Source organism: Cervus canadensis, chromosome 17 (genome assembly GCF_019320065.1).
Source record: "Cervus canadensis isolate Bull #8, Minnesota chromosome 17, ASM1932006v1, whole genome shotgun sequence".
Classification (NCBI taxonomy): domain Eukaryota; kingdom Metazoa; phylum Chordata; class Mammalia; order Artiodactyla; family Cervidae; genus Cervus; species Cervus canadensis.
In genome coordinates, this window is record NC_057402.1 from 53,125,649 (window position 1) to 53,197,737 (window position 72,089).

At 45.5% G+C, this 72,089-nt stretch overlaps 1 pseudogene; it reads left to right on the top strand.

Moving 5' to 3' along the window:
* Positions 1–22,878: 22,878 nt before the first annotated feature.
* Positions 22,879–31,865, top strand: LOC122454958 (annotated as a pseudogene).
* The last annotated feature ends 40,224 nt before the right edge of the window (positions 31,866–72,089 follow it).

Below are 72,089 nucleotides of genomic sequence, written 5' to 3' on the forward strand. Positions count from 1 at the left end.
ATGCTTTTGAACTGTGGTGTTGGAGAAGACTCTTGAGAGTCCCTTGGACTGCAAGATCAAACCAGTCAATCCTAAAAGAAACCAACCCTGAATATTCATTGAAAGAACTGATGCTGAAGCTGAAGCTCCCTCAATACTTTGGCCACCTGATGTGAAGAGCCGACTAATTGGAAAAGACCCTGATGCTGGAAAAGATTGAGGGCAGAAGAAGGGGGGACAGAGGATGAGATGGTTTGATGGTATCACTGACTCAATGGACATAAGTCTGAGCAAACTCTGGGAGACAGTGAAGGACAAGGAAGCCTGGCGTGCTGTAGTCCATGTGGTTGCAGAGAGTTGACAGGACGTGGTGGTTGAACAACAACAACAACTGGTCTTTGGTGAATTTTCCCTTAAATCATTTCTTCACCCTTCCCCTGCTCTGCCCTGTAATGCTGGTGGGTGTGTGTGTGTGTGTGTGTGTGTGTGTGTAGGCAGTGGAGATGGGCTGATCCCTGCAGGACGCATTTCCCATCTCCCATGTCGGCTGGGCTTCAGCTAGATTCAGCCAGTGGAAATTATTGAAGAAATAGAGGCCGAGGGAAGGGAGAAACCAGAGTATTTCCTCCCTTCTTTGCCTGACTTGGGCAGCGTCTCCGGTGATAGCTGCATCTCCTGCAAGGCTCTGGTCCCCAAGCCAAGCCCTTTGATGCCTCAGCTTCCACCTGGTGGCCCCACCCTGGGCTCTGAAACCACCCCCTTACCTTTCTGCCATTGCTAGTTTCTAAAGTGCATCCCATTTTGGTCTCAGCAGTTCCACCCCCTGCGTGACCACGTCCCTTTGTTAGATTGCCTCTGTTTCGAATGTGTAGAGTGGTTTCGATTTTCCTGGTGGGAACCCTGCAGCACTCTAAAATAGGTACAAACATAAAACTGGGAACATATTTTGCAAGCACAGGATTCTCATATAATAGTATAAGCAATAAAATTCCAAATAACATTAACTCAACATGATAGACCATATAGACTATATTGTTTTGCTGAACAAAATTCCCTCTTGAAATGTGACTGTGAGCCTGTCCCCTGTGGTGCAGATTCTTTCTGAGTTCCACAGGCTTATGCCACCATGTGAGACTCAGCACGACCCGATTTTCTCACTGCTTCTCTCTATTGGAGTTTCTGCGAAACTTTCATTCGTATAATATCAGCATTGATCGCTGGCTTCCCCATCTAAAAACTGTTATAAAGATGCTCTCTGAAACCTCACAGACAAACTCAGTAATCACCAGTTACCATCAGTTCATCATCTAGATTTCCCCCTAAAACCTGTATGTATTATGTCTTTATTATTAAAATAAAAGCAGCATTTTAAAATGAATAGTGAAGAAAAGGCTGGCACAGTTTTCACATAGATACTAGTAGATGAAGAAGAGCCCTGGGCCAAATTTCACAGTTCCTGGAATAACATTATTGTGTTCAGACTATGTGCTTGGGAACACCCTAATTAATCCTAATGACAGTCCTTCCAGGCAGGTACTATAATTTTCATTTTACAGATGAAGAAACAAGCTCAAAGAAATTAAGCCACTCGCCTAAAGTCTCGTGCCTAGAAGAAAGTAGAGTCTCACACATTCTAAAACCCATTCCTCGTGATTCACCTAATCCATCCAGAAGAACTTGAGTTGCAAAATGAATTTATTTGTTCAGTTCAGTTTCGTTCAGTCGCTCAGTTGTGTCTGACTCTTTGTGACCTCATGGACTGCAGCATGCCAGGCTTCCCTGTCCATCACCAACTCCCAGAGCCTGCTCAAACTCATATCCATTGAGTCGGTGATGCCATCCAACCATCTCATCCTCTGGCGTCACCTTCTCCTCCCACCTCAATCTTTCCCAGCATCAGGGTCTTTTCTAGTGGGTCTGTTCTTCGAATCAGGTGGCCAAACTATTGGAGTTTCAGCTTCAACATCAGTCCTTCCAATTAATATTCAGGACTGATGTCCTTTAGGATGGACTGGTTGGATCTCTTTGCAGTCCAAGGGACTCTAGAGTCTTCTACAACACCACAGTTCAAAAGCGTCAATTCAGTGCCGCTCAGCTTTCTTTACAGTCCAACTCTCACATCCATACATGACTACTGCAAAAACCATAGCTTTGACTAGACAGAACTTTTTTGGCAAAGTAATGTCTCTGCTTTTTAATATGCTGTCTAGGTTGGTCATGGCTTTTCTTCCAAGGAGCAAGCATCTTTTAATTTCATGGCTGCAGTCTCCATCTGCAGTGATTTTGAAGCCCAAGAAAATAAAGCCTCACAATGTTTCCATTGTTTCCCCATCTATTTCCCATGAAGTGATGGGACTGGATGCCATGATCTTAGTTTTCTGAATGTTGAGCTTTAAGCCAACTTTTTCACTCTCCTCTTTCCCTTTCATCAAGAGGCTCTTTAGTTCTTCTTCACTTTCTGCCATAAGGGTGGTGTCATCTGCATATCTGAGGTTATTGATATTTTTCCCGGCAATCTTTATTCCAGCTTGTGCTTCATCCAGCCCAGCGTTTCTCATGATGTACTCTGCATATAAGTTAAATAAGCAGGGTGACAATATACAGCCTTGATGTACTCCTTTTCCTATTTGGAACCAGTCTGTTGTTTCATGTCTGGTTCTAACTGTTGCTTCTTGACCTGCATAAAAATTTCTCAGGAGGCAGGTAAGGTGGTCTGGTAATCCCATTTCTTTAAGAATTTTCCACAGTTTGTTGTGATCCACACAGTCAAGGCTTTGGCGTAGTCAATAAAGCAGAATTAGATGTTTTTCTGGAACTCTCTTGCTTTTTTGATGATCCAGCAGATGTTGGCAATTTGATCTCTGGTGCCTCTGCCTTTTCTAAATCCAGCTTGAACATCTGGAAGTTCACGGTTCATGTACTGTTGAAACCTGGCTTGGAGAATTTTGAGCATTACTTTGGTAGTGTGTGAGATGAGTGCAATTGTGCGGTAGTTTGAGCATTCTTTGGCACTGCCTTTCTTTGGGATTGGAATGAAAACACCTTTTCCAGTCCTGTGGCCACTGCTGCATTTTCCAGATTTGTTGGCATATTGAGTGCAGCACTTTCACAGCATCATCTTTCAGGATTTGAAATAGCTAAACTGGAATTCCATCACCTCCATTAGCTTTGTTCACAGTGATGCTTCCTAAGGCCCACTTGACTTCACAGTCCAGGATGTCTGACTCTAGGTGAGTGATCACACCATTGTGGTTATCTGGGTCATGAAAATCTTTTTTGTATAATGCTTCTGTGTATTCTTGCCACCTCTTCTTAGTATCTTTTGCTTCTGTTAGGTCCATACCATTTCTCTCCTTTATTATGCCCATCTTTATTCATTTATTCATTCATCTATTTATTTATTCAGTCAATAAATATTTATTGAACACCTACTGTGTGCCAGGCACCATTATAAGCACTGGGATGTAGAAGTGAATAAAATAGACAAAACTCTGTTCAGCCAAGCTTAGCTTCTAGTGGAGGAATCAGAAAATAAACAACACTAATAAGTAAAATATATAGTATGTGGAGAGTGACAAGTGTCAGGAAACAGGGAAGGGGGATGTGAAATCTTGTCTCGGGGTGGGGATTGTAATTTTAGACATGGTGGATAGGGAAAACTTTTAAGCAAAGACTCAAAGGAGGTTAAGAAACAGGACAAAGAACTGTCTGATTAAGAATATTTCAGGAAACAGTCAAGTCAGGGAAAGCATACCTGGAAGTCAGTGTGGTGGGAGCATAAAAAAAAATAGGATTGATACAGCAAGAGATGCATATAAGGGATGGCAAGGAATCTATAGGGCCTATAAGAGACCTATGAGACCCCTATAAGGCCTTGGGGGTCAGAGTGAGGATGTTGGCTTTACTCTGAGTAGGACACAAAGCTACTGGAAGTTTCTAAGCAGCATCACTGGCTGTTACATGGAGATGAGACTGTGAGAACCTAGGATGGGAGCTGGGAGGAGAGTTAGAAGCATCACAGTAAATCCAGGTGAGAGTTGACAATAATGGGACCCGGTTGTAGGTAGTTAGAAGTATATTCAGAATCTGAGATATGACCAGGCACACCCTAACCTCTTAGTCTTTCTGGACAACCGAACTACTAGGACCAAGTTCTTTCAATCCAGGGAGGCACCAAAGGACCCCAGCACCGCCGCAGCCCTGCGCAGTGGTGTCCTGTGGAATTTTCTGTGATACTGGGGACACCCTACCCTCTCCAGAGCGGTGGCCGTTGGGCCACTCGTGGCTACTGAGCCCTGGAGATGTGGCCAGTGTGACCAGATTTTTAATTTTATTTAACTTAAATTTACCTTTCGCAAAGCCGTATTGGACAGCGCAGCTGCAGAGAACCCTTCTGATAAACGGCCTCCTGGCAGCTCTCGCCTCTCCGCTGGATTCACCGAGAAGACGGCCGCCTGCCCTTTTATTCTGTGCCGGCACGTCTCAGCTCCCCCTGACGTGAGTCAGCGTGCCTTTGAGAAATGGCTGCGATGTGAATAAAGTCCTGATTTTATCTCTGAAATGGCCCATTAATAAATAACAAAGTGTTTATAAATATGCAAAACACACAATTAGTCAATTTCACAACGTCTCCAGTGATGGGAACATTAAAAAACGTGTCCTAGAGTGAAGGGTGGAGGGATCCAAATAAATTTAGTTTCTCTTTAAACCTTACCAGCAATGAATACTGAATCATTTACTTCTGAGAATTGTAACACAAAAGCAAGTCATTTATTGGCTCCTCTGAGCATGAGCGGCACACTCTAACTTAATTCATAGATGTGGAAAGCCATTATAAGAAGTAAATGAGTTACCAATGAGAGCGATGGCAGATGGCAGCTGTTTTTGCACGACTTCATGGACCCTGAATTACTCTAATCATCATTTTATTTAAGCCCAGAAGGCCATAAGAAATAAGTTACTGACTCCACTGAAATATGTCTCCCTTAAACATATAAACTAGAACTTGAAATAGGGTACATTATTCAAGCAATTTCTTACAGCGACAGGCGCCAGCTCACAGGCCAAAGACAGCCATGAAATTCTGCAGCACTTCCTGAGATCTGGGAAGGTCCCCTTAGGAAGATATTTGAAAAAGAGTCCACTTCAGCAAATAAGACGCTGTCTGGCCTCACAGAGTGATTGCCTATTCTAGAATCCTTGTGAGCATATCTGCTGCTCTCCCTCAGCCAGAAAATGATGCTGTTGACCAGAAATCTGGACATTATGTTTTTATTTTTCCCCCAGCTTTATTGAAATATAATTGATTTATAACATCATATGTTTCATGTGTACAAAGTGTTGGCTTGATACCTTAATAAATTGCAAAATGATTACCATCATAGCATTAGCTAACATGTCCATCACATCACCTAATCACCATTTTCCTTTTCATGATGAGAACATTTAAGGTTGACTCTCTTAGCAACATTCAAGTATATAATACAGTATTATTAGCTATAATCACCCTGCTGTACATTAGGTTTCCCAAACTTGTCCATCTTTTAACTGGAAATCTGTCTCCATTTCTGCTGCCTCCTAGCCCTGGCAACCATACTCTACTCTGTTCCGCTTTGCTGCTGCGCTGTGCTTAGTCGCTCAGTCGTGTCTGACTCTTTGCAACCCCATGGACTGTAGCCCTCCAGGCTCCTCTGTCCATGGGATCCTCCAGGCAAGCATACTGGAGTAGGTTGCCATGCCCTCCTCCAGGGGATCTTCCCAACCCAGGGACTGAACCCAGCTCTCCTGCATTGCAGGGGAATTCTTGACTGTGTGAGCTACCAAGGACGCCCTACTCTCTGAGTTCAGCTTTGTTAGATTCCAGTAAATAAGTGAGACTGGGCGGGATTCGTCCTTCTCTCCCTGCCTTACCTCACTTAGTATATTCTGGGCATTTCACTCTGCTCCCTTCCTGATCCCGATCCGTTTATTCCACTGGACTCAAAGGGTCTCATAACCAGCCTCCTTCCCCCTGCTCTAGTCCACTCTACACACAGTGGTGTGAAACATTCCTCTGTTACAAAGGGCCTTGTAGACCCTCAACAGGAGTCATGGAGTGAATGAATGAGCTCTGAGAGGTAGGCAGGGTTGAATGACATTGGTGTTGATTTTGACTCTTGGTTTGATTTTGACTCTGAGAGTCCTGGGAAGCATGTAGGAAAGTGTCTTCACCTGATGTGTATTGTCAAGGTCCTCCAGTTCGGGACCATCAGGAGCACAGCCAGGGGTCAACAAGTAGGGTAAACTGCCTCCTTACAGTGAGGGTGAACACGCACGGTGGGAGCTCTGGGGGCATCTCAGTTAAAGGGCGTTGGGACTTGCGGTAGATGATTCTAGAGAACGTTCAAGGAAGTGGAGTTTGCTCTGGGTTCGATATTGTCAGGAAGCAGGGAGGATTCTGCAGCTGGGTTTCTTCACAAGTCTTACTCTGAAGATGAGAGGAACGAAGTGAAGCTAAAACTGATTGATAAAGAAGTGTCGGTAACTCCCATGAGCCAGGATGGGAGGCTCGTTGGGCACTTTTGTGGTTTGGAAATTTTTTATCTTGATGTCTCTGTTAAGACATGATTACAGAGATTACAGAGTGGCCTTGTTTTTGTCTTCATCTATGAGGGTCACCGTCTTCCCTGGTAGCTCAGCTGGTAAAGAATCCACCTGCAATGCAGGAGACCTGGGTTCCATCCCTGGGTTGGGGAGATTCCCTGGCGAAGGGCACGGCAACCCACTCCAGTATTCTTGCCCGGAGAATCCCATGGACAGAGGAGCCTGGTGGGCTACAGTCCATGGGGTCACAGAGAGTCGGATAGGACCGAGCGACTAAGCCCAGCGCAGCAGAGTGTGAGGGTCACAGGGTGGCCTGGCCTGATGCTGGGGCTCTAGGACACGCCTGTATTGAGCAGAAGGACACATGGTCCGGCTGTGAGGGCCAGGCCAGCTCTCTTATGCCAGGGGCTGCTTCTCTCCGTGGTGTTACTAGGACACAGAGCAGAAGCCAGGGTGTCCAGTTTGAAAGGTGATGCAGTTATCTAAGTAAGAGATGGTGATGGCTTGCGTTTGAATAATGGTCATGAGCTGATGAGACGTGACTGATTTCAGAATGCACATGGGGTCACGACCCTCACTCAAACCATACTGCACTCACCAGCTCCTCAGAGGAACCCCAACCCCTGGTGCCTCCAGGCCCTTCCTTAAACACTTTCCCAGCCCTCTACTCCACCTCCACTGCTGCAACGCGAGCCCTCCTCCCTGACATATTCCTGTTTACGCTGCTCTAAGATTACTTCCAGTATTACCCCAATCATTTCATCTCAAGTCCAGTTAGCTGACCTTCCTCTAAGCTTCCATGCTATCTCGTTATATTATTATCCTTTACTTATCTGTATTCCCTACTAGACTGTAAACTGCGTCCAAGTAGGAGTGATGTCTTGTTCACTGCGTGTATGCAGGTCTCATCACATGATCAATGCTTAATGAATATATGATAAATGGATCAATGCTTTACTGAAATTTGTAGGCTCTCTCTAAACTGGTTTCCAGCAAGTCATTATCCAACCCCTGACATTTAAGTCATAATGCCATTCCAAACCTAAGCTGCCTTTTCTTTGGCACATACTCACCAAATAAAATTATATTCCTGGCACCATTGTATATATTCAAATTTCCTGCAATTCATCTATAACCCTTGAAATAGCAGAAGCTACTATGAGGTGCCATGATTAAGTGGTAGTAAGTGTCTCAGTTGTAAATGGTTTCAATTTAATTTGTTAGTAGAGCTGAGAGATATTTACAAGCTGTCTACCCTTTATGATTTTATAGGTCAAAAATTGAGTTTTGGTGCTTTGACATTTATCCATTCAATAACCGATTTTTCAAGAGCCAGGTGTTCTTCTAGAAGTTGGAGCTGCAGCAGTGAAAATATAGAGAAAAATCTCTGAGCCAGTGGGGTTCCATTATAATGGACAGGAAAGACTTTTAAAAATAGAGAAATAAAATATAGAGAATGTTAAAAGCAATGGTGGAAGTGGGGGATAAAAGTGGGAAATATGGGAGTTGGAACATTAAGCAGTGCCTTCAGGAAAGGTTTCACTGAGGAAGTAGTTTGGAGGAGGTCAGAAGGAAGTGAAGGTGCCTAGCTCAGCAGACATCTGGGGGAGGCAAAGGGCATAGCCAGTGCTAATGCCTTGGGGTCAGAGAGATGGATGGGAGGGACTTCCCTGATGGTCCAGTGGCTAAGACTCCGGGCTCCCAATGCAGGGGACCCAGGTTCGATCCCTGACCAGGGAACTAGATCCCACTTGCTGCAGGTGAAAGTTCACATGCTGTAACTGAAAAAGCCCACATGCTGCAACTAAAGACCCCGCACAGTCAAATAAATAAATAAATATTTTTTAAAAATAAAAGCAATGGATGGGAAAGGCCCAAGGAAGATTTAAATAACCCAACTGCACACAATTCAGATATTGGTCTTGAAAGGACAAGAAAAATAGGAAATAAAATATGTGGCCAGTATTGCTGACTTCCCCTTAAGAGAAAATGGGACAAAAATTATAAGCTGTAAATAAAATAAAGGTGACTCAATAGGAGACTAAACCCAGACTTCAGAAAACTTTTAATCAATGTTCTGAGGCTACCTAGCAGCTGAAATGAAAGGAAACTTGCTCTCTGTCTTTGTAAATAGAATCAGATCTGAAATACTTTAGGAGATTTTGTCAGGAAAATAAATTGGAATAGGAAATGGCAAATTTAGAAGATCTCTGATGTGTGGCTTAACATTTTCAAAGAACCTTGGAAAATAAAGCAACTGGAAAAGAAACTTCTGGCTGTCCCAGTGAAATAACTCATCCCTGAAATAAAAGCAAAAGATTCTCTATCCCCTGAGGATCGAGAGCCTATGAGAAAAGACACCTGTGGGTGATGTAGGAAGAAGGGTCATTGGAGAAACTAACATCACAAATTGGTTACGAAACAGACAGTTGTCCAAAATCTGTTCAGTAGTGCTGCAAGCCGAGAGAATGATCAGGTTTCATCTCTTCCTGTCCTTATTCTAAACTCCCAAGGTGGATGCTTATAAATATATGTGGACAACAATTCAGCTTTCTTATGATGGGGCTGCCATGCTAGCTGCAGTATCATAGAGGGTTCAACCCCTCAGAGGACCATAACCAGTGGGAAGCCCTGACAATCAAGTCCTTTCCCACGTCCCCACCTGTAACTGTTACAGTGGGACCAGGAGCAGGAAAACATCCCTTTCTTCTCTGTGACGTAACTCCTGCAGATTGAATAGATGGGGAACAAGTTTACAACTAAAATGCATTGCAGAAAGATTATTTGGGCAAGTCCTAGATATTATAGTTACATGCCTATTAAAACACCTATACTGGACTTCCCTGGTGGTACAGTGGATATGAATCTGCCTGCCAATGCAGGGGACATGGGTTCAATCCCTGGTCCAGGAAGATACCACATGCTGTGGAGCAACTAAGCCCATGCTCCACAATTACTGAGCCCATGTGCTGCAGGCCTAAAGCTCTGCAACAAGAGAAGCCACTGCTGTGAGAAGCCTGTGCACCACAACTAGAGAGAACCCACGTGCAGGAACAAAGACCCAGTGCAATCAAAAATAAATAAAAACTCTTATCCTGTGATTATTCAAGAAACAACTGAATGGGCCTCAGAATCTCTAAAGGCCAAAGACTACAAATACAAGTAAATTAATTGGAGCAGAGTCATGAGAGTTCAGGCTGATTCTTCTGCACCTTTACAGACGTCCTTAATACTCCACTAAAATCAAATGCAAAGAAGCCCTTAGGCCAGTTACAACTAGATTAGTAGAAAGAGGATTAAGTCTCCTTTGTTCTAGTCCTGCAATACCTGTTTCACCTGCTTAAAAGCCTCAGCATGGAGAATATAGATTTGTCTAAGGTCTGTAGGGAAAGACTAGAGATTTTTTCAAGAAAATTAGAGATACCAAGGGAACATTTCACACAAAGATGTGTTTAATAAAGGACAGAAATGGTATGAACCTAACAGAAGCAGAAGATATTAAGAAGAGGTGGCAAGAATATACAGAAGAACTGTACAAAAAAGATCTTCACGACCCAGATAATCACAATGGTGTGATCACTCACCTAAAGACATCCTGGAATGTGAAGTCAAGTGGGCCTTAGAAAGCATCACTACGAACAAAGCTAGTGGAGGTGATGAAATTCCAGTTGAGCTATTTCAAATCCTGAAAGGTGATGCTGTGAAAGTGCTGCACTCAATATGCCAGCAAATTTGGAAAACTCAGCAGTGGCCACAGGACTGGAAAAGGTCAGTTTTTATTCCAATCCCTAAGAAAGGCAATGCCAAAGAATGCTCAAACTACTGCACAATTGAACTCATCTCACACGCTAGTAAAGTAATGCTCAAAATTCTCCAAGCCAGGCTTCAGCAGTACGTGAACCGTGAACTTCCAGATGTTCAAGCTGGTTTTAGAAAAGGCAGAGGAACCAGAGATCAAATTGCCAACATCTGCTGGATCATTGAAAAAGCAAGAGAGTTCCAGAAAAACATCTAATTCTGTTTTATTGACTACACCAAAGCCTTCAACTGTGTAGATCACAATAAACTGTGGAAAATTCTGAAAGAGATGGGAATACCAGACCACCTGGCCTGCCTCTTGAGAAATCTGTATGCAGGTCAGGAAGCAATAGTTAGAACTGGACATGGAACAACAGACTGGTTCCAAATAGGAAAAGGAGTATGTCAAGGCTGTATATTGTCACCCTGCTTATTTAACTTATATGCAGAGTACATCATGAGAAACGCTGGACTGGAAGAAGCACAAGCTGGAATCAAGATTGCTGGAAGAAATATCAATAACCTCAGATATGCAGATGACACCACCCTTATGGCAGAAAGTGAAGAGGAACTAAAAAGCCTCCTGATGAAAGTGAAAGAGGAGAGTGGAGAAGTTGGCTTAAAGCCCAACATTCAGAAAACTAAGATCATGGCATCTGGTCCCATCACTTCATGGGAAATAGATGGGGAAACAGTGGAAACAGTGTCAGACTTTATTTTTTTGGGCTCCAAAATTACTGCAGATGGTGATTGCAGCCATGAAATTAAAAGACGCTTACTTCTTGGAAGGAAAGTTATGACCAATCTAGATAGCATATTAAAAAGCAGAGACATTACTTTGCCAACAAAGGTCTGTCTGGTCAAGGCTATGGTTTTTCCAGTGGTCATGTATGGATGTGAGAATTGGACTGTAAAGAAAGCTGAGTGCTGAAAAATTGATGCTTTTGAACTATGGTGTTGGAGAAGCCTCTTGAGAGTCCCTTGGACTGCAAGGAGATCCAACCAGTCCATCCTAAAGGAGATCAGTCCTGGGTGTTCATTGGAAGGACTGATGCTGAAGCTGAAACTCCAGTACTTTGGCCACCTCATGCGAAGAGTTGACTCATTGGAAAAGACCCTGATGCTGGGAGGGATTGGGGGCAGGAGGAGAAGGGGACGACAGAGGATGAGATGGCTGGATGGCATCACCGACTTGATGGACATGGGTTTGAGTAAATTCCGGGAATTGGTGATGAACAGGGAGGCCTGGTGTGCTGCGATTCATGGGGTCGCAAAGAGTCAGACACAACTGAGTGACTGAACTGAACTGAACTGAAGGTCTGTAGGCAGTTAAAATATGTTTGCTTCCCCAAATTTGTGAGTCTCTTTCTGTTTTGTAAATAAGTTTATTTGTATCATTTCTTTTCCTGGTTGCCAGGAGGGAAGAGGAGGCAGACAGATAGTTAGGGAGCTCGGGATGGACATGCACACACTGCTGTATTTAAAATGGATAGCCAGCAGGGACCTACTGCATGGCACAGGGAACTCTGCTCAGTGTTAATGTGGCAGCCTGGATGGGAGGGAGTTTGTGTATACGTGGCTGAGTGGCTCTGCCGTGCACCTGAAACTATCACAACATTAATTGGCTATACTCCAATACAAAATATAAAATATGGTGCATACATACAATAGAGTCTCCAGTAGCTTTACACTTTGGGGTGTAGAACTGTATTTACTGACATAGAAAAATGTCCATGTCAAATGTCAGTGAACAAGGCAGATTGCCAAACAGCATGTAGAGAACACTATTGTGAAGGTTAAATTATGACTGTGTATATGTTCATAATTGTATGGACATATTCAAAAATATCCAGCAGAATGTTGAACAAATTACTAGTACAATTATCGCCAGATGGCAGAATTTCGGATGATTTGAACATTCACATTAGACTTTTCTGTATTTTTCTGATAATTTTTTCAATAAATATGTATATTTTGGCAAAAAAAAAAAAAAAAGCTTGCTTCCCAACTGTGCCTAACTCAAATACCCCACTCTCCTTAGTCCCACTTTAAGCCAAATTCTGTTCTTTATTAGATTTCTACTCACCTTTCTTTACTTTCCCAGTTGACGATAATCAAGATTAATACAACATAAGAAGTGGTTACATTCCAGGCAATGTATTTGCCTTCACTTCAGAAGATCAACAGTCCTCCTGGATAATACGCCTGAGGGTTTCTCAGAAGCTGTATCCTACTTTTCTCAAGGCTTAGAAGATGTTAAGGATATAGTGTTTCCTTGTGAATCCATTCATGTTCAATATGTAGATGACTACTTCTTGTGTTCTATTAATCTTGAAAATTCTAAAACTGACTCTCTGCATCCACTCACATAGTTAGCTGAAACAGGAAACTAGTCTACGAGGGAGAAACTCCAATTCTGAAAAACAAATATTCATTGTCTAGACCATGACCTATTGGCTGCAGGAAGAGCATCAATTCAGAGAAGATTATACATTGTCCAGAATTACCCAACATCAAACACTAAAAGACAATAGAAGATTTCTGGTATTCACTCAATATTATAGAGAATGTGCATACATTTTTTCCTGTAATATCAAGGCTCCATATTATTTGACAGAGTCAAATGTCTCAGAATCCTAAACGAAAAAACAACTACAACCAAAAAAAAAAAAGGTCCTCAGTGATCTCACATATCCCTTTAACAACCACCTAAGCCAGGTCTCCCAAATTATTATAATGCTGACTTTTTTTTTTTTTTCCAGTGGGTTTTGTCATACATTGATATGAATCAGCCATGGATTTACATGTATTCCCAATCCCGATCCCCCCTCCCACCTCCCTCTCCACCCGATTCCTCTGGGTCTTCCCAGTGCACCAGGCCCGAGCACTTGTCTCATGCATCCCACCTGGGCTGGTGATCTGTTTCACCATAGATAGTATACATGCTGTTCTTTTGAAATATCCCACCCTCACATTCTCCCGCAAAGTTCAAAAGTCTGTTCTGTATTTCTGTGTCTCTTTTTCTGTTTTGCATATAGGGTTATCGTTATCACCTTTCTAAATTCCATATATATGTGTTAGTATGCTGTAATGTTCTTTATCTTTCTGGCTTACTTCACTCTGTATAATGGGCTCCAGCTTCATCCATCTCATTAGGACTGGTTCAAATGAATTCTTTTTAATGGCTGAGTAATATTCCATGGTGTATATGTACCACAGCTTCCTTATCCATTCATCTGCTGATGGGCATCTAGGTTGCTTCCATGTCCTGGCTATTATAAACAGTGCTGCAATGAACATTGGGGTGCACGTGTCTCTTTCAGATCTGGTTTCCTCAGTGTGTATGCCCAGAAGTGGGATTGCTGGGTCATATGGCAGTTCTATTTCCAGTTTTTTAAGAAATCTCCACACTGTTTTCCATAGCGGCTGTACTAGTTTGCATTCCCACCAACAGTGTAAGAGGGTTCCCTTTTCTCCACACCCTCTCCAGATTTATTGCTTGTAGACTTTTGGATAGCAGCCATCCTGACTGGCGTGTAATGGTACCTCATTGTGGTTTTGATTTGCATTTCTCTGATAATGAGTGATGTTGAGCATCTTTTCATGTGTTTGTTAGCCATCTGTATGTCTTCTTTGGAGAAATGTCTGTTTAGTTCTTTGGCCCATTTTTTGATTGGGTCATTTATTTTTCTGGAATTGAGGTGCAGGAGTTGCTTGTATATTTTTGAGATTAATCCTTTGTCCGTTTCTTCATTTGCTATTATTTTCTCCCAATCTGAGGGCTGTCTTTTCACCTTACTTATAGTTTCCTTTGTAGTGCAAAAGCTTTTAAGTTTCATTAGGTCCCATTTGTTTAGTTTTGCTTTTATTTCCAATATTCTGGGAGGTGGGTCATAGAGGATCTTGCTGTGATTTATGTCGGAGAGTGTTTTGCCTATGTTCTCCTCTAGGAGTTTTATAGTTTCTGGTCTTACATTTAGATCTTTAATCCATTTTGAGTTTATTTTTGTGTAATAATGCTGACTTTTTGTCTGTTCTTGAAAGGTTAGACTGTGGGGACTTCACTGATGATCCAGCAGCTAAGATTCCACACTTTCAATGCAAGGGGCGCAGGTTTAATCCCTGGCCTGAAACTCAGATCCCAAACATTGTGCCACATGGCCCAATAAAAAAATAAAATTAAAAAAAGAAAAAGAAAGGTTAGGCTGTGCTCTAGGAGTACTAACTCAAAAACATACCACACATCAAAACCCCCCTGCTTATTGTAGCCTGTTCCTTCGTCCAGTAGCCAAAGATAATCCTCCTTGCCTCAGAGCAATTTTACCCTCAGCTAAATTAAGCAAGGAAATTCCCTGGTGGCTCAGATGGTGAAGAGTCTGCCTGCAATATGGGAGACCTGAGTTCAATCCCTGGGTTGGGAAGATCCCCTGGAGAAGGAAATGGCATCCCACTCCAGTATTCTTGCCTAGAGAATCCCATGGACGGAGGAGCCTGGGGGGCTACAGTCCATGGAGTGGCAAAGAGTCGGACTCGACTGAGTGACTTCACTTTCTTTCTTTCTTTCCTTTAAATTAAACAAAGTACGTCAGATCTTGTACTAGGATCACCTTTAAACTTGATGGCATCTTATGTTGAATAATCCCCATGGCTAATTCAAAATACCAATATTCTTCCAGTAAATAATAAAAGAGCGCTACTTTCTCCCTTCTCTTATTACCATACTGACACTCTTCATCCAGCAACTTTCTTACCCTTACCTCATGAAGGAGAATGTTATCATTATATTTCTGTTGTTCATGAATTGTCCATGCCCAGAACACATACTATAGACAGCCCCATACCCAATCCTGACTTAATATTTTTTGTTTATTTGTCTTATCTTAAAATCTAAAAGTTACTCAGCTGTGTACAGAGTAGCATTATTTGCACTAGACAAAATGTGTAAGCAACCCAAGTGTCTTACCAGTCCATGAATGGATAAACAAAGTGTGATATATATATTAATAATGGCTATTATGAGCTTCCCAGGTGGCGCTACTGGCATTCCTGCTAATGCAGGAGTCATAAGAGACAAGGGTTCAATCCCTGGGTCAGGAAGATCCCCTGGAGAAGGCAATGGCAACTCTCTCCAATATTCTTGCCTGGGAAATCCCAAAGACAGAGGAGCCTGGTGGGCTACAGTTCATGGGATCACAAAAAGAGTCGGACAGGACTTAGCAACTAAACAACAACAAATGACTATTATTCAGCCTCAAAAAGGAAGGAAATTCTGAATGCTTTGATATAAATGAACCTTGAAGATATGCTAAGTGAAATAAGCCAGTCACAAAAGGACAAGTACTGTATGATTCCACTTCTGTGAGTTTCTAAGAGTAGCCACATTCAAAAGCAGGAAGTAGAATGGTGGTTTCCAGGAGCTGAAGGGCGGGGGAGAGGAAAGTTGTTTAATGGGCTTAGAGTTTCTGTTTTGCAAAATGAAAACTTTGGCGGTGGATGGGGGTGATGGCTGCATGATGTGAATGCACTTAATGGTTAAAATGGTATATAAAAATGTACTTTAAAATGGTTGAAATTGTATATTTTGTGCTTCGTGCTTTTTACCACAACAAAGAAAATGAAAAGGAATAATATCAGGCTGGATTATACAATAGCTATCACAAATTTTCTTGAAAAAATCCAATCCCTTACTAAATGCCAAGTCAGGGTAGGTGGTCAAAAATACAGTTACTTCAAAAGCATAACTAAATTCACTTTTATTACTAAAACTAAAAGGGGAAATATATTCAATGATAGCTGACATGTTTTTGGAGTAGTTGATTCTGAATACGGGAGCAAAGATATTTCTTAACCTCCTCAAGTACCCCTGTAAAAACAATAGACAACAAATACATAAATTACTTGATGCCTTAATGCTACCCAAGGGGACTGTCCTTAAAATATAAGTGAGATACTACAGAAGTTAGAATAAATGCTTTAAAGGTCATCATGTTAAACAAGCTGTTCTGAAAATCATTCTTATGCAGTAATCACTCACAGAAAACAAAATATAAATGGAGAGGTTCAGGAATCTCACAATAGATGCACAAAATTTAGCTACCAACTCTGAAAATAAACACAATGAATAACCCGATAGTAAGAGCCACAGGATAAAATCTGATGAAGCCAGGAGAGCAGGGTGGAAACACCAGATAATCTAAACGTTTAGTTACTAAAAAGTACTGTGAAACAGCTCATCACAGTATGAACAAAAGGACCTCAACATTAAACAGCCCCTGGTAGAGAAGGCTTTCTAGAATATTACAAGACATGTAAGTCACTCTTCACCTGTAACCAACATAATTGGGGGAAATCTGTGAAGGTAGCATATGGACTGGCTCCTCTGTCCATGGGATTCTCCAGACAAGAATACTGGAGTGGGTTACCATTTCCTCCTCCAGGGGATCTTCCCGACTCAGGGTTCGAACCCACATCTCTTATGTCTCCTGCATTGGCAGGCAGATTCTTTCCCACTGTGCCACCTGGGAGCCCCTTCTACAGGTTATGTATGTGTAATAAGAATAGTATGTTTCTTTTGTAAGTGGGCTGAAGCATTTCTCTAATACAAGCCTAGCATTCACTGTAGCATAAATACTATTACTTTTGTGGAACCTACATGGGACCTTCCAACATATCCCCCCAGGGATAGAGAATACAGTTTACTGGGGACGTTACTTGTAAATTATGCAAAGCTTTGTTCTTTCCTCAAAAATTCTGTTGTCTTTATCACTTCCAATCCTCTACCAACGTAGAAAGAACAAATGAGAATAAAACTGGAACTAGTGAGCCACTTTTAGGTGTTATAGTCCTGACTTCTTTTTTTTAGGAACTTACAGTATCATACAAAATAGACTTTATGACCAAGAGAATAATTAGGGAAAGAGAGTGTCAGTACATAATGATGGAAGTTTCACTTCACCAAGAAAATCTAGTCATTCTAAATGGGTTAACATCTAATGAAAGTGCCTGACAAGATATGAAGCAAAACTTAACAGAACTTCACAAAGAGAAGGAAAAATGCACCACCATTTCACCATGTATTCCTTAATAATTGATTGATCAGAAACAAAATCAGCAAACTTAGAAGATTCCAACAACACAAAGAATGAACTTCACCTTATAGACAGACACGGATAATCATGCGAGTACACACACTTCTCAGGTGCACAAGGAATATTTATACAAATAAATCATGTGCCAGGCCATAAAGAAGCCTCAATGAAATTCAGAAAACAGTTTCTCAGAGCACATTCTTGGGAAATAGGAAAATTATGTTAGAGGATCACAACACAAATATCAATTAAAAGCTCTATTTGAATAATCATGAAAACATTGTCACTGAAATCATGAATTAAAGAATAAATCATACTGGAATTTCTAAAACACTAGGAGTGAGTAATAAGGAATACCACACATCAAAATCTATGAGCTGCAACAAAAGTAGTGGTTCATGGGAAATTTATTTCTTTGATTAATAGCAGATCATCATATTTCATTGATTTCAAAGAAATACATTTAAAGACTAAAATGGAGTATACCAATACAGTTAGAAGCTGGTTCTTAGAAAAATAAATAACAAAATAGACAATGCTCTGAAAAGGCTAATCAAGAAAAAGAGATGATTCAGGTAAATAATTTTAAAAGAGACACAACTAGAGATAAAACAGAATTTTATAATAGAAGATACCATCAATAATTATATGCTGGGAATTTTAAAACTTAGGTTAAATTGAACAAATTCTTAGAAAAATGTGACATCAGATGTGACTTGAGAAATTTTTAAAATTGAATACTTATAACTATTAAAGAAATCATAAGAGTAGTATAAATTCTTCCCAAAATATAACAAATCTACATGCTTTTCCAAACAAACTTTCAAGAACCAAGTCATCCTAATCTTACTAACTCTCCCCAAAAATAAAAAAGAGGAAATATCTCCCTATATTATTCTAAAAGGTAACCAATATCCTAATATCAGAAACCAAAAACATAGAAAGAAAGAAAAATGTTGATGTTTGGCAGAAACTGATGCATACTGTAAAGAAATTATCCTTCAATTAAAAACAAATTTTTAAAAAGGAAACAAAAATTATGAACTTATTTCATTCATGAATATCAAAAAAATGAAGTCATATATGATAATATTTAAATAAGGCAGGGCACCATGACCAATTTGGGTTTATTCTAGTGCTCAATAGCTTACAATGATAAGCATTCATTATCGTTTATGGGTCTATAGTTAGCTAGGCAGTGACACTGATCTGGGCCAGCCGTGGCTGACCTCAGGCAGAGTCCCCCCTGTGTTTGCTATCAACTGGGATGTTTGCTGGACGTCAGCCAATCCAGGATATCCTCACTTGTGTATCTTGTGATTGACTGGCTGGCTTCTGGGGTGATAGGGTAACTGGACCACACGTCTTTCATCACACAGATGTCTAGCCCAGTCTTATTCATAGGATAGGAGCAGGGTTCCAAGAGAGGACGTAGGAGTGGAAGCTGCAAGGCCTCCACAGGCTTGGAACTGGCATGCAGTCATTTCCACTGCTTCTATTGATAAAAGCAAGCCACAACACCTGCCCAGATTCAAGGATGGGAGAATGAACTCCACCTGTTTATGGGAGGAACTGTAACATAATACTGCACAGGATATAGTTGTGTGGAGAAGTGAAAAGTTATCGCCATCTCTGCAATCTACCCTACTAGGTATAAAAGGAGAGTTTCACATCAGAAAATACTTGTAATTCACCACATTAAGAGAAAATTTGATCATTTCAGTAGATGCAGAAAAAAGCATTTGATACATTGCAACGTGATTACATGGGAAAAAAGTCATTTGTAGATTAGTAATAAAGAGGAACCTGTAGAAGGAAATGACAACCCACTCTAGTATTCTTGCCTGGAAAATTCCACAGACAGGAGCCTGGTGGGCTCCAGACCATGGGGTCGCCAAGAGTCAGACGTGACAGCGACCGCGCACAATTACTACAGAAATTTACATCATCTTAAGAGAATAAATCTTAGAAGTATTCCCTTTAAAATAAACAGGACCCATGTACCCACCATCACTATTTCTATTGAATACTTTATTAGATGTCTTAGTGCAATGAGGCAAGAAAATAAACAGAAGCATAAATTAGAAACAAGAAAATAAAGCTGAAACTATTTACATCTGATATGACCATTTTCGTAGACAATGAATAGAACTCACAGATAAATTATTAGACATAAAAAGGTGATTTTGGCAAGATGATTGGCTATGATATTAATGTTTAAAAGTTCATTTCATTCTACATATCAGTAACAGATAATTAGAGAACATTTTTTAATAAAAAGGCCACATTTATTGGAGCATCAGGGAAGATTGGATACCCATTAAATCTAAACAGAGGACATCAATAACTCCATGGGGAATATTAAACAAATTTATTAAGAGACTTTTAAAGGACCTGAATTGACAGAGAAACATATTTCGTTCATGGCTAGTAAGACTTAATATGGTAAATGTATCCATGCTCCCTAAATTGACTTATAGATTCATTTCAATTCTAACCAAAATGCCAATATATTTGTTTTCTTGAGAATATACATTTTATTGACCATTCAATTCTGAAGGACAAATGGAGAAAAAAAAATTGCAAAAGCATTTCTGTAGAAAAGCAAGGAGGAGGAATTATTTTAAAGTTACGGTAATAACTATGATATAGAATAGGCTTCCCAGGTGGCTCAGTGGTAAAAAAATATGCCTGCCAATGCAGGAGACAAGGGTTCAATCCCTGGGTCAGGAAGAGACACTAAAGAAGGAAATAGCAACCCACTCCAGTATTCTTGTCTGGGAAATCCCATAGATGGAGGAGCCTAGCGAGCTACACTCCATGGGGTCGCAGAAGAGTCAGAGATGACTCAGTGACTAAAAAGAAACATGCTATTGAGCTGGCTGAAGAATAGATAAAAATTACTAGCAGACTACATAGAACATAAAATCTGACCATTCTTTGCGCACGTGTAATTCTTTTCACATTTTATACAATTTTTAAAGGTTATACTCCATTTATAATTACTAGTCACTATATTCCCCGTATTGCACAGTAAATACATCCTTGTAGCCTGGTTTACACCCAACAGTTTGTGCCTCTCATTCCTCATCCCTATATTCTCCTCCCCACCCCCACTGTACCCACTAGTTTGTTCCTTTTTCCTGGGATTCTGCTTTTTTGTTATATTCACTAGTTTTTTTTGTTATTTTTTAGATTCCACATGTGATAGCATACAGTATTTGTCTTTCTCTGTCTTACTTATTTCACTTAGCACAATGTCCTCCAAGTCAACTATGCTGCTACAAATGCAAAGTTTCCTTCTTTTTTCATGGCTGAGTATTCCATTATGCGTATGTACATATATATAGATGTATATATACACACACATCTTCTTTATCCAGCCATCTGTTGATGAACACTTGAATTGCTTCTGCATCTTGGCAATTGTAAATAGTGCTACTAGAAACATTAGGGTGTGTATATATTTTTGAATTAATGTTTTGAAGGGTTTTATTTTTTTTATACACCCCAGAGTGGAATTGCTGGATCACATGGTAGTTCTGGGATTTTCTGGTGGCTCAGATGGTAAAGAATCTGCCTGCAATGCAGGAGACCTGGGTTGGATCCCTGGGTCAAGAAGATCCCCTGGAGAAGGGAATGGCTACCCACTCCAATACTCTTACCTGGAGAATGTCATGGATAGAAAGAACCTGGTGGGCTAAAGTCCATGGGGTCGCAAAGAGTTGGAAACTAACTCTTTTAGTGTGAACAGCTAACAATTCTCACTTTTCACAGTAGTTCTACTTTTGTTTTTTGGAGAAACCTCCACACTGTTTTCCGCAGTGGCTGCACCAACTTACATTCCTACCAACAGTATCCGAGGGTTCCCTTTTCTCCTCACCCTGGACAACATTTGTTATTTGTTGTCTTTTGGATGACAGCCATTCTGACAGGCGTGAGCTGATATCCCATGGTTAAGGCTTCATGCTTCCAATGCGGGGACGTGGGTTCAACCCCTGGTTGGGAAACAGATCCCACATGCACATGTGCCTCACAGTGCGACCAAAAATTTTCTTCAAAAATTTAAAACCCTTGCCCTGCAAGTCTCAGCGGTTCGTTGCCATGGTTTAATCATAGTCTTCCACCTAAAACTGACGGGTAAGCATCCCTGTAATAGTGCACAAATCTAGGGGAGACCTTTGGGCTCCTTGTTGGGCTGCCCAGCTCAGGTGCCTGCCTCTCCCTGTGACCTGGAAAGCAGACATCACTGGGCTCATACTATCAGGGACTCGAACTTTCCTTTCTAGCTGCAAATCACAATGCTCTGGCTTCTCTGTGTCCTCTTTCTTGAGTTCCCTACTAGAAAGAAAAATGATGAGAGCCACAGGGTTGTCTTAATACCAAGCATCATAGACTCTGAGGAGTTTTTCCTCAAATTCTTCAAAATTGTTTATGGACTTCACCCATTGTTCCCTTGTCCCAAGAAGTCCTTCAACTGTGTCCCACACCCCCATCCTGATGAGGAACCATGTTCCCTCAGGGAATAATTTGCAGACTGGCCCCTGACATAATCTGGTATCAGAGACCTGATTACCACAGGGCAATTTTTAATAAACATAATAAGATTTCCCAACAAGGACGTTCAATTGCCTTCTTCTCTCAGGTGGAGCTCAAGTGACAGAATTCTAGACTTGATTCTGTCCCTCTTTAGTTAACGAGTTACCTAAGTATCTTTCTGCAGGTCATCTCATTCTCCGTGGCTCTTCCTTTTCTAATAAAAAAAAATTTAAAAATAGCCATGCCAAACCGCTTCCTCCCTCCCAGAAGTGTTGCCTAGATTAAATATAATGAATGTTAAGGTGCTTTGCAAACTGCAAATCTAAGGTGTTATTCCCTTGCTGAAAGTAAAGATAGGTTGTGCATCTTCCCTGCAAGAGTATAAAGGTTTGGAGTTTTCATCGAAAGCAAATTCACAAAATGTATGGGACCGCCTTTTGTTTGCTTGCATTCTTTCCCGCAGGCCTTTGTGCATAAATTATCTCATTCTTTCTTCATTGTGAGCCTGCAGGGCCACTAGTACTAAGACCTACTTCGCGGACAAGGAAACTAAGATTCAGAAAGATGCAGCAGTTCTCCCAGAATCACACACCTGACACCACTTCTTCCCCGTGAGGTCCTCAGGAGGCAGGCTCCTTCCAGGGTACAACATTGCCTTCCTAACGGTGGCCCTTGTCCTCGGCACCCAGGATGCTTGGCAGCATTATATCCAAGGCAGGAGCAAGAGAAGAAGCAAAGAAGAGAGGAGAAGACCCAAGAAAAGCTCACAGGAGATGCAACGGGACACGTTGCCAACCTCTCCTCAGCCAGAATATAGTCTCATGATAACCAGTCAGGCTGTTGGCAAGGTGTTGACAGCAGGGGCAAGTGAAGAGAGTTTAGTAAAGGGATCATGTGCCAAGGTGCGGGTGCATTTAAGAGAAGCGTCTGGGGATGGTGTCACACATCAGGGTTAGTAATAGTGGGGACCATTGTAACTGCAGGCCTGCGGGCCTTGGGAGGGATGGTTATGGGAGGCCAGAGACAGCTGGAGTTGTAGCTGAAGGAGAGGAATATTCCTACTGACCTTTGGAGGAAGAAAGCCATCCTCAGTACTTCCCTGGTGGTCCAGTGGTTGAGAATCCGCCTTCCAATGCACGGGGCATGGGTTCAATCCCTAGTCAGGGAGCTAGGATCTCACATGCCAAAGGCAGCTAAGCCTGGGTGCCACAGCTGCTGAGCCCGTGTGCCACTAGACAATCCATGCACCACAAGGAAAGATACAGGATGCAACCAAGATTCCACCGGCTGCAACTCAGATCCGATGCAGCCAAATAAATAAATATAAATACATATTTTTTTAAAAGAGAAGTCATATTTTAGTGATACTGTAGAATTAAAATCAACAGATCTGATGATGTCATTAAAAATGGAAAAGTTAAGAGACTCCAGAAAACAATTATAAAGCTGGCAAAAACTTATCAGGATTGACTTTTATAGAACTCTGAATTTGAACAAAATTTTACAGCCTCCAGGGGAACATTAAAAAAGGACTATGTGGTCCTTCCACAGTGGCAGCCTCTGAAGAACAGCAGCCAGGGCTCTGAGCTACCCCATGGCCATGGGCCTCAGCAACAGCCTCAGGGTGACCAAGAAGGTGAGCAAGCGGCAGTCGCGGGCACCTCAGCAAACACATCATGTTTGTGCAGAACATGATCTGGGAGGTGTTCATCTTAGGAGCAGCAGGTCATGGAGCTGCTCAAGGTCTCCAAGGACAAGCGGGCCCTCGAGTTCATCAAGAAAAGGGTGGGGGGAGAGAACAAGACGGCGGAGGAGGAGGTGGCCGTGCAGTATATCGCTTTCCATGGATACGTCAGGAATACACCTTCAGACACACACGTGCATGCAGAACACCAGCTGAGAGCAGACAGGAGGACCTGACCAGTGGAAAAGAGGATATAGACCCACGCAAAACTCGGTAGGACCAAGGAACTAGGGGGAGAAACAGGAGTGTTAGTGGGACTGGACCTGCCCTCGCAGGTGGGGGAACTGAAGCAGGGGTCCGATCCCCACATTGGTGCCACTGTCTGAGTCAGAGGAGAAACGTTTAAGGCTGAGAGTGAAGCAGCTGATCTGTGGCAGCTTAAATGGAATGAGAATCAGACAGTACTTGCTGCAGCCGTACATACCCTGAACAGGAACGCTGGGCCCCTGGAAGGTGCAGCGGCTCAGAGCTGGAGTTTAGAGATTGTGGAGCAATCCCAGGGCGAGGGCTGTTGTTGACTTCGGAGAGATGGATCAAGGGGATGTGAGGGAGGAGATTGTGGTGGGAAATGCCTGTGGAGGAAAGCCAGGCAACCGTGGAAGAAAGGTGATACTGCTAAGTCACATGTAGTGGTTGGAGCCATCACCAAGCCTCTCTCTCCCCACACACCAGCATCGGCAGCTGAACAAGAGAAAGGCTGGCCCATCAAACCCCCCAGGCACTGAGCTACAGAGCAAGACCCCAGCCAGGGTGCTCTTTTAAGTGCCTGATGTGACGATCTACAGAGTAGGACCCAGGCAAGCGAGCCCTCTAAGTGCCTGAATGGGGTGAGCTACAGAGAAAGACTGGCCAAAGAGGCCTTCTGATAGCCAGCTACAAGAGCCTCGAAAAAAGACTGTGATAGAACCATAACTCCTGCCGCAGAGGCAGTCCATGTCCCTGCACACTTGGCACCACCAGGGTCCCCACAAGCCAAGCAGCTGCACCACCTTCATACTCAACTCTCACTGGGGCAGAGCGGCCAGAGGCCAAAAAAGTCTTGTGTCTATGCACGCAGGGTTGCTTCGGTAGTGTCTGACTCTGTGACCCTGTAGACTGTGGCCTTCAGGCTTCTCTGTCAGGGAGGGGGGTTCTCCAGGCAAGAATACTGGAGCATATTGGCCAACAATGGTCGCCATCCCCTTCTAGAGCACTATATTTCCTGCTGCCCTAGCCGCCAACCCCCCTGAGTACCTGGTGCTGCCAGAACCCCTGCGACCCAAGCAGCTGCACCACCTCCACACCTGGCCTCACAGGGGCGAACCCAAGTCCTCCAGGGCAGCCTCAGGAGCAAACCCCAGTGGACGACCACATGCAGAGGTGGAAATAAAACCATAGTTGAAACCCAAGGGCAATGTGACTAAGGAAGAAGACCCAAAACCTTCCCACCAGCTGCACAAGCTGCAGATTAAATCCACACGATCAACTAGGCAGACTTTGTGTCTATGGACTATATAAAAGGCCATTGAGAGCTCGCATAAAAGAAAACGCACTAGTTCTGACAGCTGTGGACATTGGAGGCAAGAACACACAGGAGTAGGACCAGGTTAGAATCCGAGCTGCCCCCGCAGCAGGTCCAGAGATCAGCACGCGTTGTAGGGCATCCTAGGGAGGGGAGGTGGTCTGCGACTCCCAGCGCGGGAAAGGACTCTGACAGCAGAGACTCAAGAAAAATATTTTTTGACTTGTTCTGTAGATTGTTTTGGATTATTTTTTTTATTTCCCTCCCCCTCTCACCCCACCCCTGTAGTTGTTGATTTTATTGGCACTAAGAAATCCAATTAAGCGGTTGAGCTTTTTTTTCCTCAGTCACATTTTCTACTGTTGTCTTAAACCTCTGCTTCTATGTTGGGTTTTTGCAGTTCTGTGGAGTTTCCCTCTTTTTTTTCTTTTCTCTTTCTCTTTAATTTTAAACTTTTTAAACCTATTATTTTTTCTACATTTATTCCTTTGCTTTTCCTACTGTTCTTTCCCCCTTGCAGTTAATTTTTTAACATATATAAATCTTCTTTATCTACCTCTATTTAACTTTGCATATCTATTATTTCTTTTCTTTTCTTTCCTCTCAACATATTTGATAAGTTTTGTTTTCATTGCTTTATTCCCCACTTGGCACCTTTAGTTTTGTTTTCCAGTTTGCACTTAAGTTAGTTTTGTTCTTAACTGGTAAATATATTTTTTTATTTCCTTTGTTAGCCAAATCAATCTACTGTACTTTATTTTTGTTGGAGTGTTTTGACTTTGCTCATGGGTGTATATGTATATGTGTATGTGTTTATTTAATTATTTTATTTATTATTTGCCTGATTTTGTAACTAACATTTGTCTGGGTTTCATCTTTGGTTTCTTGTTTTTTGATATTTGTTTTAATCTGATTTAATGCCATAACAAACCACTTGTAGAATCTTTGTTCCTGACCAGAGATCAAGCCCTGAGTCTTTAGAGTGGGAGCACTGACTCCAAGACCCTAGACCACCAGAGAACTAACCCTAGGGAGTATCAAATAGTGAGAACTCACACAAAGGAAAACACTTGAATACAAGACCTGGCATCACCCAACCACCAGTAGCACCCTGTGCAGGATTAATCTCACCTAAACAACAAACAAAACAAAGATACAAACCCAATCATCAGCAGACAGGATTACCACCTCACTCAGCCTTTCCCATCAGAGGAAAAACAAAGAAACATAAACTCAGCACAAATCTCACCCTATACGAAGCTCACACCAACCACTGGACCAACCTTAGGATGGAAGAAACCAAAAGGAAGAAAGAATTCACCCTTCTTTAAGGAAAAAAATTCAACTTTCGTTGAAGCCTGGGAAAAGGAGACTTCAAACACAATAACTTTAAAAAAAAAAAAATGAAAAGGCAGCGAAATACAGCACAAATGAAGCACAGTAGAAACACGGAAGTCCAAATAAAATACAAGGAAATAGGCAAATTACCTGAAAAAGAATTCAGAACAATGATAGTAAAGATGATCAAAAACCTTGAAAACAAAACGCAGACAATGCAAGACTCAATTAACAAATACCTAGAAGAATTAAAGAATAAACATACAGAGACAAACAACACAATTGCTGAAATTAAAAATACTCTAGGAGGAATCAATAGCAGAATATCTGAAGCAGAAGAATAAATCAGTGAGCTGAAAGATAAAATGGTGGAAATAACTTCGGAAGAGCAGAATAAAGTAAAAGGAATGAAAAGAGCTGAAGAGAGTCTCAGAGACTTCTGGGACCATATCAAATGCACAAACATTCAAATTATAGGGGTCCCAGAAGAAGGAGAGAAAAAGAAAGGGTATGAGAAAATTTTTGAAGAGGTTATAGTTGAAAATTTCCCCAACATGGAAAAGGAAATAGTCACTCAAGTCCAAGAGGCATGAAGAGTCCCATATAGGATAAATCCACGGAGAAACATGCCAAGACACATACTAATCAAACTAACAAAGACTAAACACAAAGAAAGAATATTAGAAGCAGCAAGGGAGGAACAACAGGTAACACACAAGGGAAACCCCATACACTTAACAGCTGATCTTTCAGGAGGAACTCTGCAGGCCAGAAGGGAATGGGAGGATACATCTAAAGTACTGAAAGGGAAAAATCTACAAGATTACTGTACCCAGCAAGTATCTCACTCAAAATTGATGGAGAAATAAAAAGTTTCTCAGACAAGCAAAAGTTAGGAGAATTCAGTACCACCAAACCAGCTTTACAACAAATGTTAAAGGGACTTATGTAGTCAAGAAATACAACAGAAAAAAAAATCTACAAAATCAACCCCAAACTTAAGAAAATGGCAATAGGAACATATATATCAATAATTACTTAAAATACAAATGGATTAAATGCTCCAACCAAAGACACAGACTGCCTGAATGGATGGAAAACAAGACCCATATACATGCTGTCAACAAGAAACCCACTTTAGACCTCATGACACATATAGACTGAAAGTGAGATGATGGAAATATATATTCCATGCAAATGGAAAGCAAAAGAAAGCTGAGATAGCAATCTTCATATCAGACAAAATAGACCTTAAAATAAAGAAGATTACAAGAGATAAGGAAGGACACTACATAATGATCTAGGGATCGATCCAAGAGGAAGACATAACAATTGTAAATATCTACGCACCCAACACAGGAGCACCTCAATACATAAGACAAACACTAACAGACATAAAGGGAGAAATTGGCAGTAACACAATAATAGGAGGAGACTTTAACAGCCCACTCACACCAATGGACAGATCACCAAAACAGCAAATTAGTAAGGAAACACAGTCTTAAATGATATGTTAGATGAGATGGATCTCATTGATATCTTCAGGACATTCCATCCAAATGCAGAAGAATACACCTTCTTGTCAAGTGCACATGGAACATTCTCCAGGATAAACCACATCTTGGGTCACAAATCAAGCCTCAGGAAATTTAAGAAAATTGAAATTGTATCAAGCATCTTCTCCAACCACAATGCTGAGACTAAATATCAATTACAAGGAAAAAAGTGTAAGAAACACAAACACATGGAGATTAAACAACACATTTCTAAATAACCAACAGGTTACTGAAGAAATCAAAAGCAAAATCAAAAAAGTTCCAGAAACAAATGACAATGAGATCACAGCAACTCAAAACCTATGAGATGCAACAAAAGCAGTTCTAAGAGGAAAGTTTATAACAATGCAATCCTACCTCTAAGAAGCAAGAAAAATATAGAATAGAAAACCTGATTTTACACCTGAAACAACTGGAAAAAGAAGAAGAACAACAACAAAAAAATTAGTAGAAGGAAAGAAATCATAAAGATCCAAGCAGAAATACATGAAAAAGAAATGAAAGAAACAATAGTAAAGATTAATAAAACTAAAAGCTGATTCTTTGAGAAGATAAACAGAACTGACAAACCTTTAAGCCAGACTCATCGAGAAAAAAAGAGAGAAGAATCAAATCAACCAAACTAGAAATGAAAAAGGAGAGATTACAACAGACAATGCAGAAATACAAAGGATTATAAGAGCTATTATGAACAACTATATGGCAATAGATAGATAACCTGGAAGAAATGGACAGATTCTTAGAAAAGTTTAATCTTCCAATACTGAACCAGGAAGAAATAGAAGTTATGAACAACCCAATTATAAGCACTGAAATTGAAGCTGTGATCAAAAATCTTCCCAAAAAACAAAAAGCCCCAGACCAGATGGCTTCACAGGAGAATACTATCAAACACTTAGAGAAGAGCTAATGCCTATCCTTCTAAAACGCTTTCAAAAAACTGCAGAGGAAGGAACACTTCCAAATTCATTCTATGAGGCCACCATCACCCTGATACCAAAACCAGACAAAGACAACACAAAAAAACCACAGGCCAATATCACTGATGAACATAGATGCAAAAACCCTCAACAAAATTTTAGCAAACAGAATTCAGCAACGCACCAAAAGCTCATACACCATGATCAAGTTGGGTTTACTCCAGGGATGCAAGGATTCTTCAATATATGCAAATCAATCAGTGTGATACACCATACTAACAAATTGAAAGATAAAAATCATATGATAATCTCAATAGATGCAGAAAAAGCCTATGACAAAATTCAACACCCATTTATGGTTAAAACTCTTCAAAAATGGGCATAGAAGGAATCTACCTCAACATAGTAAAGGCCATATATGATAAGCCTACAGCAAACATTATTCTCAATGGTGAAAAACTGAAAGCATTCCCCCTAAGATCAGAAATAAGACAAGGTTGTCCACTTTTGCCACTATTATTCAACATAGTTCTGGAAGTCCTAGCTGCAACAATCAGAGAAGAAAAGGAAATAAAAGGAATCCAGATGAAAAAAGAAGTAAAGCTCTCACTGTTTGCAGATGACATGATACTGTACATAGAAAACCCTAAAGATAGTATCAGAAAATTACTAGAACTAATCAGTGAATTTAGCAAAGTTGCAGGATACAAAATCAATACACAGAAATCACTTGCATTTCTATATATTAACAATGAAAATTCAGAAAGAGAAATTAAGGAATCAACCCCATTCACCATTGCAACAAAAAGAATTAAATATCTAGGAATAAACTTACCTAAGGAGACAAAAGAATTGTACACAGAAAATTATAAGACACTAATGAAAGAAATTAAAGACAGCGTAAACAGAGGGAGAGATATTTCATGTTCCTGGATAGGAACAATCAATATTGTGAAAATGACTATACTACCAAATGCAATTTACATATTTAATGTGATCCCTATCAAATTGCTAATGGCATTTTTCACAGAACTAGAACAAAACACTTTCACAATTCATATGGAAATACAAAAGACCCCAAACAGCCAAAGAAATCTTGAGAAAGAAGAATGAAGCTGGAGGAATCAACCTCCCTGTCTTCAGATTATACTACAAAGCTACAGTCATCAAGACTGTATGGCACTGGCACAAAAACAGAAATATAGACCAGTGGAACAAGATAGAAAGTCCAGAAACCTATGGATACCTTATTTTTGACAAAGAAGGCAAGAATATACAATGGGGCAAAGACAGCCTCTTAAACAAATGGTTCTGGGAAAACTGGACAGCTACATGTAAAAGAATGAAATTAGAACACCTCCTAACACCATGCACAAAGATAACCTAAAATGGTTTAAAGACCTAAATGTAAGACCAGAAGCTATAAAACTCTCAGAGGAAAACATAGGCGGAACACTCAATTACATAAATCAAAGCAAGATCCTCTATGATCCACCTCCTAGAGTAATGGAAATAAAAACAAAAGTAAACAAGTGGGACCTGGTTAAACTTAAAAGCTTTTGCACAGCAAAGGAAACTATAAGCAAGGTGAAAACACAACCCTCAGAATGGGAGAAAATAGCAAGTGAAACAACTGACAAAGGATTAATTTCCAAAATAAACAAGCAGCTCACACAACTCAATACCGGAAAAACAAACAACCCAATCAAAAAGTGGGAAAAAGACCTAAACAGACATCTCTCCAAAGAAGACATACAATTGGCTAACAAATGCATGAAAAGATGCTCAGCATCGCTCATTATTAGAGAAATACAAATCAAAACTACAATGAGATATCACCCCACACCAGTCAGAATGGCCATCATCAAAAAGCCTACAAACAATAACTGCTGGAGAGGGTGTGGAGAAAAGGGAACGCTCTTGCATTGTTGGTGGGAGTGTAAATTGATACAGCCACCATAGAAGATGATATGGAGATTCCTTAAAGAACTAGGAATAAAACCACCACATGACCCAGCAGTCCCACTTCTAGGCGTATACCCTGAGGAAACCAAAATTGAAAATTGTTCATTGCAGCACTATTTACAATAGCTAGAACATGGAAGCAACCTAGATGTCCAAGGACAGATGAATGGATAAAGAAATTGTGGTACATATACCACAATGCCCGAATATTACTCAGCCATAAAAAGGAACACATTTGAGTCAGTTTTAATGAGGTGGATAAACCTAGAATCTACTATACAGAGTGAAGTGAATCAGAAAGACGGATAAATACTGTATTCTAACCCATATATACGGAATCTAGAAAAATGGTACTGAAGTATTTATTTACAGAGCAGTAATGGAAAAACAGACATAGAGAACAGACTTATGGACATGGGGAGAGGGGAGGAGAGGGTGAGATGTGTGGAAAGAGTAACATGGAGACTTACATGACCATGTGTAAAATAGATAGCCAACGGGAATTTGCTGTGTGGCTCAGGAAACCCAAACAGGGGCTCTGTGTCAACCTAGAGGGGTGGGGTGGGGAGGGAGATGGGAGGGAGGTCCAAAAGGGAGGGGATGTATGTACACCTATGGCTGATTCATGCTGAGGTTTGACAGAAAACAGCAAAATTCTGTAAAGCAATTATCCTTCAATAAAAAATAAATTTTAAAAAATGTAATTAGCCTCCAATTAAAATAAATAAATTAAAAAAAAATAAAGAAATTTTTAAAAAGGGGTGGGGACACACAAAAATGCCAAGAGGAAGAGAGAGGAGCTGAGCAACACCCTGGCCTCCACGAGGAAAGTGGCAGCCAAGAAGGACTAAGCCCTTCCTCTCTGTGCACAGTAAACCTTTTCAGATAAACAAAAAAAAAAAAAAGGAAAGAAGCAACACAATTTTCATTCTAAAAAAAAAAACCACAGTTCAGTTCAGTTCAGTTCAGTTGCTCAGTCATGTCCAACTCTTTGTGATCCCATGGACTGCAGCACGCCAGGCTTTCCTGTCCATCACCAACTCCTAGAACTTGTTCAAACTTAGGTTGATTGAGTCAGTGATACCATCCAACCATCTCATCCTCTGTTGTCCCCTTCTCCTCCCATCTTCAATCTTTCCCAGCCTCAGGGTCTTTTCCAATGAGTCAGTTCTTCACATCAGGTGGCCAAAGTTTTGGAGCTTCAGCTTCAGCATCAGTCCTTCCAGTGAATATTCAGGACTGATTTCCTTTCAGATAAAAACCACTGTGACATTTTAATATACCTACTTATTATCCCCCAACCCCCACCACATCGGCAGGCATGAGGATGGTGGTCCGGATTCTTGGCATGGGCTTGCTGGTGTCAAACGGGGTGACACTGATCCTGGTCTCTAGGAACTGTCTCTGTGTGATCTGACCTGTCTGCATGATGAGTCTTGGAACTTTCTCAGGGCTAGGACAGCTTCCCAGGTGGTGATTGTCAGAAGCATTTAAAGGTGAAAGTTCTATTTGCAGCTCCTGAGAGCAGGGGATGGGCCTTCCCTGGTGGCTAAGCGGTAAAGAATCTGCCTGTAATGCAGGAGACCCAGGTTTGATCCCTTCTGGAGATCCCCTAGAGGAGGGCATGGCAACCTGCCCCAGTACTCTTGCCTAGAGAATCTCATAGACAGAGGAGCCTGGCGGGCTGTAGTCCACAGGGTTGCAAAGAGTCACACGTGATTAAGCAACTAACATACACACATATACACAGATCGGGGGATAGCAGACAGGGCCTGCGGTGGATGGACTGAGGAGCCTGGATAGGGGAAGTTCGGGGGGAGGTACATGGGGGCATAAAGGCTTTGGGTGACATCTGAATATTCTAGGGTATCAGGAGAGACGTGTGTGTGTGTGTCCCATGCCTGGAAAATATCCAAGACCCTAAGTTTTCACCTCTGACTGACCTTTAAAGTGAAGTCACTCAGTGGTGTCCGACTGTTTGCTAACCCATGGACTGTAGCCTACGAGGCTCCTCCATCCATGGAACTTTCCAGGCAAGAGTACTGGAGTGGGTTGCCATTTCCTTCTCCAGGGGATCTTACCGACCTAGGGATCGAACCCAGGTCTCCCGCATTGCAGGCAGACACTTCACCATCTGAGCCGCCAGGGAAGCCTGACTGACCTTTAAGCTCCACACAAGCAGAGAATGATAGCTCAGTCAGAGGCGTAAAAGACCTGACTTAGCACTGAAGAAGTGGCCCAACCAGTGACCAAACCAGTCAGGAAAGACCAGGAGAGTTTTCTTTTTTCATTTTTGACTCTTTTCCTTTAAGGAAATCTCTGTCAAATGATTAGTTTCTTGATTAACAAACAAGAAGAGACTTCAACGGTCAAACATGACAAAGACCATGGTCTTTTAAAAAGTAGTTCAGAAGAGTCACTAAACAACATTCCATAGTAAGCAGTAACAAGAAATCACAGAGGTGAAAAACCTGATTTCCAGTACCATATTATGATATGCAAAGTGCCCATTTTTTGAAAAAAAAAAAAAAAAGCAACATATAAAAAAACAAGAGAATATGGGTTACTTGCAAAAAAGAAAGAAAAGAATTAGAGAGAAATCATTCCTGAGGAAGGTCAAACATTGGATTTACTAGACAAAGACTTTAGATAAAATAAACTGTCTTAAATATGTTCAAAGAACCAAAGGAAACTATGCAGAAGGAAATAAAAGAAAGCAGGAGAACAATGTCTAAACAAATAGAGAGATAGAATAATAAAGAGATAATAGATAGAAATTCCAAAAAGGAACCAAACAGAAAATCTGATGTTGAAAATTACAATGATTTAGATGAAAAAATTACCTGATGGTTTAAATGATAGATTTGAGCAGAGGAAATAATCAGCAAACTAGAAGATAAATCAATAGAGAAGGAAACCTGGAAAATTCACAAAAATTCTGAGATTTAAGAACATACTCTTAAACAATCAATGAGTCAAAGAAGAAATCACAGAGATTTTAACAAATTTTTTGAGATAAATGAATATGAAAACATAACATAAAATCTACAGAATGCAGTGAAAGTAGCTTTCAAAGGGAAATTTATAGCTTTAAATGTCTTCATTAAAAAATAAGATCTCAATACTCTGATTTCTCTTCAGATCACGTATATCATTTACCTTTTAAAAAAATAAGATCTCCAGAAATCTGTGGCTCTCCAGTGGTTAGGATTCCACACTTTCACAGCTGAGGGCCTGGGTTCGATCTCTGGTTGGGGAACTAAGATCCCACAAGACACACAGCATGGCCCAAAAGAAAAAAGAATTTTTTTAATAAGACCTCAAATCAATAACCTAACTTTACATCTTTAGGAGATTTAAAAAAAAAAAAAAAAGTAAGGGCAACTAAATCCAAAACTTCAAAAAGAGGAAGTAAAAATTAGAGTGTCAATAACTGAAATAGAGACTAGAAAAACAGTAAGGAAAATCAACAAACCCAGAAGCTGATCCTTTGAAAAGATCAACAGCTCTGACAAACCTATAGCCAGACCAATGGTGGCGGGGCAGCGGGGGGCGGAAGGGGGGAGACTCAAATCACGAAAATCTGAAATGAGAGTGGGGACATTTCCACAGACTTCACAGGAAGAATTATAAGACATTATGAAAAATAATTTGCCAATAAATTAGATAACTTAGATAAAATGGACAAATTCCTAGAAACACACAAAGTACCAAAACTGACTCCAGAAGAAACAGCAAATCATAAGATAAACTTATAACCAGCACAGAGATTGAATCAATGATAAAAACTCCCCAATAACAACAGAAACCCAGGACCAAATGGCTTCACTGGTGAATTCAACCCATCATTTAAAGAAGAGTCACCACCAATCTTTCTCAAAATCTTCTCAAACATTTAAGAGGAAAGAATGGTTCCTAACTTATTCTATGAAGCCAGCATTACCTTAATATAAAGCCATACAAAGATATCAAAGCCATTAAAAAAAAAAAAAAAAACCTACAGCCCTTATGCATACAGATGCGAAAATCCTCAACAAATCATTATCAGAACAAATGCAGCATCACACTGAAACGGTTATCCTCTGTGCCCAGGTGGGATTTATCTCAGGAATGCAAGTGTAGTTCAGCATGCAAAACTCAATCAATATAGCAAAGCACATTAATACAAAAGAGGAAAATGCTACATGATCACCTCGATTGATACGGAAAGAAAACTTGACAAAATTCAACATCCTCTTATGATTTAAAAAACACTCAATAAACTAGAAATAAAGGAAACTACTTCAATATGACAAAAAGTATTTACTTAAAAAAAAATACACAACTAATAAACTCAATGGTGAAAGAGGGAAGGTTTTCCTCTAAATCAGGAACAAGATAAGAATGCCAACTTATGCCATTTCTATTTAACATTGTTCATAAGTTCTAGGCAGGCCAATAAAGGAGTAAAAAAGAAATAAAGTGCACCCAAATTGGAAAGAAAGAAAATTATCTCTATTTGCAGAAGACATGATCTTACATAGAGAAAATCTTGAAGAATCCACACACCAAAAAAAAAAAAAAAAAAACCATCAGAGCTAATAAGTGAATTCAGCAAAGTTATGAGATAAGACCAACACAATTATCTGTTGTACTTTTAAACACTAGCAATGAACAATCTGAAAAGGAAATTAAACAATATCAGTTATTATACCATCTAAAAGGACAGAACACTTAGGAGTAAATTAAACCAGGGAGGTACAATGATGAATCCTACAAAACATTCCTCAAAGAAATTAAAGACCTGTGTCCATGGATTGAAAGACTTAGTAATATCATTAACGGGGGCTCTCGCTGAGTCCATCTACAGATTCAGTGCCATCTCTACCAAACTCTCGGGAGCCTTTTTTTCAGAAATGGAAAAGCTGATCCCAAAATCCATCTTAAATTTCAAGGGACTCCAGACAGCCAAAGTAATCTTGAAAAAAGAAGAACAAAATTGGGGAACACATACTCCCCAATTTTAAAACTTAGCACAACGCTGAGAGTAACCAGTTATGTGGTGCTGGCATAAGAGCAGGTGTATAGATCAGTGGGGTAGAACTAAGAGCTCAGAAATAAACTCATACATCTTTGGGCAATGCATTTTTGGTCAATGGGCAAAATGAATTAATGAGGAATGAATCATCTTTTCAACAAATGGTGTTGGGACAACTGATATCCACATACAGTGGGACCACCTGAATGAATCTGGACACTTACTTTACAGCATATACATAAATTAAGTTAAAAAATCATCAAAAAGAAATCATCAAAACTTAAACATAAGAGCTAAAACTATAAAACTCTTAGGAGAAAATAGTAGTAAATCTTCATAACCTAAAATTCAACAATGGATTCTTAGATGTGACACCAAAAACAACAAAATAAAAAAATCAATTAAAATTCATCAAAATGTAAAACTTCTACGCACCAAAGAACACTGTAAAGAGAGTAAAATGACAACCCAGAGACTGGGAGGAAAATATTTTTAATCGTATATATAGTAACTGTTTACTGTCCAGAATATACAAAAAACTTTTACAGGTCAATAACAAAAAGATAACCAAATTTTAAAAATGGCCAAAGGGCTTGAATAGATATGTCTTCAAAGAAGATAAATGACCAACAGACACATGAAAATATGTTCAATATAATTAATCACTGCTGCTGCTGCTGCTGCTAAGTCGCTTCAGTAGTGTCCGACTCTGTGCAATCCCGTAGACGGCAGCCCACCAGGCTCCCCCGTCCCTGGGATTCTCCAGGCAAGAACACTGGAGTGGGTTGCCATTTCCTTCTCCAGTGCATGAAAGTGAAAAGTGAAGAAGTCGCTCAGTCGTGTCCGACTCTTAGCAACCCCACGGACTGCAGCCTACCAGGTTCCTCCTTCCATGGGATTCTCCAGGCAAGAGTACTGGAGTGGGATAATTGATCACTAGGGAAATGCAAATCAAAATCACAAGTTACCACTTTACACCTACTGTAGAAAATAACCTGGTGGGTCAGTGGTAAAGAATCCACCTGCAATGCAGGAGACGCATTTGGTCTCTTCAGTTGGACACGACTGAAATGAGTGAGCACACAGGCAGGCACGCAGAAAATAACAAGCGTTAGCGAAGCTATGGAGAAACTGGAACCATCATACACTGTCGGTGGTCATTTAAATGGTGCCACCAATATGGAAAACGGATTAAGGGTTCCTCTTTAAGTTAAACGCTGAATTACCATAAGGCCCAGCAATTCCACTCCTAGGTATGTATCCAAAGGAACAGAAATCAGATGTTCAAATAAACACTTGTATACACATATTCATAGCAGCCCTACTCACAACAGCCAAAAGGTGAAGATAACGTTGTGTATATTTTACCACAATTAAAAAACAAAAACAAAATGCCAACTGGTCTGGTGTGTGTGTGTGCATGCATGCATGCTCAGTCATGCCCAACTGTTTATAATCCCGTGGACTGTAGCCTGCCAGGCTTCTCTGTCCATGGGATTTCCTAGGCAAGAACACTGGAGTGGGTTGCCAGTTCCTTCTCAAGGGGCTCTTTCCGACCCAGAGACCGAACCCACATCTCCTGCATTGGCAGGTAGACTCTACCACTGAGACACCTGGGAAGCCCTCAACAAGTCTTAGTGGTACATTAAATATAAGGAAAAGGAAAATGGAAGGGGTGAAGAGGTCTCTCAGATTGCCATTTGTCTCAACTTGATGGAAGATGTCTGTGGCAGTTTAAAACCATGACTGCAAAATTTGTTCACTCTCCTGTCATTGATAGGCGGGGCCTTTGACGCCTTCATCTGAACCTGGGCTCTGTGATTATTCAATAAAATACAGAAGTGACTCTGTGGATGCCGTGCCAGTTTCCAGGCTCAGATATTAGGAAACAGTCAGTTTCCACTTCCTGACCCTTGGGTCACTTGGTCTTGGAACGTGGACTCCACACTGTGAGGAAGTAAAATCTGCTCCCTGAAGAGACTCATGGACAAGAACTGAACTGGCAACCGCAACTTGCCAGCCAGGGAAAGAGTCGTCTTGAAAGTGAGTCTTCCAGCCCCAGTGGAGCGGCCTGAGCTGGGATCTCGTGGAACAGAGACATGATGTCGCCATGGAGCCCGGCCCAGACTACAGAGCTATAAGCAAACAAACAAAAGTGCTGTTACTCTGAACCACTAAGTTTTGTTACACAGCAAATTGGGAAGTGATTCGGAGACAGAATAGCTACCACTGCTCCCCAAGGAGGCATCATCACTATTAGTTTCTCTTGGGCTTCCCTGGTGGCCAGATGGTAAAGAATCTACCTGCAAGGCCAGAGACCTGGGTTCAATCCCTGGGTTGGGAAGATCCCCGGGAGGAGGGCATGGCAATCCACTTCAATATTCTTGCCTGGAGGATCCCATGATCAGAGGAGGCTGGCGGGATACAGTCCATGGGGTTGCAAAGAGCCAGACATGACAGAGACTAAGCACAATCGTCAGTTTCTCTATCTCTGTTTGCTTCTTCTGTCTTCTTTTACCCGAGTATTTAGTCCTTTGATAGCACTTTATTGTTTACAAATTTCATTCACATTGCCTGTCACCTTGTTCCTTTGCCTATGATGGCAGTCACTCCATGGCCAGAAACAGCGTTCATTCAAGGCTCCTAGAGAGACCCTCTTTCATTCTAGGTCCTGGTCCCCCAATACAGCACCCATGAGGCAAGCCACTGATGCCTCTGGGTGGAAGAAACTTTTTTTCAAAAGATTGTTCCAATTAAAGAACTCTTCTACATGTCAGGCAGGATCTAATCACTAGCATTTCCTCCACTGCAGCTCAGAGTCAAGGCGAATGAATAGCTAAGGCTGGGTTCCCCAGAAGCAGACCGTAAGATAAACATTTGTGTGCAAACATTGTCTTAAGGAAGAACTCCACAGAGGACGCGACAAGCAGGGAAGACGCCGGGCAGGGGTGCAGTCTCAGGCTAAACCCACAGAAGGTGGCCCCCAGCCTGCTCCTGCAGGGCAATTCTAGAGAGTAAATTCCACCTCAGGATCATCCCTAGACCAGCAAAGAAACTGAGGTCTCCCCATTGAGTGAGGCCCTCCCAGCACAGGGTCTGCCTGCCCCCAGCGTGTTCCTCGGCTGCTCCCTGCGAGGTACAGACCTGCCCTCCCCAACTCTCCTCCTATGGCTGCACGGGAATCCTTACTTTCTTGATTCACCATCTGTGTTGCTTTTTAGGTGGGGGCTGGCTGAGTGGAAGGGTCAAAATTCTGCTCTTTTGCTAGACCACTTGGCATTCTGGTTTGGGTTTCTGTAGCGTTTTCCTATGCCGGTTGTACTAATATTTCTATGAAACCTCTGGTTGGTGTTTTTAAAAAAGAAAAAAAAAAGGGGAGGGGGAGGTGGGGGAAGATTAAATAAATCCCAGGCTGGGATCAAATAAACCCAGAGCCCCTGGAATTTTGGAGACGTCTGTGAAATGCCACACTAGCCTGAATTACCCAGGTATGGGGCCAAGCACTGATGCCGGATCCGTGGAGTACCAGTCTTTCCCTGTAACCCCATTCTCCTTTCCCGGTCTTGGAGGAAAATGCAAACTGTCTTTTTGGGTTGTACCACCTCCACCAAACCCTTCTTACCATCCCAGACCCCTCAACTATCAGCCATAAATCCCTCAAGAGACCTTAGGAACTCTGTGTCCTGAAGCTTGATCTGTCCGCTGGCTGAAAGTGAATCAATTCTAACTGCCACCAAATGGCCCAGATTTATTCGGTCCCTTTTGTCTTCTTGTTATATGCATGCGAATAATCACTAATAAAGAGAAATCTTAAGAAAAGAAAAAACTGGGCTCCAAAATCATTGCAGCAGGTGACTGCAGCCATGAAATTAAAAGACACTTGCTCCTTGGAAAGAAAACTCTGACAAACCTAGACAGCATATTAAAAGCAGAGACATTTCTTTACCAACAAAGGTCCATATAGTCAAAGCTATGGTTTTTCCAGTAATCATGTGTGGATGTGAGAGTTGGACCATAGAGAAGGCTGAGCACCAAAAAATTGGTGCTTTTGAACTGTGGTGCTGGAGAAGACTCTTTAAGAGTCCCTTGGACAGCAAGGAGATCAAACCAGTCCATCCTAAAGGAAATCAGTCCTGAATATTCTTTGGAAGGACTGATGCTGAAGCTGAAACTCCAATACTTTGGCCACCTGATGTGAAGAGCTGACTCATTGGCAAGACCCTGATGCTGGGAAAGATGGAGGGCAGGAGAAGAAGGGGATGACAGAGGATGAGATGGTTGAATGGCATCACTAACTCAATGCACAGGAGTTTGAACAAGCTCTAGGAGATAGTGACGGACAGGGAAGCCTGAGTGCTGCAGTCCCTGGGATTGCAAAGAATTGGAAACAACTGAGCGACTGAACAAAAACAAAAACAAAAAAACAAACGCCACTAGCCTCTCTTTCCTGGGATGAGCATAGGAAAAGATGTCCATTTATCTTACTCTGTTTTTCTTAAGAATCCGCCTGCCAATGCAAGAGACATGGATTCGATCCCTGGGTGGGGAAGATCCCCTGGAAGAGGGCATCACAACCCACTCCAGTATTCTTGCCTGGAGAATCCCATGGACAGAGGAGACTGGCAGACTGCAGTCCATGGGGTCGCAAAGACTCGGACACGACAGAAGCGACTTAGCATGCATGCATGTTTTTCTTAATAATCCATCCTGTTATATAAACTTCATGCCTGCATTTTTCAGTAGTACGAACTACTGCAGGAGCTAAACTCTAAGGCTAAAGTAAAAAAAAATTTTAAAGACACCTTTTTCTCAAATTATGTGCCAGAGAGAGAATTTTCAAAAATGTATTATTAGAACATAACTTTCCCACCAAAACCCAGTATGAGTTCTCAAAAGATGTCTAGACACTGGATGAGGAACTCAAAAGGCACTTTCCTAAAGAAATAATGCCTATGGAGCACAGGGGAATTCTGCTCAATATTCTTTAATAACCTCAGTGGGAAAAGAACTTGAAAAATTTCAGAGTAGACACATATAAAACTCAATCACTTTGCTGTTCATCTGAAACTAACACACCAGTGTTAGCCAACTGCTTGTTATTATTAAGTTGATAAGTTGTGTCCCACCCTTTTGTAACCCCACGGACTGTAGCCCGCCAGGCTTCTCTGTCCACAGGATTTTCCAGGCAAGAGTAATTGAACGGGTTGCCATTTCCTTCTCCATAACCAGCTAAACTCCAACATAAGGTAACAATGTGTTAAATAGAAATAACACAATTGACTATGGTAAGTTTTCCAGTTCAGTCCACAGAAATTAAATATATATATTAATATATTACAATACATTAAACATTAAATTTAAAATAGTAAAATAAAATGATATAGCGTAAGTTAAACTAATAATATAACCAATAATGCCTTTAAAGAGTAGGAAATAAAACTATGGAAATTTGTACTACAGAACAGCACAACAGAACAAAGAAAGAAAACACTCTATTAATTTGAACACCACTGCTTTAGGAAAGGTGGGTCTAATCAGAGGGTGCCTGCAGACTCAGGGCTCCTGGGACTTCTGGATCCTTCTAGGCATGGTAAGAAAACTCCTAAGGAAGTCTGGAGAACTCCTTTTATAAAAAAATTTAATTTGCTCTTCAAGGAACCCTGGAGAAAGAAGAAAAGCTCAAGGCACCGTGATATCACTCCTAGAAGATCACACACCTATGAAGGCATTCGTCTCAGACATCAGGGCCTGGGGGTTGGGCAGATCAGGAGCTGGGGTGAAGAGACCCTAGCTCTGAGCTCCCCTGCAACTCGATCATTTACTTCCTCATGATAGAGGACAAAATCACCTCCTTCTGTACGTGCCTCGGCGTTGCTGCTTCCAGAACAAGGATGCCGCCAACACCTGAGAATAATGGCAGCAATCAGAATATGCAACTGACACACGAGACCTGAAAACACATGCATCTGTGCATTTAACCACGACCCACCTTCGCCCCGGCGGCATCCACTCCCTGCCGTCAGGGCCCAGTTGGAAGAGACCAGAGGCAACGAGAGACCAAGATAGTGTCCTTGGAGAAGACGGGAAAGCTAAGAGCTGAGACAAGAGTAAGTTTGCAGGCAGACTTGCTGAAAGGATGCCTATTGCATCTGCACCCTGAAGAGGGCGGTGGTCCCAGGGCAAGGCCAGCAGCCACGCAGAGGGGAGAGCAGCTCAATTTTGCAGAGCACCCCGAGGCCCCGTCGGACCTGAGGGGCCGAGGCAGACAGCGAGGCCCAAGGACTTGCCCACAGGCCTAGTTAAGCAAGGGCATGCCTACAAGTGTGCTAAGTCACTTCTGTCGTGTCAGCCGACTGCAAACCTGCCCCAGGGCTGTGGCCGCCTCGGGGCCACAGACACAAGAGGCCACAGACACAAGAGGCTGGAACAAGGCCCTGCACCCCTAGGGTCGCCATCCAAGAGAACTAGTTCCGAGACCACCACTCACCCCCACCCCCGTGTCCATGATGGCCCCTCAGAGCTTAGACCCAAATCTCTGGGGACAGGGCGATGGGCTCTAAAAGCAGAAGGCTGCCAATTTCCAGGTGCACGAAGCAAATCTAGGTGGGTGGAATTCTCTTGAATGGATGCAGTTTCTACGAGTAGATAAAACCTGGGAACCCTGGACAGAAACTGAATTACAGGAAACATTTCATGGACCCCGGGTTTGTGCTTGAGAAATCCATACCCAGGTCTCTGGTTGATCCTCGCCAGTGCCCGTCGGATAATCAGCACTCAGATACCCACAGACATCATCACCCCCAGAGACACAGTCATTGAGATGGGCTATTTTTTTATAGTCCCATTCTGGTCTCCTTGGAAATAAGCAAGCCTTTCCTTTCCAAAGCCACATTTACTTTCTCACAACTTACCCACCTTGCCCTCCAATTATTTAAAAAAAAAAAGGAAAAAACACAAACCCCTCCAGGATTTCTATGCTCCCCCCTTAGCCTCTGCCCGGGGCCACCCTGGGGACCCGGGGTTAGGATGGCTTCAACCACTGTCACCTCCCCGTTGCCACCCCAAACACTTTTTGGGGGGCCCTGGAGAAGCAGAGTCTCTCCATCATATGATGAAGAGGGTCAGTTGGGTCAACAGTTGCTGGGGAACCACCATGCTATTAACCCAGGGAAGAGAGATCCAATGTCAGACTAAGTCCAGACTTAGTCCAGAGGACCCTAAGGTGATCCTCTCCCTCCCGCTTCCAAAGGCTCAGGAGCTGTACCTCCTGTCACCCCCTCCACTCAAAGAAGCACATGGCAAGCCAAGGGTTGTGGGGATAAGGGGGAGGGGAGAGAGGACGGAGCCAGAAAGACTGAGATCCGGGGGTTGGAACTTGAGGACTGCCGACTCCGTCCCAGGCACCTACTTCTCTCACAGGGCGAGATAAGGAGATGCTAGGTGCAAGTATATTCAAAGCTCTCTATTACATGAATGGCTCCTTGCTTATTAAAACAACCCCCACTAGGATGCCAGTAAAACTTTTAGGAGGTACCAATGCAACACAGGAACCAAACCCTCGGGATTGCTTTGTTCAAGGAGATTTTTGACCTTTAGAATGTGTGACATCAAATTCTGAGTGTTATGCAGGCCAATTTGCCACTTTTTGTGTTTTCAAAATATTTTCCAGACACTACCCCATCAGTTGAAGAAATAGCCAGTGAGGTGGCTGTGACATTGTTTCTTGTTCTCCTCTGAAAAGATATAAAGTGTCTCCAGAAATACAGAACAGACTTTTGAACTCTGTGGGAGAAGGTGAGGGTGGGATGTTTCAAAAGAATAGCATGTATACTATCTATGGTGAAACAGATCACCAGCCCAGGTGGGATGCATGAGACAAGTGCTCCGGCCTGGTGCACTGGGAAGACCCAGAGGAATCGGGTGGAGAGGGAGATGGGAGGGGGGATCGGGATGAGGAATAAGTGTAAATCTATGGCTGATTCATATCAATGTATGACAAAACCCACTGAAATGTTGTGAAGTAATTAGCCTCCAACTAATAAAAAAATTTAAAAAAAAAAAAAAAAGATATCAAGTGTCTCAACTGAAATCTCACCGCGGGCTAGGGAGGCACAGACCCTGGGCTGGCATGGATGGCCCCGTGTTCTTCAGTGTTGATAGTAAAGCAGGTGGACCTCCACCAGAGAGGATACAAGGGGAATCTCGTAAGAAACAGAAAATTCATTGCAACTTCAAAATCTTTATATATATATATATATATATATATATATACCAGCTTCCCAGCTCCAGAGAATATGAGGATGCTAGAGGGAAGGACACTAGAGAATCGTAGGCTGGCTACTTTCCAACAACCTTCTCCTGGGCTCTGGACATAGAAGCAACCAAAGATAATTTGATGAGAGTACAGAAATCATTCGTCAACCCATTACCAAGCCCACACTGCCGTAAAGGGCACAGGGCTTGATGCTGGGCATAGATTTACAGTACTGGAAGACTCACCTTCTGTGTACCAACTCTAATGCCTTTCCAGAATCATCTGTCCCAAAACATAAACCATCTCACTGTCAGGACAGAAAAAGGAAGAACTAACTTTTCTTCCAAATACACATTGCAAAATCCACATGAAGGAAATATATTTCTAGTGAAAGTGAAAGTCGCTCAGTCGTGTCCGACTCTTTACAACCCCTTGGACTGTAGCCTGCCAGGCTCCTCTGTCCTTTAGACCAGAATAGGAGTGGGTAACTGTTCCCTTCTCTAGGGAATCTTCCCAACCCAGGGATCAAACTGAGGTCTCTCCCGCACTGCAGGCAGATTCTCTACCATCTAAGCCACCACCAGGGAAGCTCATTTTTTAAAGAATCGGAACAAAATAAGAGATACTAACAATAGCTAACATTTGAGTCCATGGTACATGCCATGGGCTGTATTCCATGTTTTACATCTATTAACTCATCCAATCATCACATTAAACCTAGGAGTAAGATACGATTTTCATCCCCACTTTACAGACAAGGACACTGGGGGACAGAAAGCTTCCAGAGCCTGCCTGAGGCCACGCCCAGAGGCAAAGGGGAGACCCAGACCCAGGCGGCAGGTCTCAGAGTCCGTGTTCTTAACCACTACCCTCCCCTGCCTTTCTACATGTGCTGCTCATTGTTGAAAAAATACCAGACTCGGTGGCTGTCGATTTACTTCCTGGACAAACTGGCAGTTTTCACGAGGCTATGGGTAACGCTGATGGCGACTCGGCTGGAACCGTAGCCAATTAGATACCTCCCAGAACTTTAACAATAATTGTTCCCTCACATCAGACTTTTGAACGCATTCCCTGACAGCCGTTACCATACACTTGTGCTTACTGGGTTCAAAACAGAAACCGAACTGGGTGGTTTCCAGATAGAAATTCTAGAAAAAGATTCAGCTTCTCCTAAGTTCTTGGGTTTCCAGGAAACCAGAAGTGACTAGATGATGTCACACCCACCACCGGGATTTCTCAGCCAGGTCCATCCATGTGGACTCCATTCAAGTGGGCATGCCCGGGTAAGGGTGGGGGTGGGAGTGGGAGGGGGGCGGCTCTCCTTTGCTCCAGAACCTACAGGATTTTGTCTGCTCAAGATCCAGTCTCCACTCTGGGCAGTTACACCCCAGAGGCTGTCAGGGTCCCTCTAAGAAACAAACTTGGCCGGATGCAACCAAGCTCACCCATCCCAAAGGGGGCCACCCCTCCCCTGGAAGCCTTGAGCTCCCTCCTACAGGCTGTAGAACTCACCACCAGAAAGGAGATCTTAGAAACAAACTTCCCCGGGTGGCCTTGCTTCCGGCCCACAGACCTTCCCTCTTGTTCCCGCCCCCCGCCCCATGTCTGCTGGGTCTCTTATTCCAGTCTGCACATCTCACGAGCGGCCAAGAGCCCCAGGAGAAAGGAAAAGGAAACATTGTGGGTCATTTTACTCCACATTTTCCAGCAGATTGCTGGCCTCCTAAAAGGGAAACCTTAATTCTCAGCCTTTCCAACCCAGGAAATCCCTGCCGCAGGGTCTAAGGCCCATCAAGAGGGCAAATAGCCTCCCAGGCTCTGAGGGTCTGAGACATTCAGAGGTCCCTGGAGCCTGTGTGGCTACAAGTCAGGTGACACCAAGTCTCTTAGAACTCGCTTCCCGGGGGCTCACCTCTGGGAGCCTGAGTCACAGCCTTGGAGGCCCTGGAGGGAGGCAGCCCCCTCAAGGGGTGGCGGCTGCCGGGCTTCTGAACTGACTCTTCCTTGGAGGGGCAGGCTCTCTGCCTTCTTGTCTGAGGCTGCAGGGTGCACAGAGAGCATCAGACGTCTCTCCTTGCCAGGGCACGCAGGCTTTCAGCACCTCCGTGGAGGCAGGGCATCGCCCTTACTGCCCAGGGAGCATCCTTGGTCATTGCCCCACACCTGGGGCTCATTTCCCCAAAGACAAGGTTTCTCGGGCTGACGAGAGCTCCAGCCATCCTTGCCGTCGGGTGCCCTCAGATGCCCTGCCGGCTCCCCTTCCCTGCCCCCTCCATCCTGCCCCGTCACCGCGACCGTCCACCACCGCCCACCACCAAACGAGCCACCTCCCGGGGCTGTTTCTGCAAGCTCTTCCTGCTTTCCTCCATACACACTTTTCTGCAGACGCCCCTGCCAGACCTCAAGGTGCCCCTCGGGGACCACAGCATGTGGGCCAGGAACTCCACGCTAAAGACTTCCAGTGTCAGGAAAGCTCACTCATGTGACCCCCAGCTCCGGGGTGGGAGACACCCCCCCCCCCCGCTTCACCTTTCACCATCCCACCCCCCAGAAGGGTCAGCGGCTGCGGACGGAGGGGAGCTCCACCGTGTCGCACTAAGGCCCCCTCCCCAGGGAGGACCCGGGCAGGGGCTGTGCCCCACTCAGCGGTGCCCCCAGTTTCCCCAGGGGCCCGGGCCGGAGCCGAGTTTCCCCCAGGGGCCGGGGCCCGGGCAGCCTTCCTCCATCACCCCCGCTGCCTCCCCTCCCGGCCACATCTTCCTCCGCAGACTGGCCTCCCCTCAGAGCTCTGAGGAATTCACACTCCAACAAGGTCCTGGGCCCTCCTATCCTGGGCTGGCAGCCAGAGTCCCGTGGGTTTGGGGGCTGTGGGTACAGTGGTGAGGGTGAAGGGTCCACCGCTCCCTGGAAGAGAGAGACCTAGAAGGAGGGGCCCTTAGGAAGGAGCCCCCTGGCCCCCTCCTCCCATCCTCCAACCACGGTGTGCTCTTTCTAAGGGAAGTCTCATTCAGTAAGGGCTCCTCCATCTTCTCCTCGGGCCCTCACCTGGACCCGGAGAAGCCCCTCCGTCCCTCGTGGATGCCCAGCGGCCTTCACCATGGGCTCTGACACCAGAACCACCAGCATCTCCTCAGAGGGCCCCCCCCAACCCGGCAGCTGAAACACCCTCTTTTACCAGGAGCCGGCCCTGGGGCAACAGGGATCCCAGCCTGAAGAGCCCGACCCGCTGCCCCAGGGAAGCAATGTCACTTTGGTTTGAGAGCTGACCACTAGGCTCCCCTTCCAGACGAGGAATTCCAGGATTCTGACTGCAGGGGCCGCCGGGTCGGAGACCTCAGTGGCCTCCGCCGGCAACTCGCTTCTGAGAGCTCAGGCTTCCGCCAGCACAATGAGGGTCTTGCGGATCAAAAATCATGATCTGGCGGCCGCTCTCCATTCACGGGGGGCATGGGGGGCCAGGTGCCCCCCCACCCAACACAGCGCTCCCCAATACCCCCACCATCCCCAGTGCGGGGAGAGAGCCATGAGGCGCGGGTGTAGAAGGAAGAACCAGAGGGGCGGGAAGCCAGCGGCCTTCTACTGAGTCTTGCTTAGGGTTCTGGGCGCAGGGGTCCGGCCACCTGCGTCCCGTCCCACAGAGAAAAAGAGTCGAATTCCCAGGAACTCTCTGAGCCCAAGTTTCCTCAAGTGTAGACTGGCACTGCCCTCCGCCATCCCCTGGGGCCCTCCTGTGGTCAGCAGGGGCATCCCCCTGTCCTGCTCCCCAGAGCCTGTGAGGATGCTACAGGGCACATAACCCAGACTTAAGGGGGGCAATCCCGCGCAAGCCAGTGAGCACCATGGAATAATCCCGGGGGTGCTCCAGAGGGGCACCGGGAGGTGCAAAGTTCATCATCAGAGAGAACTGAAGATACTGGCTTTGAAAATCAAGGGGCCGTGAGCCCAAGGACCAGGCGGCCTCTCACAGTGGGAAAGGCGCCAAAACAGTGCTCTTCTAGACCCTGCTGAAGGTACACAGCCTTCCCAGCACCTTCATTTCAGCCAGTGGGACCCATTTCCAACATTCTGATCTCCAGGGCAGTAAGATAATGGATTTGTGTTCTTTTAAACCACTCCTCTTCCCTTAACCCTCCATGAACCACATCCACCCCACCACTTCCCATGGCTCCCCTCTCCCCCTGCCCTGCCTGCGGTTCAGTCTCATCTTGTCTGTCAGTCATGGAGCCCCAGGAACCATCCCTGCTTTTGAGTCAGAATCCCAATCCTGGTGCAAGCTCACAACAAATATGTACGTGCTCTGAAGGCAAAACGGGAGTGTAATGTCTTACACTTGCAGGTCTCGCCGTTGAGTAAACCGTCAGCATTCTTTTGAAAAAAAAAAAGAGCAGAGTGTTCTTAAGAGCCAATTACTGAGTTGCTTCCTACAGATGTAAAGTCAAATGGATACCATCCTTTCCCCCAAGTAATTCACTGTCTACCTGGGAAAAAGAAACACAGAAGCAACTACCTAGAATCCTTGATGTTTCAGAAATTAGAGTTGGACTAACCCAATCTCCTTAAAGGGGGACAGCAAATGGCAAGAAGAACATGGTAGGAGTTAGCCACCTTTGCTCCAAACTCAGCTCTGGAGCCTATATGGGCATGTGTTTTTTGCTTTTTGGTTTTTTTAATCTAATGAATAATTCTGAGTCACAGCCACTGAGCCACTGAGCCACTGAAAGATCTTTTCATGCTTTATTTTGTGTCAAATGTTGTTTGCACTTCTCTTTTGTCGCAAGTGGATCAAAAATTCTAGTAATAGGGAACCATGGAGAAAAATCACTGCTTAAAAGCAGAATTGTGAACATGGCACCCTTTTTCCTCTTGTCGCCTCTCCCCTTCCTGATTCTGAAAACATTTCACACTCGTGTACACTCTTCATGGAGATGGGTAAGACCAACTCTAACTTAAGTCGTTCCTTTTGGTATGGTTGGTTTACGGCTTCTTTGAACCCAAGCAGAATCGCTGTTAGGACCAGCAAACAAGTACTTTGCAGAGGAAACTTACCAACAAAAGAAACTTGACTAAATCCTTCCTCTCCTGTTGAATACTGACAGCTGAAACACCCAACCCGGCAATCTACCAGGAGGGCAACTGGTAAACCTTTGAGACAGAATGTCTAAGAAACTACAATTCTTTTAATGGAGTCAAGGGTTTAAAGAGATTTTTGTGAACCCAACCAGGTGAGGGAGACCACGCAAGTAGGCACAAGTCAGCTCAGCCAGGATCAGGGCTAGCATTGCATGATGTCTGTCCATCAGCCGTTCAAGGGGCAGAGATTCTTTCTCTGCTGTTTCTTTAGCATCAGTTTCTAAACCTGCCACCGTGAGGGAGCCTTCATTGCCAAACCAATCCCAGCAAGAAAGGGCCCTGGTGGCTTCAGAGGTTTTAATACTGGAGATCTGTCCTGCTCTATCAGAAATGCAGGATGTCCCATCCAGTGGGCTCAGCCCAGACCCCACACCATGAGCATCCATCCACCCAGGGTTCTCTTCCCAGTTCTTGATTCCTCTGTTCTTCTCCCTTGGGTGAGCTGCTTCTTGATCCCCAAGGGCGACGCCTAGAGGACTTTGCTGCAACTGAGTCATAAACAGACAGAAAGGACAGGGTACAAGAGGCAAAATAATTTAGAGGAAACCTGCTTCCACATGAGCCAAGTGCTGTGTGTGTCCCCGTGGTGACTTGAAGCTATGGGAGGGGGTTTGAAGGGCCAGTTGCCAGTCACTGCCACTTTGGAGGGACCAGCAAAAGACACCCATAACCACCTTTGGAACTGAAACGTCCTTATTACCTCCAGCTTTTCAGAGCATCTCTTAGAGTTGAGAGTGAAAGGTGTTGGCGTCCATCCTGTTCCCTGCCAACGTGTGTCTCCTATTCTACCTTCCTCCCAGTCACCAGCCCTGCCAACACCTCTCTCACCAATTGTCCATCAGCAAGAGTAAGGGCAGGGCATCCTCCCCACCACCACCCCCGCCCCAAGGATCATGACAACTTTCCCCTTGAGACCAGTGCCATCCACATCCAACCTTGAGAACTCACTTCTCCCAAGGTACGTCTGTCATTCCACTCTCCCTTTGAAAGACTGCCGCCCTCGACTCTAAAGGCAGCAACCATCCTCCCCTTTCCCCTCATTTCATCTCAGCATGGGGCTGTTGGTCTGCTCTAGACATCACAAGGGTTGCAGGCATGGGGTGATCCAGTTACTGCATTGAATCACGACCCGCTCTAATCACTTTGGTTCTAAACCCCCTTGTAGGATCAGGCCAACAGCAGGGTCCACCACCATTGGTCCTTGACGCCATGTGATTCAATACCCCACTATCAAATCTAAGGACCCAGAGAAGTTCAAGACTCAGGCTCATCCTTGGGTGTAGGAAATAGATTGCCGCAGCAGAGGAGAATGTCACAGCAGACGGAGAAGAGGCGAAGAGAGGGGAGTCTGCCAGCAGAGCTGAGCCCTTCCCCTTGGCTGGCTGGGAATGTCCTCACGAGACAGGAAAGGTGGGACGTGACATGGGTGTTTGAGAAGGAAAGCGTCTCGGCAAAGCTCCGAGAACCCGGCAGGGGGCAAGGGCACTTACAGCGTGTCCAACGACATGGCAGACCTTTCCCGTGTGATTGGACGGTGAAGGGTGTGAGTCGGAGAACTGGAGAAATGGAATCTGAAAAAATACTGCTGGGGCCTGACTGCGGCGAGTTTTCCAAAGCTGAGCTAAAGAGATAGGACTTTATTTTGTTTGCAGTGGGAAATCTGTGAAGCATGTTCAGGTGCTCAGTGCTGTTCGAGGAAGATGGTTCTGACAAAGGACAGGGTGGGTTGCTGGCTGGGAGTGTCTGAAGGCAGAGAGACAGAGTGGGTTGAGCAGTGTTCCCCGTCCCCCCCAACCCCTGCCCAAAAAAAAAAAAAAAAAACCTCACGTCCAGCCAGAACCTCAAGGTGTGACCTTATTTAGAAATAAGGTCTTTGCAAATGCAATTAGGTAAAGTAAATGTAATTACTTAGGTGAGGTGAGGTCATGCTAGACTAGGATGGGCCCTAAAGTCAATAACTAGTGTTCCTTGTAAAAGAAGGCAGACAAGAGACCCCTACAGCGAGGAGAACGCCATGTGAAGACGGAGATGGAGATTGGAGAGGTGTGTCTACAAACCAGGGGAGCACCCAGGGTTGCCGGCTGTCACAGGAAGCCAAGAGAGACGCGGGGGTTCCCTTCTCCCTGGGGACTTTTGGGCTGCAGCCAACCCCGCTGAGACTGATTTCTGACTTCTGACCCTCCAGAACCATAGGACGGTCCCTTCTGTTGTTTGAAGACACTCAGTTTGTGGTGATTTGTTACCGTAGCCCTTGGACAGGTAAAGAGTCTACCTGGATGGAGCAGAAAGGATATCCGAGACAAAAACAAGATGGGGGGGGTGGGGGGACATATTTGCAAAGGATATTCATTCATGGGGATGCATAACCAAGGGCCCAGAGAGCTGTAGCCATGAGGTTGTATTCCTCATTCACCAAGGCAGGGCGGTGGCGAGTAGGGACTCCCAGAACACTCCATCTCCAGGGCCAGTGCTCTGGGGTGTGAATTTCAGGCAAGTTTATTGTCCTTGCAGGTGCTCCTGGGCGGGGCAGGGGCAGGCAAGTGCTACATCTGGCCTCCCAAACTGGGGAGTCAGATTGAAAGCAAATGCAGGGCAACCTCTCACAACCCTAACCTGAAGGCCAGTGACGATACACACTGGAAATCAAATTAACCGTGCTTCCCTTCTTTTGGGGGGGGGGGGCGGTTGGTGGGGATTTAGGAGAAAAGACTCTAATCAACAGCCTACAGAACAGTCTAGTGTCCCAGGCATGCCAAAAAAGTCAGAGGAGCCGCTCCTCTGGCGTGGGGCGGGGGGGCGGGTGGCCAGTCAGCATGGTGGAAGCAAGAAGTTTTGATGGTGTGCCAAACGGGATCCTGCCTCTCCCCACATTCAAGTTTAATTCCAACTCCAACTCTGCAAGTCCTAGGATTTATGAATGGGGGAGCAGCACCAGGCTTCCTTGGCGTTCCTCTGCACCACCCCATCCGTGCAGCTGGGCAGGTATCCGGAGCCTGCCTTCCCCAATAAAAGCACCGGATGCGCACCTTCACCCCAAGGCTTTGTGCTTGGGGTGCCATCTAGGGAGAAGTGGGTTTTTGCTCAGCTCACCTAAGAGCATTCACCTCCGCCCCACCCCCACCCCCCCACACACACTGCTCCTGGAGAGCCTCCCAGCACATCTGGTAGCTGTCACTGAAGAAGCCACAGCATTGCCTGCTAAAAGGGGCAGAGCAAACAAAAATCCATTGTGTGTACCAACTGCCCCTGAACTCCGCGCCTTGGTGGCCCTCTGAAAATGTGAAAATGCTTTCCCTGGGAGTGGCATTCATAGACAGTGTAACCACCTGGCCCCACCGCAGCTGGCTGCGCTCTGCACCTCCGCAGGGCAGGCTGCCCTCCACACGGAGTACCCCCACTGTCCCACCCCCCAAGCTGTCGTTGGCCTCTCCTACAACGCAACCCTCAGTGAGGGCCGGAGGCACCCACGAGCCTCTCTCCCCAGCTAAGCGGGCAGTCTTGGAGGACCTGAGACACAGTGCCGGGTTGGGATGCTGGCATGCTTCGCCATGGGAGTGTTGGTTGACATCAGTTCCCTTGGAGGTAAAATCTGGTTTCGAAAGGCTTTGTTTTGCTTCTTTCATTGGCTCCACCTTCTAACCCAGAAATGCCACTTTTAGAAACTTGTTCTAAGAAAATTAAGTCTGCATTCAAAGATGTCGCTGGAAGGATTTCCATCAAGGCCTCGTGTATGATAGCAACATAAAATTAAACAGCACCTAACTATCCAAGACAGGGGCTTCCCAGGTGGCGCTAGAGGTAAAGAACCTGCCTGCAAATGCAGGAGATGTAAGAGACGCAGCTTCGATCCCAGGATGGGACAATCCCCTGGAGAAGGGGATGGCAACCCACTCTAGTATGCATGCATGGAGAATCCCTTGGACAGAGGAGCCTAGAGGGCTACAGTGCATGGGGTCGCAAAGAGTCAGACACGACGGAATCAACTTAGCACATCCAAGACAGGAAGTTTTTTCAACACATTTGGGAAGATACCCACATGAGAATAATATCTCACCACCAAACTGGGTGCTGTAAGGGAACATCGTTTGCCTCCAAAAAGGGAGAACTGAGTGGCTGGGAGGTGGGCAATGAAAGGCAACTTTCCACTGAAGGTTCTTTTGTACCTGTTGCATTTTGAACCATTCCAGTCACAGGTATTAGGTAGGTACGTAGATACAATTTTAAAGAGTGGTTTGAATAACAGTAGTTTACAGAGACCGGTATTCAAGAAGTACTACGTGAAAAGGGTACCTTGCAAAATAAGAATGTTCTGTGTGATACCATTTCTACTAAAACACATGAAGTCTGGAAGGAAATGACTCCAAAGTAACAGTATAAATTTCTAATGGATGGAATTACAGGTGATTTTTATTTTCTTCTTACTTATGTTTATTTCCTAGCTTTTCTGCAAGGAGCAGGCAATTATATTTGGGAGGAGGAGGGAGCATGGCAGGGGCAAGGAAACAATAAATGTTTAATTTAAAAAACAAAAAAATGCTCCAGAGATGCATCTTGCACTTCCTCTCCTTCTTGTCTTGGTCAAACTTCCAGAGAGAACAGAGACACACACCATCTCTACGTCCTCACGTCCGCACCCTACACAACTCCAGCTGAAACCACGCTGCCTCCATCTGTCTGTCCGTCCCCCTCCACGCCCACCCCTTCCTGGAAAGGCTCTGGCCAGGGCCCCACCTCCGTGGCCAAACCCACTGGATATTTTCTGCACCTTGCCCCCCAACACCCCCACACCAGCCCACTGGCTTCTGTGCTGCTTGTGTTCAGTGGGTTTAACCAACACTAACAGTGGTTATTGTGTGTCAGATACCAGCATGGGAAGAGGAACCCCCAGAGCTCAGATCACTGTCCTCAAGGGACCCCTCCCTTGGTGGGAGGGGAGGTGGGGGGGCACACAGGGAGACCCCACCCACCAGGCTCTCTGGATTCTCCACCAAGCTCTGCTACTCCCTCCCTTCCCCCCACCTGTCCCCTACACACCTGTCCCCTACACACCTGTCCCTTATATACCTGTCCCCTACACACCTGTCCCGGATGTCTCTGCTCTCCCACCACGCCCCCCCCTCCACCCTCCCAGAGCTGTTATCTCTCATCATCTCTTAACGTAAAAGCTGACACCCCACAGCCCCGACTGCGCTGGACAACAGACACTCCACCCCCTCCCCCTTTCTGTTTCCCCCTCGAGGCCACAAGAGACTTTGTCATCAGCACCGCCACCTCCCACTCCATTGCTCTCGTAGCTGGTGGCATCCACCAGGGACCACCCTACACAACCCAGCGCCCCATGTCCTCCACTCAAGCCCTGGTCCCGGGTTCCCCCCTCACTTAGGGCTTCCTCCCCTGCTGGGTCCCTTGCAGGGGCCTCTTGGCCCCACTGAGGTCTGCAGACTGGAGTCAAAGTTCCGTCCAAAAGGCTCACCTGAGCCCTCGCAGCCGTGCTGCTAACCCAGCTCCGCCGGCTCCTCCCTCTGCACCCACCCTCCCGCTAGTGTCCATCCTGTCCCCCCACCCGCGCCCCTGGGTCCCGGGGAGTCTCTCGCCAGCACTCCTGGCCAGGCTGAGTCCTGTCTTCATCAGGGTCCAGCGCGGGCTCCCTCTGCTCTGCACACGGGGCGGGGACGGGGCCCAGGGCTGAGTGGGCCCGTCACAGCCACAGCAGACTGACCCCACTGTTCCGTGGCCGGGACTCACACCCCTGTGCTTTCCTCCCCCGCCGGCTGCCAACACACACACAGCCCCTCCCGCGCTGGGAAAGCCACTGTGAATCATCGCGGGGTCCCGGCTCTCGGCCCAGCACCTGGCCAGCACTGGCCGGTCCCGGTGGACAGACGGCTGCTACTGTCACAGAAGGAAACTGGTGGAAGGTTGGCCTGGGCCTAGAGCTCGTGCTTAGGTCCGAAAGCCTCTCAGGCCCAAGTGGAAGCCGTCTGTAAGAGGCACCTTTGCCCACATTGAACCGGCAGCCTGGATACCCCAGTGATGGGCGCCCGCACTGGGAGGAGCACCGTGTCCCGGACGCCACCCCGTGTGTCCTTTGCTGCTCACCCCCGCCCAGCAAGGAGACCCTCTGCTGCTGCAGGCCAGCCCACTGCCAGCCGGAGGGCTCCCCCTCCCCTGCCCGGCGGTACAGAGCTGGTCTGAAGGCCTTGGTCCACCAGGAGAATGGGGCCCTGATCCCCTCCGGCAGGAGACCCCCTCCCCAAGGTGCCCCAAGCTCCCATGGGAAGCGAAGCACCAGGAGGGCTCATTCACGAAGGGCCTCAAACCAGAGACAGTGACCTCCCTCTCTGAAATGAGTGTCTACCCATCCATTGTATTTGCACCAGTGCTAAAAAGGCATTTGTTTATATTAAGCATTTAAATAAAATGCACTGTCCACAATTTTCTGTATCAATTCTTGGCTTTTTTTTTTCCTTTCAAATATTTAAGGTACTCAAAAATTGGAAATGAGCAGGCCTCTTTCCACGTCTGGAACGCCTCGAGGGGCTGACACGGTCGAGTCCGGGGGCGTCAAAGGCAGGGGCCCCCACCCCAGGCCCTGCACACGCTCCATGACCACAGCGCATAGCACCCCGGGGAGGCAGGGTCCCTGCAGGGGGGTGGCGAGGAGGGGACAGGGGACACCTCCACCTTGGCGCAGCCAGTGTCTTTTCCCTGAAGCTGTGAGGAGGAGAAAGGCTGGCTGCATCCAGCCCGTGAAACGTCACACAGGCCCTGCTCCCATCTCTGCCGGCAGCCTGCACTCCACACCCACCGAGGAGGGAGACTAGAGCTGCGGAAACCGCAGGCCCAGCCCGGGGGGCAGAGGGGCCATGCAAGGGGCCCGAAGCCCCCCAGCCAAGTCTCCCACATCCAGTTTCTCTTCAGCTAAGGCAGGGAGAGCCGTGCTCAGAGACCGGAGGGGTTTCCTGTGCGGCTCTGGCAGGCCTAGAACCCACGCGGGGACTTAAGTTACTAAACCAAGTCCTATACTTCCAGTGTGTTTAGCTGCTGAGTCCCCACAAGAAGGTCTGGACCACGTCCCTGAGGTCTGAGAAATGAACCCAACTGTAGCACCCGGCCACCACCAACCGCTGAGAACTTTAGCGAGAGAAAATTCCGACGGCAGTTGAAGGCGATGACCGAGTGAAGCCAGGGGCCCAGTAGGACCCACAGTCCAGAAAAGGGGCACAGAGTGGGGGGCGGGGGGCCGGACGACGCAGGGTCTGCAGGGCAAGCTGATGGGGAGGAGGGGTGGCCAGTGAGACGGTGCTGGCGGCCAGTGGGGAAGAAAGGGACGAGGTCCGGAGGGAGCACCGCTATCCTGAGGTGGCCTCAACGCAGGCTCTGACAACTTTTGTGTGTCCAGGTGGGGCATCTGCCCCAAGGACACACACACTCAGGCCTTTGCCACAGTCACAGAGCTGCCTGTGTTTCTTTGCCCCAAAGGAAGACGTCCTGGCTGCCTCTAGGACTAAACTCTGTGAATCAAGACCAAAGTCAAGCTCATGCCAGAGATACAACTACTTTACAGAAAGAAACCAACAATGGCAGGTTCAAAGGCCCTGGCCAGTGCCGAGGCTGGGAGAGGGAAATGGAGCAGAGACGACTGGGACTTGGCACCTTGCCGAGCACCCATCAGATGGCGTACGTGCTGACGCCACGCACACCCAGGATGGGTCGCAACACTCTCTCCATTCCAGGTGCCCTCACTGCTTTAGTAACGCTTTGCATTGCCCCTAGGCTGGCTAAAAGAAATACCTGGCTAAAAGAAATTAATAGACAGCTCCAAACAGCTTCATCGCATGGAGCCTGGCAGACGTCACTGTGTTCACTTTGAAAAACGTTATTCAGTGGCTCTCGGGAGCTTGCTGCGGTGACCCGGGGGCACAGCAATGCAGAATTGGGGAACCACAGAGACAAACCATTGATTAGGAGTCCTGGCTGAGTCCTTTAGGGCTGGCTACCTACTATCAGAGTGAGAGGGGGCAGGCAGGCTGCTGTCAAATTTTTACATACCATGGTTGTTGCCAAGGTGTTTTCTAAGCGAGCTGTTTCATTTCCCCAGACATCTGATACCAGTCTTCTTGGGAACCTTTGCCTGTAAGGTATGGTTCCGTTCACTTGAGCCCACACTGTCAAAGCTGAAACATCTGGAAGGGTGCTCCCAAGAGTCTCAAAGTTTCCCCACTAACTCAGAAAGAGGTTTGATCTGTAAAAGACACCCCAAGGACAGGCGCACCCTGGGTCTCCTCCTAGCTGTCTGTCACTGTGCTCGTATTCCATATCTCTGTACCCACGCTTTCCCTGATCACACTGGAGCCTCGAGGGCAGAGGTTCTGGCCTCCCTCCTCCTCCTCCCAGCCCTCTCTGGGGCAGAGTACCAGCCAACCCCGGAAGAGGGAAAATGACAATCACGAAGTACATGCCTCACAGGTGGCCTTTGCTCAGTGAGAAACACCTGTTGGATACTTTCTGGTTATTCCCAAATGGACACTCCCAAATTTCTCAAACAGAAATTCCAATCGACTGAGAAACAGTCCAGGGAAGTAGCCTGGACTAGACTGGACACCTGAATCTCCATCCCTTCTCTATGTCCAGTTCATTTTTCTCCCCTCTTCAGGGCTCCTGAAAGCCAGGGAGATGGTAGCCCTAGAAAGGGAGGTGGGGAGAGTCTGAGGGAACAAGGGACAGGGGAGGAAAAGGAGGGAAAGGAGAGGACTTTTTTACTTTATTTTTAATTGGAGGATAATTACAGTGTTGCGTTGGTTTCTGCCAAACATCAGCTTGAATCAGCCATAGGTTTACTAAACCCTGTTCCTTTCCGCTTAAACATCACTCCCACCTCCCTTCCCATCCCACCCCTCTAGTTTGTTACCGGCCCAGTCTGAGTTCCCTAAGCCATACAGCAAATTCCCATTGGCTATTTATTTTACGTATGGTAATATATGTTTCCATGTAGGATAGGGGTTTTGAAAAAAGCAAAAAGTCGCTTGTGCTATCAAAGCTTTGAAAGTCAGAGGTTTCATTTAATGCCAGAATCCCAAGTTCAGCTATTTCTGCGTGCTGCCCACAGCCCAGGGCGGGCACCACCAACAGCTTTCCTGGTTTGCACAGTGACTTTGACCTCTTTGGTGGAATTGTTCTAACTAAATTAAACAGGTAGTATATATTTAAAGCAGTGGGCTAGAGACTGTGTCATTTTTTTGTTCCTTAGTGAAATGTGCCAGCTCTCTGGGGCAAGGTCCCATCACCCTGATGCAGGGATGCTCCACACAGCGCGTCCTCCCAGCCGAATGCCGTCGCCACTAGAAAGCAGGCAGGAGGGTCAGGTGTGAGCGCGTGCACTTTTATATTCTTTCCCCTCCCTCTCAGCCTTCTGGATGCTCTTCTCCAGTCCTCAGTCACACGGGGGCCTTTGAGAGTGATCTGCCAGGAAAAAGGCCCCCATCCCCGCACTGGCCACCCTTCCGGCAGATCTTGAGTTTCATGCTGCCCGCAAAGCATGCTGATAACTTGAGAGCGCAGGGCCCTGCCCACTCCCTAAGCTCAAACAGCACGTCCCAGGAGGCCGCTGGAGCTCCCTGGCAGGCTCCAGTTTCCCTTCCTGCCGGCCCATCCTCCAGCTCTTCCAAGTTGTCCTGTGTTGTCTTTCCAGCCTATGCGTCTCAATGAAGAGCAGCGGCATTTAGGCAGAGATACAGAGTCCTCCAAAGGGAGGTGCTCACCCCGGTCCTTCCCATCCACAGCCGCCAGCAAGTCCTCTCACCAAGGACAGATGATCCCCCCAGGCAGCGGACCCCTCAACCCAAGCCTCTGGGTCCAACAAGTTTGGGCACTTCTCTGTACTACTCCAGGGCCAGCTGGCCCCAGCAGCAATGTTCTAGTCTAGACCAGTGTTTTTCAATTTGTGTTGACCCTCCCAGACCACGTTAAGAAATCAATTTGGTTTTTCATCCCCACCCAGTACTGATCTCTAGAAAGAACAGAGCTGTAAGTATAGCTATAGGTATGGCGACATGTACATACAAAGAAAAAAAAGGGGGGGGGGGGGAAGCTCACCCTTTCTGTATGCCACACACTGAGGCTGTTGTTTTTTTAATCCGCTGTTTTAAAGTGCTGGCTGTACATCACTAAATTGATTTCACAACCCACTAATGGTTTGCGACTGGCAATATGAAAAACGCCCTGGGGTGAAATAGGAGTTACGTCTAATTCAAGCTTGCACCTCGGCAAGCAGCCTTTTATTCTCGAGGGATACCAAGGAAATATGCAAAGCCGGCAGACCCCAGAACCCCGCTCTGCGCTGGCTGCGGCGCCCCAGGGGACCGCAGGAAGCCAGCTCCTGCGCCGCCTGCCGTGGGGGAGGCTCCGCTCCCCGCACAGGGTCCCAGCGGCCGGGGCGGATGTGGACAGGACGCGGCGCGTCCCTCTCCACGGCTGTCTTCCTGCACCTCCCCGCCCTCTCCCCCTCTCTCCCCATCATTTAAAAGATTGTACCGTGAACTGAGTCTGAGTCCAGGACGCCCACAGCTCTGGTGGGAGGGGAGAGAGCAGAGAGCGGTGGGCGGGGGATGGAGGAGAGAGGAAGGTCAGGCCCTGTGCTTGGGGGAGGTGGGGAGGGGCGCGGGGCCATGTGGGGAGGGGGGCAGTCACGGGCTGCACCCCCAGCGCCCCTGCGACAGCGACCAGCGGGTGCTGCAGCCCCGGCAGGCCCGGGACCGGCCTCCGCCCTCCGCCCCCTCACCAGCAGGCAGACGACCGGATCTTTCAGATCTCACCCCCGTTTCTCCACCCAGACACCCTTTCTGTAACTGAGGCTGCCCCCGACCCGGAGAATCCGGCAGGGAGGGCAGGTCGTCACCCTCGACCCAAACAGCCGGGCTTTAGGGACGCCCGAGATGATGCGGGGCTCCAGCTTAAAGAGGGCAGGACCCTGAGAATCACTCGGTGGGGTCTGAGCTTGGACAGAAGGAATCTGCAGCCCCCCACCCCACCCCGCCCCACCGTGGGCAGGATGGGACCGGCAAGGGCCTTCGTCACCCCAGCCAGAAGCTTCTAGGCAGCCTGTCCACATCTATACCCACATGCTCCTTTCCGCCTCTGGCTGGGGGGTGAAGGTTGGCTCTGCGTCTGATGGCATGCTCTTTCCCCTGAAACAGGGGCTCCTTGTGTTCCCCTCATGATTCCCACCCCCGAGGCGTCTCCCCGACCACCAGCCAGGCTGTCTGCCCAGAGCAGCCGTGTCCCCTAGGGCTGTTCTGAGAAGAGCAGAAGGGCTGAAGGGAGGGGGCGAGGGTATTGGTCTTCCCTGTTGACGGGCAAGGGGGGAATTCCTGCTTCTCCCTCAAGAACACAAGGAGCCCCCTGTTCGACCCTTCCTTCCTCCCTCCCTCCCTCCCGGCTGCTTTCAGCCCAGCCCAGGTTCTTTCCAGGCCACCCTTGACATGAGTTATGGAGCTGCCATTGCCCCTTTCCTGCTGAAGCTCTCATTCCCCAGGCCTGGCCCTGGAGGTCATGGGAGCATCTTACACACACCAGCCCACAGGGCCAGTGCACACAGTCTTGGGCCCTTTGTTCAAGGCTGGAACTTCAGAAAAACAGAAAACACAGTCCATGCCCTCAAGGAATTGACTGTCATTGGGGAGAAAGACAGACGATAACAGGCAACAGGACGGGGCAGCGGGCAGAGCTGAACAGTAGCAGGGGGGCATTCAAGCTGAAATCGGGGTGAAACCTGAGGCTTTTGAGGGGGAGAGGGGAATGGGGCTGTTGTTCCCAAGGGGTCAGGAACAACTTGGGAAAATGTTTGGGAAGAGAGGGAAGGTGTCTGCTGGAAAAGAGAGAGGGACACAGAGGCAGTCCTCACCCCACGTAAAAGCTGGCACGTTCATTTGCGGGTAATGGGAAGATGCTGAAGGTTTTGTGAGCCAGGAAGAAACGAGACCAGTGAGGTCAGGGGAGAATCTCTTGTCAGTAGCACATAGAAAGGACTGGAAGGGTTGAACCTGGAGCCCCCAGGAGGCCAGGTGGGAACCAGTGAGGGCAGCGTCACTGGGAAGCGGGTAGTACCCGAGAGGTGCGGGCATCTGTCTGGGGAGCGGACATTGACACCACCTGTTCACTGACTGTGTTGTGGTCAAGGGTGACATCTGGTTATTGGGAACTGGATCCCATTACACAACGCAGAGAGGAGAGGTCAGCCATCACTAGGAAGCACAGCCCCAGAGGTTTCCCTGCAGGAGTGCTGGGCAGTGGGGTCAGAAAGAACGGCTACATCCTTGATGCAGTAACCCAGAAATCCCGTGGCAGGGTGTGGGCGGGGGCCCTGCAAGGCACACGACTTAGCCCTTTCCTTCCTCCCAGCTCCCCGCCACCCCAGCCTCATCTCTGCAGGCATTAAAGAATGCTCTCAGTGGACCTGGGTGTCCTGAAGGAAGACTGGCCTTTCTCAGCCGCTAAATTCGAATCTCCCTTAGGCGGAGGTCCAAGCACCGCCGCCCCACCCCCGCCCCCCGCCTAGAGGGGCTGGCAGCTCACAAGGAACAGCTGGGTGCTCCCTGGAGCACCCCTCCACTGGCTTGTCCTTGAGGAACCACCGTGCCACTTGGATTTCTGTTGGCCCCGTGCAGGGGGCAGAAGCCCCACACGGTCCACATGACGGGGTTCAGGCCTCCCTCCTTGGGAGGTTGCTGGGAGGGACAAGGATCCCTGCAGAAAAGTGTCAGTACCCAGAAATAAGGCCAATCCTGTTTCCCCACAAGAAACATCATCGGTCTACTGTTATTACTCACGATGCACAAAGTCAAGTCTAACTTAGACCAGACCTCAGGGCCAGTGCTCTCAGAACCTGTATCTGGCTACTTCCCCCATTTCTATTCAGTGGACATGGGAGGTCCTGCCCAAGGACCCCAGAGCCCTTGGCCTCTGCCTCTGGAATAGCACCTGTGGATGGTAGTTAGGAAGCCAGCATTCTGGCCCTCCCTCAGTTCAGTTCAGTTCAGTCGCTCAGTCATGTCTGACTCTTTGCAACCCCAAGGACAGTAGCCCACCAGGCTTCCCTGCCCATCACCAACTCCCAGAGCTTGCTCAAACTCATGTCCATCCAGTTTGGTGATCCCATCCATCTCATCCTCTGTCGTCCCCTTCTCCTCCTGCCCTCAGTCTTTCCCAGCATCAAGTTCTTTTTCAGTGAGTCAGTTTTTTGCATCAGGTGGCCAAAGTATTAGAGTTTCAGCTTCAACATCAGTCCTTCCAATGAATATTCAGGCCTGATCATTCCTTTAGGATGGACTGGTTAGATCTCCTTGTAGTCAAAGGGACAGATTCTCAAGAGTCTTCTCCAATACCACAGTTCAAAAGCATCAATTCTTCGGTGCTCAGCTTTCTTTATGGTACAACTTTCACATCCATACTCCTGGAAAAACCAGGAGTCTAGTCTAGCTTTGACCAGACGGACCTTTGTTGGCAAAGTAATGTCTCTGCTTTTTAATATGCTGTCTAGGTTGGTCATAACTTCTCTTCCAAGGAGCAGGCGTCTTTTAATTTCATGGCTGCAGTCATCATCTGCAGTGATTTTGGAGCCCAAGAAAATAGTCTGTCAATGTTTCCATTTTATCCCCATCTATTTGCCATGAAGTGATGGGACCAGATGCCATGATCTCAGTTTTCTGAATGTTGAGTTTTAAGCCTACTTCTTCACTCTCCTCTTTCACTTTCATCAAGAGGCTTTTTAGTTCTTCACTTTCTGCCATAAGGGTGGTATCATCTGCATATCTGAGGTTATTGATATTTCTCCCGGTGATTCCAGCTTATGCTTCATCCAGCCCAGCGTTTCTCATGATGTACTCTGCATATAAGTTAAATAAGCAGCGTGACAATATACAGCCTTGACATACTCCTTGCCCGATTTGGAACCAGTCTGTTCCAGTCCGGTTCTAATTTTGATTCTTGATCTGCATACAGGTTTTGCAGGAGGCAGGTCAGGTGGTCCCTGATACCACCTGGATGAGGGAGCAGCCTGTGTCAGCAGGGCTGGGAGCGGGGAGCAGCTGCATCAAATGATGATGGGAAGGGAGAAGTCCAGCACGACATCTGGGGCCTCTTTCCCAGTCCAGGGTTGTTTCTTGGGAGCGTTCGGAGTTGTGAAGTGAGCACTCCTACATCGCCTCTCTCTGTTCATGCCACCAGAGACAACTGCCCCTGCCAAAGCTGGGTCTCAAGTCCCTTACACGTGGAGCCCTGCACTTCAAACCCTCTTTGGCCCCACTGCATGCAAGCCATCATAGGCTGTGACCAATGAGACCACTCTGGGTGTCAGTGTGGTGGCACGCTGGATGCAGACTCAGAAAGGCTGCTGCTGCTGCTGCTAAGTCGCTTCAGTTGTGTCCGACTCTGTGCGACCCCATAGACGGCAGCCACCAGGCTCCCCCATCCCTAGGATTCTCCAGGCAAGAACACTGGAGTGGGTTGCCATTTCCTTCTCCAGTGCGTGAAAGTGAAAGTGAAGTCACTCAGTCGTGTCCGACTCTTCCTGACCCCATGGACTGTAGCCTACCAGGCTCCTCCATCCATGGGATTTTCCAGGCAAGAGTCCTGGAGTGGGGGTGCCATTTCCTTCTCCATCAGAAAGGCTGGTGCCCAACAACGGACATGTAGAGGGCCATCCAGGCCACAGAGGCCTCAGCCATAAAATGAGGTCTTTGGACTCAGGGAACTGGAAGTGCCCCCTCCAATTCACAGACAGAAACCTCATCACCCATTATTCTCCAACCCAGCTCGATTGTTTTTCCCCACCTCCTACATGTCGAGGACGCAAGTAGGAGTCAACACAGAGGCCCGCTGACTATATCGCGGTCATTTGTGCCATATTTGCCTGGATAGAAACCAGGCGGCAGCACTGGAAGGACTCCGTTTGGAAACCACTTTCATTCCCGGAGAACCGACCTCACGCTTCCCACGGGGGCAGGTACCTGCCCGGCAGATGCAAAATGAACAAACGACAGACACACCACCCCCAACCCACCGCAGCAGGCTCCAAGGCATGACAGGAGAAACAGACACACAACAGTGCAAATTACGCAGTCCTCAGCCTGGGCCCGAGCCCTCCCTCCCTCCTTATCCAATACAGGACAAGGGACTCACCAGATACAGCATCACAGAGAAGACAGTGATGCCCCCCACCCCCAATTCAACTCAGCAACACCGAGACCCGGTTACTTTTCCTTTACGCTTTGGCTCCTTCTTTGTGGGTTTTTTTTTTTTTTTTTTGGTTTACCAGGTGTTTGGGATCATAAATTTGGTTGATCCACACTGACTGATTCTTCCTTCCTGGAACTGACTTCAGAGGGATTAGCAAACAAGGCTCCTTTCCTGATGGGCCAGGGGGAGCATCTGTTTTAATGACTCTCCCCTGGGTGTATTAATGATGGGGCTGGTGGCACTGGGAAGGCTGGGGGTGGGGTGGTTTCTGTTGGGGCCAGCCCTTCCAATCCAGGACCTCCCAAGGGAGTGTCAGTTTCTCCTTTTTTTTTTTTATTTCTTTGCTCTTCTCCTCCTCAGCCTCCTCTCCTCCCAACCAGAGACCAAACCCACCCACTTGGGTGACCTTGTTAAGCCATGGCAAAGGTTCCCCCCACCTGTCCTAACCCTCCTGGGGCTGGGAGGTCCCACCTTCCTTCCCCTCCATCTGTCTCCAGCCCAGGTCAATCTTGACAAGAGAAGCCGTGAAATACTGCAATCTAAAAACAGCAGAAACCTACGCCGGCCCACGGGGCAGGGTGTGGGAGCTTATCATTTCCAGAGATAAGTTTTGAAGCTGTCATTGAGCACATGGCCCACCCCTGACTGAGCAGCACCTCCACCCCGAGACACATGGCTTCTGATATCCCCGAGATACCACGTCCCCTCCCCACACCTGGAGACTGACCTCCTCCAAATTTCTGCGGCCCCTCCAGCCCTTCCAAGGATAGTGATGAGCAGACAGACTGGACCTCTGCCCTCAGGAGACCAGTCACCTAGAGGAACAGGACAGACACTGATCAATCACCCCGACTCATGTGAGCCTTTCTTGGCACCCGGAGGGAAACAAACACAATGGACAGGATCTGAGAATCAGCATGCAGGTTAGTGAGAAGAGGTGCTCCAGGAAACCCGAGTTCCCTCTTCTCCCAGCTATATTCAATGACTTGGGAGCACTGCTCAGCGTCTGATGATGGTTCCAAAATGTGAGATAACAGGGCCTCCCTGCAGGTAACTCAAAAGGTCCCTTGAGGGTTTCAGTGGTTCCTGGGGCTCCCAGGGGCCCCAGCAAGATCTCCTCACCCACCTGTATCCACGGGTTTCAGGCTAAACACACAGAAGCGTGGCGGCCACCCAACACAAGAACAGTCAACGGCCTTGTGCACGCATGGAGGCTGGGTCCCTCGACGGCTGTTTGTATTTTTTTAACCCTCCTCTGTTCCACGTTTCTGTCACTTATTTCCAAAAAGGCCCAAGTGATTTTGAGCCTGGTTCCAGAAATGGAAACTCAAAAAGCACTTTGTAGCAGACCCTGAGAGGCCGTGCTGGCTTGGGTCTGCTTCCCGTCCCTCCGGGTCACGGAACAGGTGCTCGGAAATCCCTCCAGAGAGTCCAATCCAATCACCACGTCCAGTGTGCACTCCTGACACCATTTGCTGGTGTCAGGTACAATCCTGACCCCGCGGGCTACATGGCCCAAAGCAGACCCACCTCTTTTGTGGATCATCGTGTAGGTTAATTCCCAGCTGGCAGGTGACACTCCCCGAGGCAGGTCTAAATGTGTGTCTGCCCCCAAGTAACCCTTTAGCCGAATCTCTTGTGTAGCCTGTCTGGACCCCAGTCAGTTCACCTCTCGAGATGCACAAAGCTCATACAGGTCTGAAGGCTGTCTTCACTTCTCACTCAACACCCTTTCTCTGGGGAGATTCCTTGAGAAGCACCTAGGCTGACGAGAAAAGAGAAAGTCAAGAAAGTTCGGCTTATGGGAATTGATTCTCCCTGCTCTGCCCTTCTCTGATTGACTGGGCTTCTACAAGAGGACTGTGTTGACTCTTGCAAATGTTTGCAGGAAAGAGAAGAGAATGTCTAGCTCTCTCGGGCTGTTGGGTCTTATGGCCATAAGGTGTCGCTGTTGAACATCGACCCTGTACAGACCCTGCATGCCGGGCCTTGGTTGGTTGGCCCCAGAGCAGGACTCAGGCTTCTTAAGAGGAAAATGGTCCCATTCCCTAGAGGTTAAGTTCCTCCTAGGATTCTCCACCTTTGTGCACACACAGGCAACACACACACACAAACACAACACGCACACTCAGTCATTTTCCAAAGCACGTCCAATGCACCTGGCTGGTTGGGTCAAAGGGTTGCTTCCTCCCACCATCACCACAATGTGCTAGAATCTCACCTTCTCCCCCGGTCACGCTCTTTGCACCTTGCTTATTGTTGAGCCTTTATCAGCAGTCTTTTCTCAAGGGAGTGTCTTACTCCTGAGTTTTGGCACATCCTCACCTACCCCCAACGGAGTGCAGGATTTTTGAACATCAGGAATTGGGGGTGGGAGTCTTCCTCAGAAGACCCTAGCTCCTACACATATAATCCATGTCTTCATCTAATTGGTTTTGCATTCAGGAGATTCAAAGCAAGTCACAGAAGGATCTACAACAATGAAAATCCATTTTTAAAAAATGACTACTTGCTCTCTCGCAGTTTCTGTATAACTAAGAAGGATGCTCAAGTGGGTTTTTTTAAAAGAAAATATTAGCTTCTTTAAATTTAAAAAAATATTGAAGAGGGTTATATTAACATTCCTTCTGTATGTGTGGTCCATTCTGTCTGCTTGGGGAATATGGTCACCCTTTGGCGATCTCTTATGTATTCTATATCTTCCACTAAAGAGTTAACTATCAAAACCTAAATTCCAAGATTTTTTTTTTAGCATAGGCAATGGGCCTTCCTTATTTAGAGCTGGAAAAGAGAATATTTTCCCATGGGCTGTTCTTCTAGAAAAAGACTGTTAATCTAAACAGAAAATCCCTTGACCCACTTACCCATAAATAGTACTGATAGTATTCAACTTGGTAAATGAAATAAGTCTGAAAAAATATTAATAAATAAAACCTAACCTCTACTCTAGGGCCACATCATAAATTGTACCACGTTTGCATCTGTTTGTCACTCTTCTTTGGCCTTCCCTGGTGGCTCAGATGGTACAGAATCTGCCTGCAATGCAAGAGATGCAGGTTCAATCAAGGGGTCGGGAAGATACCCTGGAGGAGGGCATGGCTGCCCACTCTAGTACGCTTGCCTGGAGAATCCCATGGACGGAGGAGCCTGGTGGGCTGCAGTCCATAGTGTTGCACAGAGTTGGACATGACTAAAGCAGCTTAGCAGCAGCAGTACCACTCTTCCTTAACCTTCTGTGATATTTGCTTGGGACGATTAGAAACCTGAATATGCCAAACTGTACTGGCCACCTATTCCCTTGGAGCAGACCCTCACCAGCACTAATAAACATCTCAGGCAGGGATTTCTCACCTCACTGCCTATCAGCCCTCTCTGCTCCTTCTAATTAACTCCTTGTGGCTGTTTTGTAATAACTGTTGAAGACCTCTCCACCATGACCCATCTGCCTTGGATGGCCCTACACAGCATGGCTCATAGGTTCATTGAGTTAGACAAAGCTGTGATCCATGTGACTAGCCCCTGGCCAAAATAAATCTTTCTGGTCAAATACCACATCCAAAATCTTATTGAATTATTATTACAAATTTCTCTTTGTCCTAAGAAAAATCTCAGGTAAAATAAATGCTTGATGGAGAACCAGAATTTGCCCATCAGATCCAGGGAAGGGAGATGTATTGGGAAGAGGTAAGGGTGGGGTGCAGGTGAATCTGAGCATTAACTTTTTAATTACACATCATTTCAGATCATTTGACACTTCTACAGTAAGCAGTTATTTCCAAGCTTTACAACTGTAAATTTTTATGTTTCAGAAAATGCTGTTATAATTCTTAGTTAAATCCACATACTGCTGTCTTCAGCTCATGCTGTATAAAAGAAGAAGGGATTGAAGCAAAAATGGTCTAGAATCCAATTGGCTTATTTATCATCCCAAGGAAAAATCTTTTACAAATAACATAAGGCTTTAGCTTGTATTGACTCCATTGACAAGAAACACTTTGAAATGTGCTAAATGAGACCAATTCAGATCCCTGCACTGATGTATGTAGGAAGCCTATACTTTAGTAACAAAGCAAGACGTATAGAAACTGTCATCTATCAGATAAAAAACTCTAGTACAGGTACATAAGAATGTAGTCTCATAACCATTCACATTTATTAGTGACTTAAGACCACTTCGAGATGAACCAGGCACAGGTCCTCCACTGTGGAGGGGTAGGAATAGTTGAACTCTCCTCCATGTACATGACATGATTTCACGGCCATTAATAGACAACTGGCCCTGTAACTAACTCCCCAGCAGCTATTACAAATTCTATCCCCATAACTTGGCTATATTCCCACACTTTTATTTTACTGGGGTGACTTTTTGAAAACATGCCTTTCTTGAAGGATACCGGAAACTTACCTTGCTCAGAGTTAATGGAGCATCTTACCTCAATTAAGTGATTTCAGAAATGTGTCTCTAGGCTAAGGGGGCATCAGGTTACACCTGTTCAGAATGATTCGAGGCAGACGAAAATGCACACATCAACAAATGTGAATAAACACGCATTGTGTTTGGTGTGGTGGAATCAAAAATTAAAAGCTAAGATTGAAATTTAACTACGTGTCACAGCTTCAAAACTAGACCACAGTTTTTGTTTTGTTTTTTTTTTTAATTGTGTGAATTTTCTGCCAGTATTTACTGGCAGAGTTGGCAATTTCTAGGTTTTGTTTCTAAATGGTAACAGCGATCACGCACATTCCACATAAAACATATCACAGCAGAAGAATGCTTTTACTCCGGCCTCCCTGAAACCCATGTTCATCGTCCTCTTGAAAACGTCCTGGTTTTCAAGGCAACTCTTGATGTGAGAGCACTTCAGAATATTCTTCAAACTAAGGATTTTGATGAGATGCAGGCAACCTAGAGATTCTGGCAAAGGTGATCCTGCAAAGCACCTGTAGAATTATCTTCACTCTCACGCTCTCGTTGACTTGTAATCCAACATCAGGTTTCCCTTTGCTTCCCAATTTTAACTAACAAGTCCATTATGGGTCTAAAGCCAACACCAGAGGACTAAGAAAAAGTGTTTAAAGCTCTTTGTTGGTCAGAAAACACTTTGGCAGCTGGCAGTAATCAAGTGAGAGCTCAGCCCTTAATGACTAGGGTCCTAAAGATGCTCAGAGCCTCTGTGAACCTCCTCCTCCATATGCAAACAATACATGCACAGAGCATCCACACTTTGCCTTAAAGGGGAACTGTTTAAATATAGCCACAGATTATTTTTTTTTTAACCAGACATTTACCTCCTCTAGGCTTGCCAGGTGGCTCAATGAGTAAAGAATCCACCTGCAATGCAGGAGACAGTCCCTGAGCCAGAAACATCCCCTGGAGGAGAAAATGGCAACCCACTCCAGTATCCTTGCCTGGAAAATCCCATGGACAGAGGAGGCTGGCGGGCTACAGTCCATAGGGTCGCAAGGAGTCAGACATGACTGAAGCAATTGAGCCTGCCTGTTACTTCCTTTAATTTCCCCACCTGCCTCTCAGAGTTCAGAAGCCAGCAGCTGGGAAATGTCTCCTAGGGCACCTGACGGAAAGGCACAATGACAAGGTCTCTGAAAAAGTTTCGAGTGTTTGTTTAGAGGTGCTTTTGCCTGTTGGCTTGTCTGAAGGGTGACACTGTTCCTACTGGCCTGTGCAAGCTTCCTCAACCTCATGCTCTTCCAACCTGTGGACCTGTTAGGATTCTCGACTTTCTCAGAAGGTCTCAAACCTGCTTTGATTGTTCTGCGTGTTAACCAGCATCAAGAAGTGCCCGCATGCATGGGATTCATCAGGGATGACAGACCGTTCAGTTGAGAAAAGGATGGGGACCACCCTGAAATATAGGCCAGTTGATTTGGCATTCCAAAACTGCTTTGTTCAAACCCTGCCCTCATTCAATAAACCCCCAAATCTCATGTTATCTTGTAAAGTTATCTGAAGTTTCAAAATAATCAACCCTATAACTTGAAAACTCAACCCTCAAGGCAACAAGATAACATGCCAGCTTGTCTTCAAACTCTACCTTAGAAAGGAAGACACAGAATGTTTAATATCCATAGACTACAGAATGATATGGACCAAGATAATAGAAAAGCATCAACTTGAAAATTCTTAGTATTAATATGATATTAAGGAAGTGATAAGGTATAAATATGCCAAAATCTCCCAAATCAATACTTCTCCTATATTCCAACAACTACCAGACTATATGGGGAGGATTTGCATTCATAAGAATATCAAAAAATGTATAATACTAATGAGAAATATCCAAGACATATTAAAACACAAACTTCTTATAGAGATTAATAGAAAAAAATTAATTGGAAGATACAAACTTGGATTGAAACATTAGATATATTGATGCCATTAATCCTTGTTGAACTAGTTTTTAGGGTGAAATACAATCCTAATTAAATTCCAGTGGGATTTTTTTTAACTTGGTAAAAGATTCTAAAGCTCATCTGAAAGGAAAAACAAAGATGAAAATAGCTAAGAATTGCTTAAAGAGTATCAAGAGGTCAAGGAAATACTCCCCTAAGAGATTTAACTACGTTATTATTGATAAAGTAAATTAAAACAGTGTGGTGCTGGTGTAAGACTATGAAGACCAATCAATGAAGTTCTGAAATCTATTATATATCTAAAAAAAAATCTGAGGAATCACCAAAAAGCAATAGTTGGGGGCGGGGGCATAAATTAGGAGTTTGAGATTAACAGGGGGCTTCCCAGGTGGTGCTAGTGGTAAAGAATCTGCCTGCCAATGCAGGAGATTTATAATACGAGGCGCCGTTTCAATCCCTGGGATGGGAAGATCCCCTAGAGTAGGAAACGGCAACCTGCGCCTGTGTTCTTGCCTGGAAAATTCCATGGACAGAGGAGACGGACAGGCTACAGTCCACGGGGTTGCAAAGAGTTGGACACAAGTGAGCAGCAGAAGCAGCAACACTGTCTAGCAAGGGAACGACATTCAATATCTACATATATCAACATCTAGTACGGAAAAGAGTCTGAAAGGGAATATATATATACACACACACACATCTGAACTAACTTGTTGTAAACTAGAAACTTACACAACACTGTAAGTCAACTGTACTTACATTAAAAAAAAAAAAAAAGGAATAGTTGAATTGGGAAAAGGGGGGAATCAAATTTTATCTCTCCCTCATACCATACCCCCAAATGAAATCCCAGTATATTAGTAAAAAAAAAAAAAAAATCCAAAAACCTCTAGAGTTTTGGTAAAAAAAAAAAACAAAAACAAAAAACAAACACTAGTTTAAAAAAACAGAAAATCCCAAAAAAATTAGTTAAAAAAAATCCAAAACATCAGAAACTGAGTGAACACTTTCTGGGCAGGAAGCAAATGAAAGTGGTGATTGTAACAGAAGGATGAGTTATTTAAACACA